Consider the following 72,089-nt stretch of genomic DNA (forward strand, 5'->3'; position numbering starts at 1 on the left):
ACTATTTATGAGGCACTTACACAATTATCATTTCATTTAGTCCTCAGAACAACCCTAAGATGTAGGTGCTATTATTATCACCACTTTACAGTTGAGGAAACTGAGGCAAACAGAAATTAGTAAGTAGAGACAATGTGTCTGAGGCTGGATTTGAACTCTGGTCCTCCTCACTCCCGGGCTGGTGTTCCATCCACCTTGCCACCTAGATGTCCCCATAGTATGCACTTAATAAATACTTGTTGACTGAGTGAAGTACAGAGGGAAGGAAGTACTGGGAGGGACAATACCTTGGCTTGGTGGCATCACTGAGCTGCACTCACTGGGCCTGCTCTCCTCAGATCTGATGGACAATTGTCTCCAGAACTGCCAGGCTCTTTCAGAAGGCATCAGCACCCTCTCCTTAGGACCAGCAGAAAGCCATCCCTAGGGAGTCTTGACTCTGAGCTCTGCTATCTCTCCTCCATACACACTCCAGCCACTCTTTGCTCTGCAAGAACTCTCCCCTCTCTCAGTACCACAGAGCAAGCAACTCCTTTGCCTTTGCCCCTAAGGCAATTTAACTGCTCCAGGAGTGAGTTTAGGGATGGGGAGGGAGGAGTCTCCCTCTTCCACTCCTATCCTCCCCTACATCTCCCATTCCATTCATTTTGGAAAAAAAAGAAAAAGAAAGAAAAACTACAAGGGAAAAAGTAAAAAAAAAAAAAAAACAGGACCAAGGACAGTCTACAAAAAAGGCTCTTTTGTATAAAATCATAGGAAAGAAAAAAAAAAGCAACTTTCTGCAGGCAACCTTTCCCGGCTCCTTCACTCCCTCCCCTGCTATTACCTTTCCCTTCTAAAACTGCACATAGATCGTATGGTTAAGTTGTCCCTCTAGGTTGTGAGCTCTTAAGTGCAGGGACTATGTTTTTAACTAGCTTTGTATCTCCCATGCTTAATATGGCGACTAGCATGTGTTATTATTTAGTCCTTTCAGTCATGTCCAACTCCTCACGACTCCATTTAGGGTTTTCTTGGCAAAGATACTGGAGTAGTTTGCCATTTCCTTCTCCAGCTCATTTTACAGATGAGGAAAACTGAGGCAAACAGGGCTAAGTGACTTGCCTAAGGTCACACAGCCACGAAGTATCTGAGGCCAATGAGTCTTCCTGACTTTCTGCGCCACCTAGTCATCCTCAAGCGCACATAGCAAACACTGATTTGGTTGGTTGGTTGGTTGGTTGTTGTCCTTCATTCTGGAAGAGGACCAAAATGACATCACCATGATAAAGTGAAGTTTCATTGTGTTTGACTGTGGCTGATCAGACCAATACGAGCTTGGAGTGCTCTACCACAGATTGGGCACAGAGAGTCTGTGTGAATATTTGGGGTGGATACTCCAAATTTGCACATCCTACATTTCCTTTGTGCTGTCTCAATTCTGCTTTCCTCATAGAGCACAGCACCTTTTCTAATGTGGCCATAATATGCTGAGTGGTCCTGTGCCAGTGTCTCCCATGTTGCACAGTCAAATCCAAAACTGAGTGAATGCTTGTTGAATGACTGAGTGACTGAAATTAGGTTTGATTGGGGCGGAGTACGGAGAGACTATTACCTCCCTATTCCGGAAGCCAAGCCTCTCTCAGTGAAGTCAGAATTGGCCTAGAATCTAGAGAGCAGCTGATCTTTACAGAGATTCAATAGCTGCCACAGAGAAAGGTAAAGAGCAGGGTTTCCAGGAGATTATCCTACCTCCCTTTCATCTTCACACCCCCAGGCCCAGCTGAAACTTTCTTTGTCATTCTCACTCATTCTTTTTTGAGATCACTCTTTCGGGACTCTTCAAACACATCGGCATTAAATTACCAAAATCAACTGGCTTTGGAAAGTCCCTGTGACTTTTCTCTGAAATACTAAAAATATCTAAGACCCCTCAGAAAGCAGCTGTGGAAATTTACTTCTCTCCTTTTGCAGAAGTGGGGGATTATGGGTGGTGAGGATTATATATACTGTCAGATGCTATTTTGCTGGTCTAGGCAGTTGAATGTAAGCATCTATACTAGGTTGGTGAGAGGGAAAGAAGGGAGGCACAGATTGGAGGTCAAATTACCAGAACTTGGTAACTGATTGGATATGAAAGGTAGTGTGGTGGTGGCTGATGGAGCACCTGTGTTTTCTTTGTGTTAATTATTCGGCCAAAATTAGTACATGCAGCAGAGAAACTTGGAAGATCAGGACAATGGTAGTGGCATGGACAGAAATTGTGAAATCAGAAGTAAGCACAGGTTGAAGTGGCAGAGAAGATGATAAATTCAAATTTGGATATGTTGAATTTGAGGTGAGCATGGGACATCCAGGTGAAGACATACTATAAGCAGCTGCAGATACAGCTTGAAGTTCCAAAGAAAAGTCAGAGCTAGAGACGTAGACTTTAAAAAAATTTTTTCTCCCACTTAATAGTATTTTATTTTTTAATTACGTGTAAAGATAGTTTCCAACTTTCACTTTTATAAGATTTTAAGTTCCAAATTAGTTAGCCTTATTGACCACTCCTCTAACTAATAAAGAGGCTGGACATGGAGGCAGGGGAAGAAAGAATCTGATTAGTGGACTGGGAGAATCCCAATGAGTCAAGGGACCAATTGGGTCAAACATCATGTGAGTAATTTTCATGCAGAGGGAGAGGTAGTGGAGGAGAAGAGCAAAAAGATAGGTGTCCATTACAGAATGTCAGAGTTTCAGATCTATTAAGCAATGCAGTTTGGTGACACTGTGATCATATCAGCATCAGAGAGGCAGCTGGTGGCACACAGGACAGAGCCCTGGACCTAGAGTCAGGAAGACCTGAGTTCAAATCCAGCCTCACACACTTATTAACTGAGTCTGGTCTAGTCACTTAACCTCGGTCTGCCTCAGTTCCCTCATCTGGAAAATGGGGATAATAAATAGTACCTCCTTCCCAGGACTGTTGTGGAAATATTTGTAAAGCACTTGGCAAACTTCACAATGCCATAGAATCACTAGCTACTATTATTAAGGAAAGTTAAGGAAGTTGAGAAAGGCATTCTGGCGTGGTAGATGATTAGCTGACCTTGGAATGAGCAAAACCTGAGTTCAAGTCCTTTTCTGGACACATACAGACTGTGTGATCTTGAGCAAGCCAGGGAAATCCTCAGGGTATGGGAAGTTATTTCTCTGGAAGTCTCCCTACACCTTTGAGAGGAAAAGTAGAAAACACAAGGAATTTGAAGAATTTCTTGATCATGTGATCCACATGCATATTGAATTCACTCAGGGCTTTGTTAGGTTATCTGAGAAAATAATCAATGATAAGACCCTAACTGCTGAAAACAGATTAGTATTCTGAGATTAAGTTTTAAACTGAGGTTACTCTAGGGGAAAAGTCTTAGGTCAAAGAAAATGGTCTGTTAGACCGTATCAGTCCTCTATTCAATCAAGTCCAGTGATTTCCTATTGCCTCCAGGATCAAATAGAAAAGCTTTTGTTTGGCTTTCCCTCAGTCAGTCAATAAGCATTTATTAAGCTCCTACTAAATGCCAGGCACTGGGTGAAGCACTGGGGATATAGAGAAGGGCAAGGCAGTCCCTGACCTCGTGGAGCTCACAACCCAATGGAAGAGACAACCAGCATACAACTCTGTATGAATCAACAGATGGGAGTCACTAGAATTAAGAGGGCTTGGAGAAGGTTACCTGTAGAAGGTGGGATTTTATTTTACTGGGACCTGATGGAAGTCAGGGAAGCCAGGAGGTGGAAATGAGGAGGGAGAGCATTCCAGATCTGGGAGACAGCCAGAGAAAATTCATGGAGTTGGGATAGCCTGGTAGCAAAGTGGATAGAGCACTGGCCCTGGAGTCAGGAGGACCTAAGTTCAAATCTGGTCTCAGACACTATGTGATCCTGGGCAAGTCCCTTAACTTTGATTATCTTTGAAAAGAAAATTCATGCAGTCATCTTACCTTGTTAGACACTGGCAGGGAGGCCAGTATCACTGGATCAAAGAGTACAAGGGAAAAGACTTAAAATATTGACCTAACAATCCACACAAAAAAGTAAGTGGATGAAGAATTTCCATTGCTAAAGTTTGCCATGATTGGTCCATAGAGTGAGTCCCATCAGTACCTCTGTCTTAGACAAGAAAATGGACAGTGATCTAGGCCCAAAATTGAGCATGAGGAAAGGGAAAGCGTAGGCTGGAATTTTATCTGAGAAATTATTACTTCACTTTCAGTAATTACAAGATGCTCCTACAGTAAAAACCCATATTTCTCTTCCTATTTATTTATTTTTAACAATAATACTCCCCCAGTGATGCTATGTCGTTGTTGATCATTAGACAGAGTTTGGAAAAGACAACTTTATAGCATATTGGGTTAGAGTACTGGACCTGGAATCAGGAAGACCGTCCCCCTTTGACATTTATGTGTAAGTCTCTTAACCTCTTTAAGACTCTGCTTATCATTATCATCTACCTTTTAAGGGTGTTTTGAGAATCTGATAAAATAGGTAAAGCTCTTTCCAATCCTTAAAGGACTGGATCAATGTCAGCTACTCATATCAATGCTTAATCAAGAGTTTAATGGGGAAAAAATCAAGCTGGATTGCATTTGGGAAAATGCTCATTGCTTTTGACGCCCAATTAAGCTGTTCCCTGACAATGTCACTTATCTAACACCAATGTTCTTCCAGTGATATGATGCAGCTGGGGGTCAAGGAGCACTACCATTGAGGGAAGGATAAACATTGCAAGGCACTCCTAAGGGCACCAGGGACACATGGTAGGTGGGAGGAGGCTGCAACACATTTGCCAGCCAAGGCTTGTACATAAAAGCAAAGGGAGGGAATGAGTATTTATAGTGTCTTTGTTTACCATATGCCAGGCACAGTTAAATGCTTTTGATAAATATTATCTCACTTGATCCTCCCAAACGCCGATCAAGGTTAAGTGCCTTTATCCCTATTTTATTACCCCCATTTTATCCTATAGTTGAGGAAACTGAAGCAGATAGAAGTTAAGTGACTTGCCCAGGGCCACAATAGCTAGTAAGTGTTTGAGGACAGATTTGAATTCAAGTCTTCCTGATTCTAGGCCCTGAGCTTGATCTCCTCTGATACCAGCTGCTTTCCATGTTAATCCATGACAAGTGGCTTAAAGGACCTCATTAAGGATGTGTGTGACCAGAGAAGAAAGTAGATAGTAAGTCACAGTGGCTGTTGTATCATTAAAGGGTAATAGATAATAACAGCTAGCATTTCCATAGTGCTTTAAAGTTTGCAAATTTACAAATATCATCTCATCTTGTCCTTACAACAACCTTGTGAAGCAGGTGTTATTATCACCACCCCCATTTTACAGCTAAGGAAATCAAGGCAGACAAGTTAAATCACTTACCTAGGGTTATACCATAACTGGTAAGTGTCTGAGGCTAAATTTGAATTCAGGTCCAATACCCTAGCCACTGGCTGCCTCCCTGATTCTATATTTCTTTCATCTACCACAATTTTTTGACCCATGCTTGAATAGATTGACAGCTACTTTGTTCCTGGAACTTTCCTACCTTAGATCCTTCCTAGCTGCATGACCATTTAACCTTCACTGAGCCTCAGTTTGCTTATCTGTAAAATGGAGATAATACCTGTAGGAGTCCTCTCACAGGGCTGTTATATGTCTTAAATGCACTCATGCAATGTATTCGGATGGCTTTATAAGCTTTTAAGGGATATGTATGAGTCAAGTGAAGCAGTGGAGAGAGAGAGGGAGAGAGGGAGAGAGGGAGAGGGAGGGAGAGAGGGAGAGGGAGGGAGAGAGGGAGAGGGAGAGGGAGGGAGAGAGGGAGAGGGAGAGGGAGGGAGAGAGGGGGAGAGAGAGAGAGAGAGAGAGAGAGAGAGAGAGAGAGAGAGAGAGAGAGAGAGAGAGAGAGCCTCCTTCAAATGAAGGTGGGAGAGCTATAGACTGGACCAGAGCATCCTTAGTCTCGGAGGCAAACTAAACCTTTGGGAGAGCCATTTGATCCATGGACAGGCCATGCCTAATAGCTTTGGGTTGTAGCAAGTAGTAGCAATCTATGAATAATGCATTAGGAGGCCTCCACCTGACACCACTGGATGCCTTAAAGTGGGCTCATAGCAAGACTCAAGGCACATTTCCAGGCATGCTTCTGGGGATTTCCCATCATTAGTGAGGGCACTCCCTCTGCAGGGAAGGCAGATCCCGAACCCTCAGGACCTTTACATCCAGTGCCATTCTTATCTAAGTTCTAGCCCATAGTTAATAAACATTTATTAAGTACCCACTGAGTGCCAGACTAGAGCTTAAAATCGAATTTAAGATAATATGAAAATATATCATCTCTTTTGAATTTCACAACAACACTGTGAGGTAGATGCTGTTACTACCATCATTTTACAATTGAGTAAACTGAGGCAGAGGTTATTTCCCAGGGTTACTCTGCTGGTGTGTGAGGCTGGATTTTTCTCTGGTTCTCTACCATTCCTGGAACTCTTTCCTTCCTCCCCTCCAACTACTGACCTCCCTTCCTGGAATCCTCTAAATCTCAACTAAAATCCCACCTTCTACAGGAAGCCTTCCCCAGCCCCTCTTAATTGTAGTGTCTTCTCCCTTGAAATTATTTCCTGTTTATCTTGTATATAGCTCAATTTATTAATTATCAATTGATAATCAATTTATGTATTGTTTGAAGGTTGTGTCCCTCATTAGATGGTAAGCTTCTTGAGGAGAGTGTCTTTTCCTTTCTTTCATATCCCTAGTACTTAGCACAGTACCTGACACATAGAATGTGCTTAATAAATATTGATTGATTGATTAGAAGGAACAATCAGGAGTCCCGGGATGCGATCCAGTGTCACTGGATGAAGAGTATGTGTTTTTGGGAAAGGGAGGTGGGGGCTGAGTTTTAAGGGCCAAATAAAACCTTATGTAATTGCCCCCCCCCCCACCCCGCAGGCAATAGGAAATCACTGGAGTTTACAGGGTGGGGGCAGGAGTGATGTGATTGGTTCTGTGCTTTAGGAAAAATACTTTAGTAGCTGAATGAATGATAGATTGGAATGAGGAGAGACCTCCCAGCAGCTATTGCAATAGTTCGGGCTCAAGGCAATGAGGGTGTGCACCAGGGTGGGGGCAGTGTCAGAAGAGAGATAATTGCATAGGTGAAATGGGCTGGCTTGGACATGGGGAGGTGAGAGATGGTGAAGAATTCAGGATGACCCTTAAACTGAGGGACTGAGAGGACCAAAGGACTGATGACATCACAGGGTGATGTCTTGACTTGAGAGTGAATTGAATTTAAGTGAGGCAGAGCTGGGCAAAGTTATCCACCTCACTTTCCCAGAGTCATTGAAGTCCAGTGGCAAGATGAAAGTCAGGATGACTGGCGATGACCTGGGATGCAGTGGATGACCTTGGAGTCCTCAATATCTGACCAAGCTCTAAGCACTCCACAGTGCTTGCTTCAGCTGCATTCACAGCCAGTTGGATCAAACTGCTCACATCCATTCATTCTACCTGAAGAAGTCTTTACATGCTTGGGGTAGACTCCCTCCTAACTCACAGATGGGTTTGAGGCCCCTGTTGGGGTTATCCTCAACCAGGTTTAGCCCATCTCCTGAGAAGGTTTAACAGGGTGTGATTGTTGGCACACTCTACCTTCTTGGAGCCACAGGTGAGAGTGGGTGTCAGGTAGACACTAAGCCCTCACACCAGAGGTGCTGATCCTCCCTGAACACCCCATACATGCCCTGTTTCCCTCTACAGCAGAAGGGCTAGGGGAAAGGAGAATGAGTTTTCTTTTGATCAGGTTGACTTTAAGACTGTCTATACTGTGAGACTGGGGCAAGAAAGGTAGATTTGAAAATACATCATCAGCAAAAATATGGTGATTAAATCCACCGGAGCTAATAAGATCACTAAGTGAAGTAGTATGGGGGGAAAAAGAGAAAAAGTCCCTGGAAAGAACTCTTCCAGGACCTTCCCTTTGTTAACTATCTCCCATTTATCCTGCATATAGCTGGATTTGTAGATACTTGTTAGCATATTGTAAGCTCCTTGCAGGCAGGTATTGCCTTATGTCTCTTTTTATATCCCTAGTTTAGCACAATGCCTGGCAAACAGTGGGCCCTTAATAAATGCTTATTGATTGGATTTGAATTCAGGTCTTCTGAACTCCAGACTCAGAGCTCTATTCACTGAGCTGAGTTCATCAAGTTGCCAAAAAAGATTGAGATTCCCTGCTGTAACAGGGTAGCTTCAATTCAGAGTTTCAGTTCGGCCAAGTCAGGTCTCTCTGCAGGTGTGGGAGCATTTACCTGGTTCTCAGTCCCAAGAGGCCTTCTCTTTGGAGTGTTCCTCAAGTTTAGCTTCTTCTCTACAGGTCTTAGGTGGTTGGGGTGGGGGACTTCTGGAGCTCTGAGCACCCCGTGAGAGATTTTGTGGTTAGTCAATGGTTCTGAGTGGGAGTGATGCCTGGCCTCTTGCTTTCTCTGTGGCTAAGGTGCTGCCTTCTGCCTTATTTCATGGTGGGTATGGGGGCAGCTAGGTGGTGCAGTGGATAGAGCACCAGTGCAGGAGTCAGGAGGACCTGAGTTCAGTTCTCACCTCAGACACTTGACACTCACTAGCTGTGTGACCTTGGGCAAGTCACTTAACCCCCATTGCCTCATCCTGGGTCATCTCCAGTCATCCTGATGAATATCTGGTCACTGGATTCAGATGGCTCTGGAGGAGACGTGAGGCTGGTGACCTGCACAGCCCTGCCTCACTCAAAAACAAAGTCAAGTGCAAGTCATGTCATTATTTCTCTAATGGCGTGGTCTTCTTTGGCAGCGGACGGAACACACACAGGTGGTAGGTACGATAGTGGTAGGTTTCTCAGAGTGGGGTGAGGGACTAGAGAAATGGGGAGGATCCTCAGTGGTTGGGGGGTGTCTGAAGCGTTGGCAGGGCATGGCTGTCAATCTGTCCCAATTTGTTCCGTCCAGGTGGATTCTACATCTTATCTAAACCATCTATCTCCCATCACAGGGATCTGCACCCTAAAGGGGGTCAGTTAGAGGCAGCTTGGTTAGCTGCCTAGCTAGAAAAAGCCTTGGAATTAAATCAGAAAACCCAGGTTCGAGTCTCAGCTCTGTTACTTCTTGACTTATCAAACAATCCTCGCCGTTTGGTAGTTCAGTTTGGTCGTTTCAGAGGACGCGGGAGGGGGGTCCCCAGCCTAGCACCCTGGACGGACCCCCAGGGGGGTGTAATGGGAGGCCGGGGGTGCGGGGGCTGAGCCCATATCGACCAGAAGGATCCCAGTGGCTTTTTAAAAAAAAGGGAGGCCCCCCCCAAGATCAGCCACCTTTCAACCCGGGTCTGGTGTCCGCGACCTCTCCTTACAGGCTTCTGTGTTCTGCGGTCATCGATCTTCCTGTCCTGGGTGTGCACTGCAAGTCCTCGAGGGCGGTGACGTGCCGAGCCCGGTGCCCTGCACGCAGTAGGCGCTCAATAAATGCCGGCTGCCCGCCGGCACTGCACCGGACAGATGAAATCAATGCCCGCAGGGGGGCCCCGTCTGACCACCCGGCGCAAGGGTCTCGCGTCCCCACCCCCCAGGCCGCGCCGGGTGACCTTGGCCAAGTCCCTTCCCTCCCCGGGCTCCGCTTCCCACCAAGCAAACGGAGGCGGCGGCTGGGGTGCGTGACCTCCAGGTGCTTTTGGGGACTCCGCAGGTTGCGTGGGGGTCAGGGCTGCGGGGAGTCGCGAGCGGTCCTCCCAGGCTCCCGCCCCAGGCAGCGCTCTCCGGGAAACCCCGGGGCCAGAACCCGGGAACCAGTGAGGGCGGGGGAGGCGAGGGCGCCTTTCTCCAGCTCTCTCTCTCGGTCTCACTCCCTCGCGCGCGCAGGCGCGGCCCTCTCCGATCCTCCCGCCCTCCAGAGGGCGCTGCGACCCCCCCACGCCAACCTTGCTTCCCAGTATGCCCCGCGCTCCTGAGGAGAGGCGTGGGGGAGGGGCTCCTTCCGCGTGTGTGAGTGAGTGAGTGAGGAGAGAGGGAGAGAAGCGGGGGTAGAGAGAGAGACGGAGACCGAGACAAGAGAGAGAAAGACAGGCAGACAGAGAGACAGATAAGAGGAAGAGGGAAGAGGGAAGAGCGCGAGCGAGCTCGAGAGGAGAGCGCGCCTCCCCCTCCCTCACGCGCGCGCCTCCCGCCCCCTCCCCCCGCCCCCCGCCGCCTTGGCGCCCAGAGCTCGCTCGGGCCCAGCGGGAGCGCGCGCCGCAGGCATTCGAGACGGGGCGTTGAGAGGCCGGGCTAGAGCGTCGCGGAGTCGGGAGGCAAGAGCCCGAGCCCGAAGCCGCGCGCTTGTGTCTCCGCTGCGTCCGCCGAGGCCCCCGGAGCGTCAGGGACAAAGCCGCCGCCGCCGCTCTCCGCTCCAGCTCTCGCCGGGGCCCATCCGCCGCCGCCGCCCTGAGGAGAGCCAGCCGCCGCCGCCGCCTTCCCCGCGGAACCCCGAGCCATGTCGGCCAGCAGCCTCCTGGAGCAGGTACGGCCCGGGCGACCCGGCCCGCATGCCTTGGCCATTGTGTGAGGCGGGAGCCCGACTAGGCCCCGGCGCCTCGGCGCGGCCCGGCCCGGCAGCCGGTCCGCCGGCGCCTCGCGTGGGCCCGGGCCCGCTCGGCCCCCTCTGCCCCTTCCTTTGCTGCCTCCCTCCGCCCGCGCCGCCCGCCCCCGGCCTCCCCCTCCCCGCCGTCCTCCTGCCCGGCCCGGCCCGCTCCTTTCTTCCCCCGGCGGGCCCGCTCTCATTTGGTGTCTTTTCTCCCCCTTCTCCGCTTCCTGTCGGCGGCTCCTCCGGACACCCCGGTGCCTGGCGACGACTCTTCCCCCGCCCGCGCTCCCTCCCGGTCTCGGCTCGCTCCTGCAGAGACCCAAAGGTCAAGGCAACAAAGGTGAGCCGCCCGGGGGGTCCCCGGGAAGGAGCGCTCCCCCGGGCTGCCCCGGCCGAGGGCGTTTGGTGCCCCGGAGCGGGGCTGGGGAACAAGGGGTGATTCATGGGGGCCCGGGGTGGGGGCGGACTGGGCTCAGCAGCGTCCCAGGTCCTCGGCTTCCTGTGGGTCTTAGAAGGCCTTTGTTTTTCACCCTTGTCTCTGGAAGTGCATGCATGTGATGTGGGGGAAATGGAGCTCCGAAGGAGCCAGTAACGTGACCTCTGCTGTGGGCTGGGATTCGTGCTCTTCGGGGGAGTCGCTGCGGAACGCTTGGCCCGGCTGGGGCGGCTTGGTGGGGGTTCCGTACCGGGAGGACGGAGGGGGAGCTTTCCTGGGAGTTCGTTTGCCGAAAATTAGGCTAGGATGGAGACACTGCCAACCGTGCCTTTCTTTCCTTAGTACAAAATGGATCTGTGCATCAGAAGGATGGATTGAACGATGATGATTTTGAACCCTACTTGAGTCCACAGGCGAGGCCCGTGAGTAATGAACTGTTTACCTTTCTGCTGGGAGATTGTAATAGTGCATTGGATAACCTTCTACTTTCTCTTCCTGAGAAACTCCCTGTGGAAGGAAGTCTCCCTTGGGGGACACTGAACCCTCCCCTTCCTGGAATTATTGGTGTGGTTTTTTAGGTGTTAACAAAATAGCTTTAATAGGGAACCTTAAAATACTTTTAACTTATTTTGTCAAAAATATATTGCGTATTATGTTGAAGCACTTTGAGACAGTTAATATCCAATAATGTACTTAGTCCTAATTTCTGCTTGAGAAATTGATTTTTAAGGGCCATGACAACTAGTTAGCATGAATATGGCCATCCTGTGGAAATTTTTTCCATTGAACTGTGTGTTCAACTGGAGCTGTAATAATCAGGAGAGAACTGCACTATCAGAATAATAGAAAGTTTTTATTGTCACTTCTTAGAGCACTTAGTTATGGAGATTAGTATGGTTAGTGCCCTCTAGAAACCTGCTTTGGTTGCATGAATTCTCCTGTATTATATATGTGTAAAATACCAAACACTTTGCTCACAGAATACATTTTGTGGTGTATACCTTTGTTTTCCCCTGTTGTCTAGTCATAATTGAAAATATTATTTCCCCAAATACTCTGGTTAAAAATGCAGGGATTTCTAAACATGAATAAACTTTGAATGTAATATTTAAATCATTATCTCTGATTAAAATATCATGGAACTCTTTTTAAAAATATCTTCCTCTCTTACTGTGACTAAAGTTGCCTCCAATTCCTTCAGAAAACTTTTTTCATTCCTTTAAATCATAACAATCACCAAGATTTTGTTTTTTTAAATTAATAGACCGACTGGAAAAAAGTTTCTTGATTAGAAAGCAACCAGTTAATCAGGAAAAGTAGGGAAGGAAATAGAGGAATGAACTAATAGCTGCCTCTTGCTAAATAAGTCATTTGCTTACGTATTATAATGAGAATAGTGGGAGCTTTTAGAAGCTCTTAGTTCCACGTAGTTCCTATAAAACATTGTGTAACTCAGATGTTTTTAAGTTCAGGAGCATGTGAGAGCCTGCCAGTTGAGGTACAGACAGCTATTCTTAACTTGGCAAGCCATGTAATGTTTAAAGGGGACTTGATTTTTCCTTGTTTCCCTAGAATTAAAGGTTAAGTATAGTGCTTTTTACACCGAGAAAAAAATTCTTGTATTCCAAAGCTCACAAGAAGAATGGAGAAGGACAGGATGAAAATCTGTCCTCTACTAGATTTAGATAATTTGGATCTGTGGTGTCTTCCCTGTGGGTATTTCTTCTGCCATTCCAAACTGCATCCCATTCTGTTGGACTCTTGCCCATGTCCTCCTGTAAGATTTTAATAGAGGTCCACCCTGAGTTCTGTGTAGTAACCTATTCCATGAAACTACAGTTGGCACTTATCAGTACTTTACCTGCCCTTAATTTCTTAAACTTTTCAACTAAAATATGGAGAAATAAAAGAGTAATTTTTCTATTAATTCATTTATTACAGACAATCTGTATTTGATTTTTCTTTTTACATAGGTATGAATAAAGATAGTCATCTCTTTTTTCTTTCCAAGTAAGATATTTTATAGCAGACAAAACACAAAATCTCATGTTTATTTTATCAGACTGAATCAGAAAGATTTACTCTCTTGACCAGCTGAGAAATTCCGGTTGCTAGTGGTACTGATGGTCCTGGGAGCATAAGTTTAAAGCTTAAGGTTGCCTTAGTCATCTAAATCTTTGAAGAACAGGACCGTATATTGATTAGTCTGTCTACTAACGAATTTTTTAAATTACTCAAATTGAGTTATGATGAAATAAATCTTGTAATTTTTCTTTTAGTTTAGATCTGGCTGTATCTACAGGAAATACCGTTTTGTGACTGGCTTTTCACCTAAGATAATATATTCTGTGCTCTAAGAATACACAGGGAGGAAATATTGATTATGGGCCAAATTGAGGAGACCAAAATGATTTTCATTCTGTAACCTAGTCTGCCAATAATATGAAGACTAATTTAACTTAAAGTTCATAACATTGTTTGAGAATCCTCAGATGCCTTCTCACATTTTTAATTGCAAAGTTAGCTGCTGTTCATTGGCTCTTAGAGGTGAAGCAGAAAATTCAACAGTATTTTTGTGGTTTAAAAATGTGCTGTTCAGAAGCCATTATGCATTTCCCCTCCTGATTTTAATTAAGGTGGGTTCATGTCCTTATGATTCCAAATGACTTGAAGAGTAACATTCTCTACTGCAGTTAGTTTACTTTATTCACTGGTTAGTTTCTTAGCAGAGTGGCTTTTTTTTTTTTTTTATTTTGGATGGTGGAAGCATGGTTGTTTGAGCTAGAGTTTGAAGTTCCAGTCTTGCAGTTTAAAAAAAAAAATTAGCTAGTCATGACTTTAAAACAATGCTGTTTAGGGGGGGAAAACCCCATCTCTTCTGAATTCATCTACCCTGCCAAAATACATCTTTCTTATTGTTACATTTTAAACAGCCACTGATGCCTTTGCTATATTTGGGTTTAATTGAAAGTAGTTATCACCTGCCAAACATTCTGGAGAGCATAACTTGAAAGCATTAAGCCTACTTTTGATAGATTTAGAAAACCTGAAGTTGATCCTTTCAGATGCTAAACTGTGAAGTAGATTTTTTCACAATAGAATTTTTGATACATAGAATGCTATGTTTTGAGATTCTCTTTTTTGGGTAATGGCTATGGATAGAGGAGGGTTTTGTGTTCTTAGGTGTTTAAACAAAGTATTCAGTTTGTATTCCCTTGTTCTGATTTTCTTGCTTTTTTTCCCCCCCACAGAATAATGCATATACAGCCATGTCAGATTCTTACCTACCAAGCTACTACAGTCCTTCAATAGGCTTCTCCTATTCATTGGGTGAAGCTGCCTGGTCTACTGGGGGTGACCCACCAATGCCCTACTTAACATCTTATGGACAGCTCAGCAATGGAGAGCCCCACTTTCTACCAGATGCTATGTTTGGACAGCCAGGGGCTCTAGGCAGCACTCCATTTCTTGGTCAGCATGGTTTTAATTTTTTTCCCAGTGGGATTGACTTCTCAGCTTGGGGGAATAACAGTTCTCAGGGACAGTCTACTCAGAGTTCTGGATATAGTAGCAATTATGCTTATGCACCTAGCTCCTTAGGTGGAGCCATGATTGATGGACAGTCAGCTTTTGCCAATGAGACCCTGAATAAGGCTCCTGGTATGAATACTATAGACCAAGGGATGGCAGCACTGAAGCTGGGCAGCACAGATGTTACAAGCAGTGTTCCAAAAGTTGTTGGCTCTGCAGTTGGCAGTGGATCCATTACTAGTAACATAGTGGCATCCAGTAGTTTGCCACCAGCCACTATTGCTCCTCCCAAACCAACATCTTGGGCTGATATTGCTAGTAAGCCTGCAAAACAACAGCCCAAGCTGAAGACCAAGAATGGCATGGCAGGGTCAAGTCTTCCACCACCCCCAATAAAACATAACATGGATATTGGAACTTGGGATAACAAGGGTCCTGTAGCAAAAGCCCCCTCCCAGGCTTTGGTTCAGAATATTGGTCAGCAGCCAACCCAGGTATCACCTCAGCCCGTAGGTCAGCAGATAAACAATAGCCCACCAGTGGTGCAGGCTGCAGCAGGGCAACAACCACAGCCTTTGCCTCCACCACCGCCACCACAGCCTACCCAGCTTTCTGTGCAACAACAGGCAGCCCAGCCCACCCGTTGGGTAGCACCCCGGAACCGTGGCAATGGGTTTGGGCATAATGGGGTGGATGGTAATGGAGTGGGGCAGTCTCAGAACAATTCTGGGTCTGCTCCTTCAGAACCCCACCCAGTATTGGAGAAGCTGAGGTCCATCAACAATTATAATCCCAAGGATTTTGACTGGAATCTGAAACATGGCCGGGTTTTCATCATCAAGAGTTACTCTGAGGACGATATCCACCGTTCGATTAAATATAATATCTGGTGCAGCACAGAACATGGCAATAAGAGACTGGATGCTGCTTATCGCTCCATGAACGGGAAAGGCCCCGTTTACTTACTTTTCAGTGTCAACGGCAGTGGACACTTCTGTGGCGTAGCAGAAATGAAATCTGCTGTGGACTACAACACATGTGCGGGTGTGTGGTCCCAGGACAAATGGAAGGGACGGTTTGATGTCAGGTGGATTTTTGTGAAGGACGTTCCCAATAGCCAGCTGCGGCACATTCGCCTAGAGAACAACGAGAATAAACCAGTGACCAACTCCAGAGACACTCAGGAAGTGCCCCTGGAAAAGGCAAAGCAGGTGTTGAAAATCATTGCCAGCTACAAGCACACCACCTCCATTTTTGATGACTTCTCACACTATGAGAAACGCCAAGAGGAGGAGGAAAATGTTAAAAAGGTAAAGTGCTTACTGCTCTGCTAAGGTTTTTAGGGGAGGAGGAATCATTGGAAAAATAGATGAAATAATACATAACAGTTCTGTAAATAAAACATAGCTCTTACCAGTTCTGTGCCCTCGTGGGTTTGAGGTTTTTATGTGATCATTGAAGGAATGTGAGGATCTGAGCATTAGGAGAGATTTGGGGCAGAAGATTGAGAACTTTCATCTCATCTCTTCTGCTCTTGCTGCTCCCCAGGTGGTGAGCAAAGCAGACCAAAGGAAAGGAGGTTAGTGGAAGCATTAGGAATCAAATGAGATGAGAGTTGAAACCTATAGTTGAAGTTATGAAGAGTGAGCTTCAAAAAGAAGAGTACGGATTATTGAGGAAGAGAACCATAGTACCTTGGAAATTAAAGTTGGAAAAAAATATTTTGAGGCCTAAGAGGTGAATTGGCTTTGTTATATGTTGCGGAGAGATTAATTTCCATGGTATTCCTTTGGACTCTGGGATTGTTGGAAGTAGGGCCAGAGAAAGCACCATAGGGGTCCTGAACCCCTGCCGCTTTTAACCATGATAGCATTATTAAGGGTCCTTTTGCTCTCTGCTCTGCCATGACTTCCTCCTTCCCTTCATGGTATTCTAGTAATTATTTAAAAGAGTTTTTTCCTCTGAAATTTTTCCAGTTACAGAAGTGGGAGAAGGGGTTCCGCTAACCAAAAAAATTTTAGAAACCTTTGCCTTTGTTTTAATCGATTTATGAAAGAAGCAACTGAATTAGAACAGTTAGAACAAGTAGGATTTATTTATGCTGACAGTTGTGCAGTATCCACTCTAGATGTTCAATAAGTGACTGAGTGAAGGAACTTGAATGTGAAGATGAAGAAAATGATAAGGAAAGAGGAAGAGGTGAGTTAGGTTAGACGGCTATATGTAGCAGGGAATTGACTATGCTTACATTCCATAAGAAGGAAACAGCCATATGTGAGAGATGATTAAGAGAAATGCAATTTAAAAGATGTATACATTCAACATTAGAGTGACTAAAGGAAGACAACTGCTTGTCAGACCCAGTGAAAAACTTCCCTAAACTAATTGAGTAAAGTCTTCAGAGAGTTATCATATTTATAGTGAACCTATGATCCTATTGAATAAAGGACCTAGAAATTCTTGTGCCTCTGGGAAAAGCTTGTTTCTTCTCTTCCTCCTGCCCATTCCTGTTTTGGGTGCAGCACCTTGAGAGGGCTCTTGACTGAATACCAGAGTCTGAAGTGCCCGGAGAAGGAACTCTTAAACATAATTGCTGAAGTAAAAGCAGAATGATTGCTGTGTTACTTCAGTCTGTGTAGATGAATTTCTCTATATAAAATAGATGCAAGTTGATGTTACCATGAATATTTGGGCCAGAAACCTGAGCAGCTAAAAGACAGAAAAATATTAATTTTCTTGTCTTATATTTATTGTCTACTTCTTCCTCATTGAGTTTAAATTGACTTAAGACCTTCAGGAATCTAGGAGATTTTTAGTGTTAATTTAATTTAGTTTAATTCATTGAATCTAATAACCTAAGCATCTTGAGTGTTCTGCAAAGCATGCCTCATACCTTCTAATTTTTTTGTTTCAGAAGAGTTAGGGTAAATATTTTGAGACCACGACCTTTTGAGAATAACAGTAGTATAGTGGGTTGTTTATACTTTTGTGAATAGAATCTAGGGACTTCAGACTATGGCTACGACAATTTCTTGCTACAATAACGAAACAAGTGGTCATTTAACCTTTATTTGAAGATCTTATCTTTAGTTTGGGAGAGAGAATCTACTACCTCCTCAGGTACATAATGCAGCACATGCTATTTTGGAAAGCTCTGATTGTTAGCTTTTTCTTAGTCGTGTGTGTGTGTGTATACACGTATATGTATAACTTTTCATCCATTGTGCCTTGTTTCATCTTACTGGGGCAAAAGTGAAAAGTTCTTTTTCAGCAGTGCAGCTCTTTAGTTACTTAAAGATGGCTCTCATTCCCTCCCCTTCTCCCCCCACACTCTGCAGGTTAAGCATCCTTAGTTCCTTCAGCTGATCAATATGTGGAATGAGTTTCACAGTCCTCAATGCTCTTTTTAGCTTATGAGAGTAGCACATTTATATATTGCATAAAGGATTGTTAAAGTGGTTTTACCTGCATTATCATTTGTTCCTCATAACAATTTTGTATAGAAAGTGTGATTATCTACCTATTTTACAGATGAGCAAATTGAAGCTCAAGAGTTTAAGCTTATAATTATTCCTAAAATGTATCACCCATAACTGAACATGTTTGACCAGAGTGAGCAGGCCTACCACCTTCTAGTCTTGGAGACTCTCAGTGCAGCCAGAGATTACTTTAGTTTTCTTATTTGCCATGTTACACGCTACATACTAAGCTTGAAGTCCTTCAAAGCTCCCAGAACTTTTTTGCATTAACTATTGTCTAGCCATACGTCTTCTGTCTTGTACTGGTGAAGATGATTCTTACAAAAAACCCTAGTGTGAGGTTACATTTCACTGTTAGGTTTGGCTCAAGGTTGCAATCTCAAAGATCTTTTTGGATCCTGACTTTGTCAAACCATATGTTAACTTGGTTTCTTATCTTTGTGTCATCTACAAATTTGAGAAAACTTGCAGTCTATGCCTTTATCCAAATCAATTGATGGAAATGTTAAATAGCACAAGATTTTTGGGGGGCATGTCATTGTTGACCTAGAACCATTGACAGCTCTATTGGTTTTGTCCTTCAGGTACAGCCTAGTCTGCATCTCTGCACGTATTTTATATACTGTATACATCTTTTCCTTGCTCTTGAAAATAATTTGTTTTATTCTGTTCTTTGAGGTCAGAAATAAAGGGGAAGGGAGGAGTATGTGTTTTTAACTCAAAGCAAGGTGTTGAGCTATATGTGAGTTTTTCTCTTAGGACTTGAGAGCAAAGTTAAGCTGTTTGAATTAAAATCAGTTGGTAAATTTGGGTCCTGTTAATACCTGTCAACTTTTATTAAGCTGTGCTTTTTGAATCAGGTTCTTTGACTTTTGTGATGGGCAGTGGTGGATGAACTAGTGCATAGGTTTCAGGAGCTAGTACACTTGTATTCTGTGGTAGTAACCAGTCTGTCAAACCCAGGGACCTTCTTAAGTTAACTCCTGATTGTCCATTACAAAAAAAAAAAAAATCAAAACCCAAACAAGTTTAAAAAACCCTAATGGACATCCTGATTATTTTCTTTATTAACTGACCTCCAAAAAAGCTTTATATAGTTTGCTCATATTACTTTTTTACAGTAAGAAAATGCAAGGTTTCTGGAAGGTCCTTAAGATTATCCTGGATATCACTTACCTGTGCTGCCCACCGTTGTTATGCTTTATACCTTTGTGTAACTTATCTCAGACTGCCTTTTTGTACTTTAATCAAGTTCCTAAAACAGAAAGTTGATTTAAAATAGTTTAAATGAGGGATTAGGCTGCTTTAGTATTTTTATATTGTCTTTTTGCTGTGAAGGTTTGAATGAAACTACCTTAGTAAACAGGAGAAAGCCTTAAGAAATTTCATCCCAACTATGATGTCGAAGCGTTTCTAAAATTCCAAGGCTGAACTTGTTTCTTGGCAGTATACACAAACATTTTTTTTGTGTGTGTGGCCATTTTTTTTTTTTTTTTTTGCAGTATTTACCTCTGACTTGGTTGGTATGCTGTGTGGTTTAAATCTATAGCCTGACATCAGTAGTGCAAGGAGTAATTTGGAATAGTAGAACCCTCTAATTTCTGGCGCTTTGGTAATTTTCAGTGTAGTAAATTTTGGATTGTTGTCAATATATTGATTTTTTTTTTTTTAGCCATCTTTTCACAATTCTTTTTGTAATAGGATGACCTAATTTTTCATTTTTGGGGACCAAAGTAGCAAAAAAAGGTCATAAGTTTCCCTGGTTTTTGATGAGAGTTGTACAGTTGTTAAATTGAAGAGCAAGGCAGCAGTGAATGAGTTAAAAACGGGTCCACTTCCAGAGCCAATCTTTAGCTTGTCTGTGGTCAGGTAAAGTGCCCACAAAGTTGGAATGTGGTTATTCTTTCCCCCAGGCTTGCTTTTTAAAATTGTCTACTTTTGTTTTCCCCTTTCAACACTTATAATTATTTCACGTAAAAATAAAGGAAAACAGAAGGGACCAGGACTATGTAATTCTCTTGTGTAGCATCTACCATCATCCTCCGGTTACTGCTGTTTGGTTTGGAAGCTGCCTTCCCTTTATGTAATAGCTATTTAACTCTAATAGAGTGTGTGGGGGTGGTAGAACTGCTGAATTTCTGCTTCAAAAACCAAGGTTTAAGTTTGGATTTTTCACTCATTAAATGGAAACAAAGCAGAATTTGCTAAAATTCCAAACATACCTTTTCCAATCTCTGAAAGGTTTAGTGAATCCTAGATTTGAGTTCATGATAGTTTTGAAAAGCACTTAGTATTTAGTGTTTTAGTCACGAATTGTGATATAGTGGAAAGAACACTGGATTTGGAGTCAAGAGATTGCTTTTGAATCCTGGTTCTGACATTTACTACCTGTCTGACCTTGGGCAAGTAAAGAAGTCCACTTTTGGACCATACGTTGCTGATTTTTAAAATGAGAAGATTGGATTTAGATGACCTCTAATAAGATCTCTTCCAGATCTAGATCTCTTAAGATCCTACTTGGTGAGTGCTTTGGGTACTCTATCTTTGTGGTTTCCATTGTGATGCTTATGCTTTGCCTCTGCCTTAGGAGGAAGCTGAACCTCACAGTTAGCATAGGAGGCCAGCCTTTATAGTTAGCAGTGGTGAGAACTATATCTTCAAACACAAATAGAACTCTCAAGTTCCTATGTGGAAAGTCAATTTATGAATGCAAAATAAAGAAGCTAGATGTGTTGTAGATCTATATTTTGCAAAAATTGTCTTGGAGAAGGGAGAGAATTATCTCCTTTAGGTGACTTTATTCAGAAAGCCCTCTATGTTCAGGAGGAGGTTATGGGTAAGTCCAGTTCTAGTCATCCTCCTGGGATGAGTTCCTCGGAATAGTGGAGAAACAATTTGGACAGAGCTAAGTTGAATAGAATATTTCAGGCAAACAGATTGATATGGAAGATGGGAGTGGAAAAATACAAAGCAGAATGATGCTTGACTGGAATGAAGAACAGGCAATATAGAGCAAATGAAGGAAATAAATGGTGGAAAGCCTTAATACGCAAATGTGCTACTGAAGGTGAGAAAGAAAATTCTGCTTAGTTATTAAGTCTATTTTCATATTTCTTTACAGTGTATTTGTGAGATAGTGAGAGACAGCAATTATCTTCATTTTATAGATGGAGAAACTGAGTTTGTTTGTCTGAACTAACACCTTAAGTTCCTGGGGAAGATAGAATTAAGTCCTAATCACTTTAAGACAAGTAATCATGATTTCTTCTGTACTGTAATTTCCTACCTAAAATATGTATGACACGTAAGAAATCATTGGTTTCTGCCTTATAACCCTCCACCTTTACTTTAGGTCTGTAGGTTTCAGTACTTGGAATTGAGGTGAAGGATAAAAGGAAAGGAGTCATGAAACCTGGAAAGAACTGTTCGTGGCTCAGCAGACTAGTTGAGATAACATTGCACGTTAATAGTCATGAGATCTTGATCCTTTTCCCAGATGTGACACTTATTTTGACTATGGATGGATGAGTCTTTGGATCTTAGTTTTCTCCTCTGTAAAATGGTAGTCTTGGACTAGGCGATCTCTTGGAGTCTGCACTATTTGTGGTGCAGTATATAAGTGTACCTCATTTTATACAATAGATATGTAACTGAAAATTGTATTTATTACATTTCTATAGAATAAGTCACTTAGAATGTACTAGGAGCTGTGTAAAGGAATCCTTTAAACCACTTACCTAAGGTGAAAAACTTCCTAGTTTAAAATTTAGATTTATAAAACAATGTCATTTTCTCAAAGTCTAAAGGTAAAGCCGTTTTTGTTTATTTTCATCTTTTTTCCTTCCTCTTTCTAAAATATCATTTAAATTTAAGTTGTACACAGTGCACCTATGCTAATTAATGCTTTTTTCTCTGTTTGGCTTATTGATATTTTTTTAAACTACATTTTGCTTTAAAAATAAGTGAAGCTATCAAGCCAGGTAAACTTTAAGGGCTTAGTTTGTTTTCTACCCTGTAATAAGCTTAATCCAAAATTCTAGGGTGCATATTTGTGACTGGGAGAGGGGATAATAATTCCTGTTTTATTGCTTACCACCTTCTTTACCATTTGAGGAAACTGCTTGCCTTTTTTCTGTGCATGTGGTAGCAGATTTCCTGGGAAGAAAATATCACGTCCAGTATATGTCATTCAGACTTTAGTGTAAATTGCTACCTCTACCTCAATGTATAGCAGTACATGTCCATTTCTTTGTTTAAAAACTTCGTTAGGTTTTCATCATGCCATGCCTCATTTTTTAAGTCACCTCATTGACACTGCTGAGTGGACATTCTCTTTGGCCATTCTCTTTTTGGTCTGACCTTTTAAATGTACAAAGTTGTGATGGCTTCTTTAGGTAATGAAAAGTACTGCCAGATAGTGCATTTTTAGCACCTTCATTTGCAAAGTGAATAGAATAGATTAGGTCTCTTTCCTGTAGCATAGATGGTAGGCTCATGGTAGAGGTAATGTAGGATAACAATTATGGGCTCCATAGTCTCTGACTGGTCTCTAGTTAGCCCTCCCCACTCAGTCTCAGGGCCTTGGGAGCAGGTCACCACAAGTGTGAAACCGATTGTGCAACCTACAATCAGCTCTGATTTCATGCTTGCTTTGTATACTCCTAGGTGTTTAGTCAATTAGAAGTCTGAAAATTTCAAAGAAAGAAGGTTTTCATTGGCTATCAGAAATGCTCATTCTTTTTGTTAAAGCCAAAAGTAATCCAAAAGAGCTTACCAGTAGAATGTTTTGAAGGACATTTTAAACTCCCTAGCTTGCAAAAGTAGGTTTTCATTGCAGACCTATTCAATTCATCCATCCCCTCCTGTCCTATTTTATCCTTTAACTTTGGTCTCAAAGATATAGAGTAGTCCATTTGGATTTAACATGAACTTCAGAAGAAAGAGAATGGTGTGTCTATTGTTTGGAACTGAAGAGTAAAAGTGTGAGTACTCCAAGCAGAAAGACTTAGAAGAGCACATCTGGATTTTGGGTTATGTGGGCCTCTGTAGGGAGAGGGGGGGGACATAGTATTCTCATTAGTTGCTCTGATTTAATGGGCAATGTTAAGTACCCCATACCAGCATTCTGGTTGGGGAAGTTTGCTCACCTAATGCTAGGAGAAGTGATCTATCCTTTTTGCTTTCTAAAGTCTCATAACACACTTATTTTCCCCTTTGCCCAGACTTCCTTTTGCGGTGGAAATCTGCACATAGGCTAAGAACAAGGAGGAAGCTTTAATTGTTGTAGGTCTTAACTAGCTTTCTCTTTTTCTTTTCCACAGGGAAAAAGAAAGGTAATTCAACTGATAACCTTTTCACTCCCCTGCCTTTAGCCTGCAGGGAAGTAAGAAAGAGTATAGGTATAAAATGATCTTCGCTTCCTTACTTTTAACAACTGGCCAGACAATCAGATGACAGCTCTCCTCCTTCTGTAGTCAATTAACATATGTTTTTAGTTCCCAATTACATGCCTAGTAGAATGTGGGACAGAAAGAATGTATGATATGGCTTGCTATAAACAGAACTGAATCTGGTTAGAGAGACAAGCTTGCATAGAAACAATTTAAGGACACTGTGTGTATACATACATATATACATGTATACACACACAGCAAAGTGTTAATTGCACAATATAAGACTAAATGTAAAAATTTAAAGTTTAGGTTGGAGTTATCAGGAAAGGTCATGATGGAGGAGACTTTGTGCAAGGCATTAAAGATTGCTAGGATGGCTATTGCATGCTAGAAATGTTTTAAGGAAGAAAGAAAGGAAATGGCTCAGCACCTTATGGTCTCCCCTTCTGTCTAGGAGTGGGGAGGAAGAAAAAAAGAAAAATGCTAGGTCTTGTTCCCAAGAATGGGAAGTACTTTACAGTTGCCGATTTATCAAAAACAGCATTGTTGGTTTTGGTTTTTTTGAAAGATTCAATAGCTACTCCCCTTTTGGATTTTGTCAAAAGTTTTTATATCTTTATCAGTAAAATTTATAGATGAAGTATCATGGTAAGTGCTACCTGTGGTTACAGTACAGAAAATGTTGTGTGTATGGACCATATACCTCTTAAGGCTGTGTAATGAGGTGTATACAAAGATTTGCATTGTGAAGTTTCACTGACAGTATAATTTTTTTGTGTGCTTGGTTTGTTGAATAAAAGTAGACAATTGAAAATTGAAATCTAGTTATTTGTCTAAAAGGCTTAAATTGACTACTTTTGAGTTAGAACTGCTTTATCTTCCTTCTCATGGTTCAGTGAAAAGACCAAAGGTAGGCAGCAAGGAGGAGAAAAGTCAAGGACCTGGGTTGGATGATTAAGGCCTTTTTAAACTTGTGTTCTGTGAAATGATCTGGCAGTATGGTATTGAGTATTCTTAGATTTGGAGTAAGAAGACAGGGGGTTGACTCTTGGTTTGGTCTTTGGACAAACAGCTGTCAGTTCTTTCATTTCTGTGGGCCTTAGTTTAATCATTTGTAAATGGTAGTTGTGAGGAAAGCCAGCGGGGACTCCCCCCCCTTTTTTATATATGATGAAATTGAAGCATGCTGGTATTGTGATTTACCTAAAAGCTTAAAAAGTTGTTTGAACTAGAATCCTTGTCATGAATTGGGAAAGCTTCCCATATTCAGATTCTCTATTTAAATGTAAAACTGGCAAAGTGATGAGAATGCTTACAACTGTGGGAGTGTTAGGAATTGGATTTTCTGTGAGGTTTAAAAAAAAACAACTGTTATTGTTGCCTTTGTTTTTGACATGACTTTACATCTTCCACAATCCTCTTCACCAGTGAAGTACAATTAAACAAATCAGACCAAAGTACTTAACAGAAACATGTCTGATAATGACTATTTTGTCCCTCACTCATAATCTATCACTTCTTTACTGAGAGGAAGAACAAATTTAGGATTATAGTTTAGAGTTGTAAGAGACCTTGGTGGACTTTTGTGGATGAGGAACCTGAGGTTCAGTGTTACCTGAGAACTCTGTAGTGAAGTGATTCAAACCTTGGTCCTTGGCTGATCTTTTCCATTGTACCACATTGCAATATTTTATATCAGATCAGATCAGATTTATATCAGATCAGATTTTATATCAGATCAGTTTTTTCATTAGAATAAATGTTTATATTCAATTCTCTTATCTTCATACAGAAAATGAAGCGTCAGAAAAGGGCAAATGCCTGGGTCTTATATGTGGATTTTTCATGTATGTTCTTGGGCCAGTGTTTCCTTTGTCTTCCCACTCAGGTTTCTAGACTATTTTCTCTCTGGCTTGGTGTGTTTCCTTCCTGTCATTGGATGGGTTAACCTCATTCCATGTAGATAGCAGTAAAATTCTGCTTCATTTGCTTTTGCATCTCCTCTGCTGGGAAGAAACAAGCTGGAATTTAGGGATGCTTCTGGAGTATAGTATGCCAGTAAAGTGGATTTCCTTAGTGCCAAGAATACCTTGATAAGTTTGAAGTGTCCATTTTTATTTGGTTATCTACACTGTGCCTGTCCTGTAGCAGTAACATTCTGTGTGAATTGAAGTAAAGTAGGATGCAGTATTATTAAGTGCTTAACTCACTTGACATTACGTAGACTTCCAGATTTTCCAAACATATACCCCCTTGACAGAATGATGCTTTTTTATTTCTTTGCCTTTTTAAAGAGTACAGTGAACTCCTTGAGAGCAGGGACTGTCAGAAATACTTTAGCATATAATAGATGCTTAATAAATGTTTATTGCCTGACCAAGGTTTGAGTTTTTTCAGTTGCTGTTAAAATCTACTAGTATTCTTCCTCTATTCTTGCTTTTCTGTATAATGACGACTTTAAGATAGATAAGGATCTGTTTGTCTTAGCTTTAGAGTTACTACCTTTTAAGGGATAAGCTTCTAATATCTAGAGTTAGGTTCTCTTATGAAGGTGTTAAAACTGGTTTTTGAAGCTAGTTGCTTGTGAGTTGGTTGTTAAAAGTAATAGTACTTTAAGGTATACAAAGTTCTTGCTTCATTTTTACTTCATTTGTTCAGAACAACTTTCTATTCTCATTTTACACATGAGGCAATTGAAGCTGAGATGTCAAGAGTCACACATCTAGTAAGTGTTTGAGGTAGGATTTGAACTTGGATCTTCCTGATTCCAAATCTAGAATGCTATTTTGTTGCCCTTAGTTTTTAATTTCTCATAAAACTATAGCAAAAATAACTTATAGCTGTGTGACTGGGCAAGTCACTTAATTGCTGGAAAAAAAAAACCAGACTACCCCACCCCCCAAAATAATTTTGGTTATCTAAGGTGTGTGTGAACAGAATGCCTTGGGGTTTCTTTCTTTTCTTTTAAAAAAATTTTTGATAGTCATCATTGTGAATGTGATTTCATTGTTCTTACTATCAATATAGATTCATAACAATCTTTGAGTTATCTGGGTCACTGAGAGGTTAAGGACATTGCCCAGGGTCATACATCCAGTGTGTCAGAACTAGAATTTGAACTGAGGTATTCCCTCCTTCTGAAGCTGGTTCTCTGCTCTAGAAGGCTGCATCTCATGAATTTTTAAGTATTGAAATGATGAACAGAGAAAGTTGACTATTTATTGCTTGAATTGATGGGTGAAGTCAACCAGTAAATATTGATTATTGCCTGTTTATAGTTTTAAATGCTTTCGGATGAAAACATAGTCCCTTCATGTAAGGAGATGAAACATGTAAAGAACTTTTGTAAAATCATGTAAGAAATGAATAGGGAGAGGTCAAACAAGTGGCAGGAGAAACTTTTGGGGGTGGTAGTCAAGACACCTGAATTGAATCTTGGAGGGGGAAATATTTCAACATACTAATATGTGGAGAGTCCATTTCAGAAGTGTGGAGGAATACACCGAAAGCACAACCAGATGAGAGAATGTTGAGTATTTTGCCTTTGGCTGGAATTTAAAGTTCATGAAGGGGATTATCATAAAATAACACTGAGATGTGGGTTAGAATTAGTTTGTGAATGGGCTTCAGTTCTGGCATAAGGAGTTAGTACTTTATCTTGGAAGCAGTTAGGAACCACTGGCATTTAAGTTAGGTTCAAAAGAAAAACTTCATTTTAGTTGTGACTTTCTGCCCAGTGATACCTTTTTACTAGCACAGCTGTTATTTTGGTGTTTATTTTTTCTCTGAGTGGTGACAAAGAGCAGCTGACGGAAAGAAACCTGAATAATACAAAAATGTGATAACCCAAATTGACATTCTTTGGCTTGTTATAAAAGTACACATCTCTTGCATTCATCCTTTTTTCCCCCATTCAAAATGCTTCCTCTTGAGTTTGGGACCTTCTTCCTCTTTCCTGGATTATTGTAATAGACCTAAAACTGATCTTTGAACTTCATTCGCTCCTTTCTCCATCTTTCATATGGTTGTCAAATTTTCCTAATGCACAAGTTGGACCATGTGATTTCCCCTTGCTCAAACATCTTTAGCTTGTTCAGTCACTTTTTAGTTGGATCCAACTCTTTGTGATGCCATTTGGGGTTTTCTTGGCAAAGCTGTTAGAGTGGTTTGCCATTTCCTTTTCCAACTCATTTTACAGATGAGAAACTGAGGCAAACAGGGTTGTCACTTGCCCAGGGTCACTCAGCTAGTAATTGTCTGAGGCCGGATTTGAACTAAAAAAGATGAATTTTCTCCAGGCCTGACACTGTACCTGTTGCATCATACCCTAATCTTTGGCTCTTTAATTGTATGTGGTAAAAAAAAAAAAAAAATGAGTGCCCTAAACTAATATTTATAGACCATCACAGTCTAGCCTTATTCACAATTACTAAAAATAATATAAAAAGACACACCTGAGTTCAAGCCTTGCCTCTGATATATACTAGCTGTGTAAGCATTGGTAGAGGGATTTTATGTACTTGGAATTAGGGATAGCAATCAACCAGTAAGCATTTATTAAGCACCAGGTGCTTAATAATACATGTGCCATGTATTGTGCTAGGGTCTAAGGAGATAAATGGAACCGACTGTCCTCAAAGAGCTTTCATCAGGAGAGACAATATTCATATGTATATACAAAATACAAGATGCCACAGGGTAAATTTGGTTTTTTTGGGGGTGGGGGCAGTGCAGTGGTGGGAAGGATCTAGCAGCTGGAAGGATCAGGAAAGACTTCATATAGAAACTAGGGTAGGGATTCTAAAAGAATGGGATGGAAGAAAAGCATTCCAGGCATGGGTGACCATATCCTGTGCAAAGATATGGGCATGGGAATGGCCTTAGGACCAGCGACAGGGCCATTTTGATTAGCCTGCAGAATGTGAGCGTGAGTATGGTAATGTTGGACAAATAGGTTGGAGCCAGGTTGCCAAGGGCTACTTGCCAGCAAAGGAGTTTGTATTTGATTGTAGAGGTAATTGGGGTCCCTGGATTTTATTGAGCAGGGTCATGATGTAGTAATAATTATGCTGTAGGAATATTACTCTGGCACCTTTATAAAGGTTGCAGTGCTGATGGGACTGCTTTGTTGAGTCAGACTCATCAGTGTCCAGGTGAGTAGTGATAAGGGCCTAAACAGAATGGTAGCAGGCTGTGTAAGGAGATAGAAGGGGTTCAGTGACATTGCAGGTCCAAAAAAAAAAATCCTAGTGTTAGAGCTAGAAGGGACCTTAGAGACTAGGAATTCTTAAACTGGAGTCTATGAACCTGTTTTTAACATTTTAATAACTATTTTAAAATAGATTCCTTTGTAATCTTTGTATATGATTCTGAGAGGAGGTCCATAGACTTCATCAGACTGCCCAAGGGATCCAGGACATAAAAGATTAAAAACATTTGATCTAGTATATCTCATTTTGTAAATGAGGAAATGGAGGTTCAAAGAGGTTAATCCAAGACCACAGAGATGTTAGTTGGTAGAACTTAGATTCAAATCCAGATTCTTTAACTTCTGCTTTGGAACTGTTACTACCGTACCATGGTGTCTTCTAATGACAGCTCAAACTGTACTGGTTATTCTCTGATCTTGTCTTAAGTATCCTGCATGCATTTTCACAAGCCAGAAACACAAGCCTACCTGTTCTACCTCTTGAAGCCTTTTTCTTCTAGAACTAGTGTAGTTTACACCTCCTTCAAGAGGATTTCCATAGGCTCTCCCATTACCCCCAACAGAAAATGATCTTCCTCCCTTTTCCATTTTCTTAGATCTGCATTTGGATTTGTTTTGTTTTACCTTGTAGTTAATTATTTTTGTATGTGCTTTCTCTACCTCTCTTATTTGTTTGTATATCCAGTGTCTAAAACAGGTCCTTCCTCAAAATAGATACTTAATGTTTGTGGAATTGAGATGCTACTGATGATTATTTTTAAAGTGACATACTGAGGAAAGTTTAGCAATTTAAGGTTCTATTAACAATCAGATTTGTAGCTTCAGGCAACAACTCATATTTATAGAGTAGTTTATGGCTTACAAAGCATTTGCCTTTATTCCCCTGTGATTAGGTAGCATAAGTATTATGTGAAATGACATGCCTAAGGTAGGAGAGTCAAAACTTTTGAACCCAGGTCCTTTGATTTCTCCATTCCCCCCAACCTAATGTTTTTTTCATCATGCCATCACACATTAATTTTAAAGACATCATCTCATTTATTTTTCTGCACCCCATTTGAAGTAGGGAAGTTGAAGGGGGGATAGCACTTTTCACTTTAAGCTTGTTTCACTTGTGATGCCTTTCTCCAGACAATATTAAACAGTTTTAGAAAATACTTAATCTCCTGGTTTATTGATTACTTCCCACTATTTTCTTCTTAGGAAAGTATACCCATTATTATTATCAAACTTCATTAAGTGTGAACTAAGTCTCAACACTATGTTTTGAAGAATACAAAGGTGTGGAAAGCCTGGTTCTTAGAGTTTACTAGTACTACTTAAATTTGAATGCTCACATTGTGTACAGTGACATTTATTTTCATTTTCTGTATTTAATCCAGAGATCTACTTTCCTTCATTGCTGACTTTGCAGTGAAAGTGTCATGGCAAAGGAGACCAGTTTGTCTCCTTCATAAAAGTCAGAGTACCAGTAACCCCTTATGTACTGTTTTAGGGGAACAGTGGGACAGATAATATGCAATTGGTTTTTAGTCTTTAAAAGTGTACATAGATTCCCTATAATATGAATCATTTTGGGAAAGTCATAATTCACCAAATTTTGAAATTATTATGCTCTAAAGGAGAGAGAACTTCCTGACTTTGGAGTCAGAAGAGCTGAATTTGATTTTTGAGCTTTGAAATTGAATGACCTTGTGTCCTTGGGCACATCACTTCTTGAGCCTCAATTTCCTCATCTGAAAATGGAGATCATAATACTTGTTCATTATATGATGATTGTGAGAGTCAAATAGTGTATGTAAAGCACTGTATAAATATGAGTGTAAAACACTGTATAAATTATCCTGGTTAGGGGGCATTAGAAGGCTATCTATTGGTGGACACTTAGTACTCAATTTAGTACAAAATAATCACCCTAAACTTTAGTGTTCTTTTCTAGCTTACTACTGTTGGATTCAATCAAGTTTTTCCAGGCAGTGACATTTTTTTTATCCTTAATAGCTGAACACTGTTATCATTTGAATCACATGAAGTTGAGTAAGCAGGGAAGAAATGCAGGATCTTAGACTTGGAAAGGGGAAAGGAATTCTAATTAATTAAACAAATTTGTGCCACACATGGTACTAAGTGCTTTGCAAAACCCTGTAAGGCAGGTGCTATTTTTTTCCCCCATCATCATTGTCATGTTCACTTTGCAGTTGAGGAACCTGAGGCACATGGGTTAAGTGGCTTTGCCAAAGTCACAGATCTGTTAAATGTCTCAGGCTGGATTTGAGCTCAAGTCTTCCTGACTCCAGGCCCAGAGCTCTACTGTGCCAGCTGGCTGCCAAGAATGTTAGACATCATTTTATAGGTAAGGAAATTAGGGTCCACTGTCATGAAACTAATAAAACAAAATCATGAAACTAATAAGTATCAGAACCTAGACTACAACACTGAGCTTCCATCTAGTGCTCTTAATACAACAGATTACTTCTAAAAGATCTAAAAGATGATAATATCAATATCGATCAGTAAAGTGATACCTATTTCTTGCAATGGACAGAAGGAAATTCAGGGATAATATGGCAGAAACAAAATAATTTTGTCTGATTAGTATGAGATAAAAATGACACACTATATTTAAAAAATAATGTAATGAAATCTTTTGTTTCATATCCTAAAATTTTCCCTTTATCTCACTTGCTCTTTATCCTTCTCACAGAGAGCTCTCTCTATTAATAGATGGTATTTTTTTAAAGAAAGAGGAAAAAAGGTTAACAAAGCTCATTATACATTGCACATTAACAAATATAATGAAAAAAAGTCTGACAGTTTATCCAGTGTTCCGTATCCAGAGACACTACATAGGAGTAGGGAGAAGTGTCTTTTTATATCTCTTCTTGGTAATTTGCTGCATTCATTTTTGATTGCTTTTCAGTTCTCTTCTCTTAGGTTGTCATTGTTGTGTATATTGTCTTCTTGGATTTGCTTACTTCACTTTACATCACTTTCTACAGTTCTTTCCACATTTATTTATATTTATTATATTGTTGTTTCTTAATAAGCACAATGAAATTACCGTAGTTTAGACATCTCCCAATTGATATACACTCATTGAGTTCCTAGTTCTTTGCTACCACATAAAGTGCAGCTCCAAATATTTTGGTTTATTTAGAGTCTGTTTATGACCTCTTGGGGGATGGGAGTGTGTGGAGGATACATAGTGGTGAAATCTTTGGATCAAAGGGAATGGGCATTTTAGTCACTATTTGCATGAATTCCAAATGACTGTTCTGAATGTCGTACTGATTCACAATTCCAATAGTTCGTTGATGTACCAGTCTGTCCATAACCATGCCAACACTGACCATTCTTTCTATTGTAACTTTTGACACTTTGCTGGGTGTTAAGTGAAAAACCTCAATTGTTTTGATTTGCATTTCTTTTACTTTTATTAGTGTTTGGAACATGCTTTTGTCATGATTGTTAATAGTATGCAGTTCTTTTGAGGACTGTTCATATCTTCTGATCACTCATCTCAGTCAGTATGCATTTTATCAAGTGCCTACTTGGTGTCAGGTGCTGTGCTAAAAGCATTATGTTTTCTTATTGAGGAAAGGCTTTTGGAACAGACCCTGTTTTGTTACTACTAAAATACTTGTGTAAATGGTCTACTAGGACATTTTCTATACTGAACTTTTTTCTTTTTTTTAGTCACTAGTCAGCTTTTAGTTTGAGCTATTTGTCCATTTTGTAGTTCTCCAAACTTTTTCTTACTGTGGTTTGGCTAATTAAGTCATCATCCATGTTTCAGGCAGGAGGGCATGTGGTAGGCATACTTAATAGCAGCTTTGCTAAAATAGTCAATTAGGTGCTAAAAGATAAGTGAAACAATTTGAGGTTAATAGTGTGGGGAGTTATTTAGACATATGTCAGTTGAGCTTAAATTTATTGAATAAGGAGGTGATAGTCTCCCACTGTACTTTGCCCTCATCAGATCACCTGTGTTTTCAGTTCTGGACCCTAGAGTTTAGAAAAAACATGGATAAGCTGGGGAATATACAGAGGACAACCAGGGTATTGAAGGGTGTCAAGTCGGGGCCATGTGAAGATTGCTTGAACAAACTGTTCATAGCAGCCAACTGTCCCTTTTCATTATCAGTTACATTCTTTGTAGTTAATAATTACAAAGTAATGAGGTTGGTTTCACAAGCTGTACATTAAATGTGATTTTGTCATATTATAGTCATCTCACAAGAATTCATTCTGTTGTCCATATGATACTCATATCCTTTTCTTCCCTTGTGATGATCACTGACCCATAGGATGGGAAGAGGAGAAATTATTGAGCCATATAAATAGCAATAATTTAGTTTTCTTGGGAAAATAGAAAGTGTTCTACTTATTTGTTTATTAATTTAAAGACATTCAGTAAATATAAATCTAGTAAATATGAGCTGTGTACATGACCCCACTTCACAAATGAAAAAAGCTGAGAAATCAGAGAAGTTATGACTAAGATTCATTGGTAGAAATATTTAAGGTGACCACTAACATATTAGTTAGGAAACTTGCAAGTTATTAAAACTAAACATAATTCAGAGAAGAGAGAAGTTGATGTAGGCTGAATTACTGGATGTTTGAAGAATGGATAGAATTTGAAGGAAAAGGAACTTCAAAAATGAAAGGTTTTTGGAGGCAGGAGTGAGCTGAGGAGAGGAAAGTGAGATTTTCTTGACTGGAGCCGAGGGTCTTTAAACAAAGACTTGATAACCTTTTGTTGGAGATAACAGAGAAATATTTTTCAGGTGTGGATTGGACTAGGTAGCAATTGCAGTCCCTCCTGATCTGATTATTTCTAAGGGGGAAAGAAATGGAGAGGGAAGACAGACAATAAATGAGGACAGAGTATCACTAGAAAAATAGGGGCCTTAAAGGAGCCAAAGCTGTGCTGTATTTATATAAGTATAAATGGGAGGGTAAATAGAGTAGAAGTAGCACGATTTTGTGGATTGAAAGCAGCTTTTGCTGCTTCATCCTAAGTACTTTTTCATTTAACTTGTGGTTAAAACTTGTATGTTGGGTCTTTTCGTTAGAGAACGAGTTCCTTGTCTTGCTTTCCTATTGTATCCCTATTGCTTTGTACATAGTTAGCACTTGATAAATGTTTTTTCCTTCATTTGTCTGATTTCTGGAAGGCCTGGGTTCAGGTTCTGCCTCTGGAACATGACCCTCAGCAAACCACTTAACCCCTTTTTCCCTAGGCAATTCTAAGATTATAAGTTGCAGAGAAGGTACTGACCCACATTGGTAAAGGAAGTGCCCTCCTTAGAAATTTCTTCTTATCATTGAAATCATAGTCCCTAACCTTGTATTACAGCAGATAGTTATATTTGTCAAAAGTCAGAAGACCTTGGTTTGTGTCCCAGCTGTGATATGATTTGTGATCTGGGGGCAAGTAACTTTCCCTCTCTGAACTTTAGTTTTTTCCTCTGTAAAAAGAGGATAATCAGCAAGACTGTCTCCCAACTTTCAAGGATGAAATGAGTTTATGTAAAGAGTTTCTTAAATAACAAATGTAAGGTGATGTTGTAATAGAGGCTTCTTGGGACTAGTGGATCTGGGTGCTGGTATTTGGAATCAGGAAAAACTAGGTTTAAAATCTCTGAACATTGTTATTCTGACCCACTACTCAAAGTCACTTAACTTCAGTGTGCTTCAGATGTTGATGGAGGTGTTAGAGTCCCTTCCTTTTACAGATCAGCTGAACAGCCAGCAGCATTTCCAGCTGTTGGATAAGATTTAGTATAGTTCCTGGGGCTAGGTCTGAAAATTCCCTGTGCTGGATTTCATTAGCATAGGGACATATTTTGGTTACAAGGGATGTATTATTATTGATTTACAGGTATTACCTCATTTGCTTTGCAGATCAGAGATTCCTGATTATACTATATACTGCCTCTTTAAAGAAAAATTTCTCTAATTGCTTCTCTTTAAAATGTTCTTTTTGAGAACTGATTGAGGAGCAAACATCATAACTGATGAGAGAAAAAATCTTTGAGGCTCTTTGGGGCCAAAATCATCCAGCTCTATTGCTTTTTGTTGCCATTCACCCACCAAAACAATATTTTCTTACCTAAACCTTAATAAGTATTCATTTTATTTCTTTTTTAAATTATTAATTTATTTGTTTTTAGTTTTGTACAGTCACTTCCGTAAGTCTTCCAATTTTCTCCCCCTTTGTCCCCGAGACAGCATGCAATCTTACATGGTTTCTATACATACATTCTTATTAAATATATTTTCACATTAGTCACGTTGCATAGAAGAATTAAAATGAATGGGAGAAACCATGAGAAAAACCTTTTATGCTATGAAAACATAACACAAGAGAAAATATTCTACTTCATTCTGTGATTCAATTCCATAGTTCTTTCTCTGGATGTGGAAGGTGTCTTGCCTCAGTTGGGAATTTTTGCATTGCTGTGAAGGGCTAAGTCTACCAAAAATATTCCTCACATACTGGTTGTTGCTGTGTACAGAGTTCTCCTGGTTCTGCGCCTTTCACTCAGCATCAGGTCATATAAGTCCTTCCAGTCCTCTCTGAAGTCTTCTTGTTCATCATTTCTTATAGCACAATAGTATTCCATTACATTCATATATCACAACTTGTTCAGTCATTCCCCAATTGATGGGTATTCCCTTGATTTCCAGTTTTTGGCCACCACAAAGAGCTGCTATAAATATTTTTGTACATGTGGGACCCTTTCCCATTTTTATGTTCTCTTGGGAATACAGTCCTAGAAGCGATATTGCTGGGTCAAAGGGTAAGAATGGTAAGCTCCACCAACAATGAATTAGTGTTCCAACTCTCCCACATCCTCTCCAACATTTATCATCTTCCTGTGTTGTCATGTTAGCCAATCTGATAGGTGTAATGTGGCACCTCAGAGTTGTTTTGATTTGCATCTCTCTAATCAATAGTATTTTAGAGCATTTTTTCATATGACTATAGATAGCTTTAATTTCTTTCTCTGAAAACTGCCTGTTCATATCCTTTGACCATTTATCAATTGGAAATAAGTATTCATTTTTAAAAAATGAAACAAAACCTTTCTGTAGTGCTTGGAATTTTAGAACTTCCTCCCTACAGTCCTGTGAAGGCAGGTCTTCATTGCATCCGTTTGACTTAGACTTAGTCCTACAGAGTACCTTGGGCATTTGGCATAGCCACATAGACCACCAGTTTTGTCTTCTGCCACAAATTTCTTTATGCCCCCAACTAATAATCAGCTAGTAAATGCCACAGTTTACATTAGGGTAGTAGGTGAGAAAGCTTAGTTGGTTTAGTGTGACCCTTCCTCATTTCTTGAAAAACAACTTAAAACATATGTTTCACTGGTGAGTCAGTCAGATCTTCAATACCTTATTGGATGTATTGTGTTCCCTACATTGCTGGCTGTTGTAGTGTCAAGGATTGGCCTTCTATTGGGGATTTGAATTTGCTCTTGTCAGCTTTTCCTCCTTTCTTCCTTTCATATTTTTTTTTGTTTATCTTTTTTCTGCCTTGGATTTTATACTTTTAACAGTTTTCATAAGGAAATGACAAATCAAAAATTCAGGGAAACTTGGGGCATCCACTTTCACTTCTAAGCTGATTGTCAAGCATGTATAGGCTACTTAAATCCTGAGGAGTCAGCATTGTCTAATGGAAAGTCAGAGGACCTGTATTTGAACCTTTACATTGCTCCTTATTGACAGAACTTGGACAAATCATGTAAGTTCTCTGTTTCCTTATTTGCAAAATGAATTAGTTAGATCCATTATCAGATTCCTCCTGCTTCTGATTCCTGGCTTCTTTTTACCAATGGTTGAAGTCCTGGTGTGTTTGCTCTTACTTTAGCTGTACAGTGAGATTAATACTCATACTCATTTTGGAGATAGGGGAAGAAAGGGTTGTGAAATTGCAAAGTTCACTAGAAATGGGAGGTGTGGTTAATGGAATCTCTTCTCATTCAGGTAGTAGAAAGGAACCACTATGGGGAAGGAAAACCCCCCCAAAACTTTCAAGTGAAAAGGCTTCCATAGAAATCTGACCTTTTATATTTGAAGATAATTAAGGATAATGATCCTTATGTTAGGATAAAACTAGGTTAGAAAAAAATTCTATTTAAACAGTATTAAGAGACTTGACTTTAGCTACTAGGCAGGAATTGTACTTATACTCCAAAGTATACTTCTCTGTAGTAGAGCTTGAGTGGATTTGAGATGTTCTCATTTGAGAAGGGTGTAAATCTGATTAATTTGTCAAGCATTGTATCTTGGGCTTTTAAAGCAGCTAAGTTGTCTTGTAGGTTTAGTAAGAACTGCCATCATACCAACTGTTGAAACTGGGGTGGGTGTTAATTGAAGGGAGTTGCAGAGCAGTGAGTAGTTTCATCAGCACTGGGATCTTGTGAATGATTTTCAAAAGTCATAGAATCTTAGAGTTCGAAGTGAAAGGAATTGTAGAGAGCTTTTTTCAACCTCCTTATATATATATATATATATTTATTTATTTCAAGCTTATTTTATGTATAAACCTTGGCCCAGAGGTTAAAGTGACTTGGCCAAGCTGGTGAGTGGTAGGGCTAGTATTAGACTTGTGTTCTGTATCCAAGTATAATGTTCTTTCTACTGGAGAGTCTGAATTTGAGCTTCAGTGTTCTTTAGGAGGCAGTGCTGTGTATATATACTCTTCTTCAGGCCTTGCACTCTATTCACCAAGTCAAGATGTCTGCCTTTGTCCCTTTTCTTCCCCCCTATATAACTTGTGTGTTTTGAGAACACACTGTCTGGCTTAATATTGGCCAGGATTTTATATTATGCTTTTATTAAGGTAAATTGGAATTAGCTTATTTTGTAATCAGCCCTTTCAGGATTTCTGACTGAACTGCAAATTACCATGTCCCTCCAGTATCTATTACCATATTTCTTGTAGATATCTTATTTAAAAGCTTACCATTGAGAACCTCTACCTGAGGGTCTAAAACATTATTTGGTTCCCTTTGGTGAGTAGATACAGACTTTGGTCTAGTTATTGAATATCTTTTTATGATTGTGATGATAGAAGATATTGTATGAATATTCTGTTTTGCAGAAATAGTGTAAGGATTGTCCCATTTTTTTACCCTTTGTTCTCATTACCTGATGGGCCCACTGCCTTTTCCATTCATGCATATGTTTGGCATATTTTATGTCACTTCTTTTGTGCAAGTTATCTTTGATAATATTCTGTAGACTCTTGATATCCACACCATGTATCATTGCCCTTAGAATCACCTGTAAGTTTCAATCTTATCCATGATTTCTATCCGTATAACGTCATCCAGAGGTTATCTGTGCTTTGAGAAGTGAATGTTTGAGGTAGAGATGAGTTTGGTCAATAGTTGAAAGTGTTCAGCAGTTTCCCCAAAGGTACTGCAGGCCATTCTCTTGCAGTTCACTTCTGGGTCTAGCTCATTGTGGCCATCTACAGGTTCTGTATTTACATACACCCATCCAACTACATGTCATCTCATGGATTTTTATCTGCTTGTTTTTTTCTGTCTAAGTTGCACAGTACTTGACCTCATGGTAGGTGTTTAATAAATACTTCTTGATTTGACTGATTAGGTCTGAACCCAGTTCACTGGGCTGAAGTAATCAGCCCAATGTCTGGAAACCAGAAGCATCTAGATAATTTTCCTATCTGTAAGGAATCTTTCTTCAAGTTAGATGTTATAAGGATAGCCTCCATGATATTAGAAAAGTTTTTACTTTTGTAAAGGAATAATATTTTAAAGTAAGCATGGGAAACACATTGTTGGGGGGAGTATATGTGTTTTCTCTGAGTCAGATGATTTTTTTAGGGTGTTTCATGGGCTGGATCTTGTTGTCTTTACTTACACAACTAATAATTTGGTCTGTTGGAAGACTTTTTTCTCCTCAAGTTTTAGTTAAGGATACTGTTGTTCACATATCATTTTCATGAAGATTTTATAGCTGTGAAAAGAATTTTGCAGATGTCCTCACTTGCTCCTTTTTGGGGTAATGTTTTGATCCTTGGAAATTTTCCCTTTGAGATATTAAATTATTCCCGATTAACTTTAAATTTGTCTTCAGCATAGATTTCTTCTTTGTGTATTTAGTCAGGTCCAGCTATTCTTCTTGATGCAATCTTAAGTGCCATTTCCACTATTTAGCACATCAAAGAATGAGGTGTTACAGTGTCAATAATGAGAATAGATCAGTATAGAAATGTTGGCAAATATGTCATTGTACATCTATTTGTTGTCTTCAGAATTCATCTCTGTATGCTTTGAGAGGATGTGCCTTAGTGGTAGAGGCAGCTTGGTAGATAGTACTGTTCTTTGAGTGAGGTAGAACTAGATTTGAATCCAACCTCAGACGTTTATTAGCTTTGTGGCCTTGGGAATGACATTTACACTATTTGAGCCTTAATTTCCTCAGTAGAGATAAAAAGGGCACCTAATTTATAGAACTGGTGTGAATAGTAAGTAAGATAATATGTATAAAAAAGCATTTTGTGAACCTTAAGGTGCAACATAAATGTCAGCTGTTATTGGGATTGTAACAGTTATTTGCATCTCAAACTTTTTGGAGGTTCGATATCCTCTCTTGCTTTTTGCTGTTTTGTTAGGTGATGCTGATAGGTAGGTAGGTGCTGGGGATGCAAAGACTAGCCCTCTCCTCATGGCTTCACTTTAAGGGATGCGGAATTTTATACACACACACACACAGACACACACAGATTCATGCTGTTCATAGAGTGCTAAGGTGAAAGAAAGGTCTAGACAAGGAGCTCTAAGAGTGTTTTATAATAGAGAAGACTTTTTTAAAAATTATTTTATTTATTTTCAGTTTTTCACAATCACTTCCATATATCTGGGATTTTTCTCCTCCCTCCGTACTCCTTCCCCGAGATGGTGTGCAATCTTACATAGGTTCTACACATACATTCCTATTAAATGCATTTTCACCTTAGTTATGTTGTGTAGAAGAATTAAAATGAATGGGAGACACCATAAAACAACATAACACAAGAGAAAATATTTTGCTTCTTTCTGCGATCCAGTTCCATAGTTCTTTCTCTGGATATGGAAGGCATTTTGCCTCCAAGAGTCCATTGGGCATTTTTTAGGTCCTTGCATTGCTGTGAAGGGCTAAGTCTACCAGAAAAATTCCTCACACACTGTAGTTGTTGCTGTGTACAAAGTTCTCCTGGTTCTGCTCCTTTCACTCAGCATCAGTTCGTGTAAGTCCTTCCAGACCTCTCTGAAGTCTTCCTGTTCATCATTTCTTATAGTACAATAGTATTCCATTAAATTTATATACCACAACTTGTTCAGCCATTCCCCAGTTGATGATCATCCCCTTGATTTCCAGTTTTTGGTCACCACAAAGAGCTGCTATAAATATTTTTGTACATGTGGGACCCTTTCCCATTTTTATGATCTCTTTGGGATATTGTCCTAGAAGCGATATTGCTGGGTCAAAGGGTATGCACATTTTTGTAGCCCTTTGGGCATAGTTCTAAATTGCTCTCCAGAATGGTTGGATCAGCTCCACCAACAATGAATTAGTGTTCCAACTCTCCCACATCTTCTCCAACATTTATCATCTTCCTGTGTTGTCATGTTAGCCAATCTGACAGGGGTGATGTGGTACCTCAGAGTTGTTTTAATTTGCATCTCTCTAATCAGTAGTTCTTTAGAGCATTTTTTTCATATGACTATAGATAGCTTTAATTTCTTCCTCTGAAAACTGCCTGTTCATATCCTTTGACCATTTATCAATTGGGGAATGACTTGTATTGTTGTAAATTTGACTCGGTAATAGAGAACACTTTTAACAAAGTGATCAAAGGTTGCTACATATATGGAAGAACTGGGAACCTAAGTGGAGAAGGAAAACAAGAATTCTGATGATGAACATTCCAGATACAAGGAATGTAATGCATGGAGGAGGCAGTGAGATGGTATGTTGAGTTCAGGAAACATTTACTGATCCATTTTGCTTGTAATGTGGAGTCTATGAAGGGAAATGCTATGGAAGTAGGCCAGAAGCAGGACCTTGAATGTCAGGCTAAGTACATTTATAAGGGAGTCACTGAAAGTTTAGGAGAGTGACAGTGTTAGACCTATTTCTTAGTAATATTATTTTAACAGTGAGAAAGAGGAATTTGAGAAGGGAGCCCAATTTTATGTAATAGAAATTATCTATTTTACCTTCTGTGAATCTCTCTATTGCTTGTTTGTGAATTCTTCCTCTATCCATAGATCTGATAGGTAATTTCTTCTATGCTCCCCTAATTTGCTTACATCACATTACCATTTCTTCCCAAATCATGTACTCATTTTAAGCTTATCTTGTTAAACGTTGTGAAATGTGGGCCTGTTGCTAGTTTCTACCCGATTACTATTTTCTCAGTGGTTTTTGTCAGCTAGTAAATTCTTGCCCCAGTAGCTGGGATCTTTGGGTTTATCAAACAGTGGGTTACTGTGCTCATTTGCTTCTTTTGTATGTTGTATACTTAATTTGTTCCATTGCTTAATTACTGATTCTTATTCAGTACTAGATTCTTTTCATGATTAGAGTTTTGTGACATATTTTGATATCTGGCACTGCTAGGCTTCCTTTATGATGTTGGGTATTTTTTTTTTTCATTTATTCCTTTGACCTTTTGTTCTTTCAAATGAATTTTATTTTTTTTAGCTTCATAAAGTACTTCCTTGATATTTTGATTGATATGACACTGAATAAGTAAATTATGTACTATTGTAATTTTTATTATATTTGCTTGGCCCACCCATGAGCAAGTAATATTCCTCCAGTTATTTAGGTCTGTCTCTATTTGTATGAAAAGTATTTCATAATTTTGTTCATATAGTTCTTTGTGTGGTTTGTCAGGTAAACTGCATTTTATATTGTATACAGTTATTTGAAATGGAATTTCGTTTTCTAGCTCTTCCTGCTAGAAATGCTGATGATTTGTGTGAGTTTGTTTTATATCCAACAACTTTGATGAAGTTATTGTTTTGACTTAGTTTTTTTAGTTGACTCTCTGAAGTACTCGGAAGCGATAGCTTTGTTTCCTCCATTGCTTATTCCTTCAATTCTTTTGCTTGCTGCAACTTTTTGTTGTTTAGTTTGCCATATCTGACTCTGTGATTCCATGGGGGATTTTCTTGGCAAAAATAGAGTGGTTTGTCATTTCCTTCTCCAGCTCATTTTGCAAGTGAGGAAATTGAGGCAAATAGGATTAAGTGACTTGCCCAGGGTCACTCAGCTGAGGCCAGATTTGAACTCATAGAGATGAGTCTTCTTGACTCCAGGTCCAGCAGTCTATTCATTTTGTCATCTAGCTGCCCTTGCATTCTCTCTCCCTTTCTCTCTCTCTTGCTCTCTCTCTCACACACATACTCACATAAAATAGCATAGTTCTAGTGATAATCTCTGGTTCATCCCTATTGCACTTGCTTCCTCTTAATTTTAAATAGATACTACTTACTTTAAGAAAATCTCCATTTATTCTTATGCTTTCTAGTGTTTATAATAGGAGTGTTTGTTCTAATTTGTCAAAAAACCTTTGACCCCTTGTTTCTTGAATTTGAACTACATATTCCAAAGTCTTTCATTGTTCTCCCCTATATTCACCTTCATGTTGAAATCACCAAATGAAAGTAAATGGTAAGTTGCTTTGGGGAAATCTTGGCTTTTCATAGATTTCCTTTCTCTGTCCTTTGCATCAAATAATTTTAGCGTACAAGCTAAACTTGTCTTCATAGTGATTGATTTGCTCACACTTGTCATGAGCACAGCGAGGTAAAATGACCCAGGAAATATTTTTGCTTGTTGCCTCTAGGCATACTCTGCTACTTAAACCATCTACTACTTTTTTCCTCCTTCTGAAGAAGTCTTTTAAGCTCTTCTGACATTTAGTTCTGACATCTTGGTTCTCTGGTTCTATATCTGTTCCTCAGCTCATAGTTGTTGGACAGATCTCAGCATTTAGAATATCTGCAGGTCATTTGATATAGATAGTCCCCAAACCATGTCCTTTTAGAACACCTTCTATCCTCCTTTCTGATGTCCTGACTGAGGACAGGGAATGCAAAGGTCTGAGTAACATTTTGTATTTTTATCTGTTTGGCATCATTGTAAATTCATTCATCACCTAATGGCCTTCCTTCTGGTTATGATCTTCTCTGTATGCAGCTCATTTGGTCTTCAGCCAGAAGTCTGTTGTGAAGATTGTATTTGGAGCTTTCCTAGCTTAGTAGAACCTGCCTGGGCTGTACAGATAACTTGACATATTTTGTCTTTTCACCATTTTCTTCACATAACATGCCACAAGAAGCCTAAATTAAAGGGAAATTCAGTACTGAATCCCTGACTTTTGCTAGCTAAATCCAGAACCACATCTTTTTCCTGTTAATCCCTTAAACCATTACTGAAAGATTGGATAAGGCACTGCCTAGCAAGGTTTGTAAGCAAAAGACCCTACCCTTAATGGGGATTTTTCTCTTGTACCTAGTTTTACCCTGTGAATTAGTTACCAGCTATAGCCAGTATTCGGTACAGAAAAAGACCCATAGAATCTTAAGCTCCATTTTTTTTTCTCCCAGCATTATTTTAATGTGTATAGCCTTGGAGAAGAGTGGCGTGCATGTACATGAGAGAGTAATGTTAAATTTTGGAAGAATGTGGGATATCAGATAAATCTTCATCAGTATGCTACTGATATCACCTAAATAGAGGACTCCTTCTTCATGTCTTTATTCTGTGTGATATGGGCCATTTGAACATTTTAAACTTGTATGTTTGGTCTCCTGACTGGAATAACTATGTCATGTACAAATGTAGTAAAGTTGAAAGAAGGATGTTACTATAGTGTATATCCATCTATGGAGGATTTCTTTAGAGATATAGGTAAGAATTACAGGTGGTTTGTAGTCTGGTTGAGGGAATATTACTGAAAAAATCACAGCATTGAAATGATAGGGCATAACTTAGGGTTCATTGATGTCTTAGAAAAGCTCTGGACCTGGTATCAGAAAGTCAAGATTTAAGTCCTGGCTATCACAACTACTACTTCTAGTTTTACTATTGGGAAACATGTACTTGTGGCTCATTTGGGGTATTGTGAGAAAAGTACTTTTTAGCACTTGAAGGACCAGAGTTTAAAAATACCTCAGAGGACCAGCTGCATCTCTGGACACTACTTTTTTTTTTTTTTTATCCATAAGGAAATAAAGCAGATGGAATGAAAAAATTTTTATTTCAAAGAAAAATTACAATTTTTTTGTGTCAATTGAATTGCCCATTCTTTCCCATGTTAAAGTTGGAATGCACAATATGAACTTGCAGTGCAGAGTCCAGAATAGCAGTATTCATTTTTGCCAAGGACACAAATCATTGAACCCGAAAAGAGAAAGGACCTGAGAAACCTGATCTTCTTGAATAGTTAGGACTTCTCTCTTCCATTTCCCCCAACTGGGTTACCTGATCTCTCTACCAGAAGTTTTTCCAGTGATAAAGAATTTTCATTGCCTTCCAAGGAATTGGTAGCCAGTCACACTTAATTTAGCCAGTTACACTTATTTATCCTTATTTTCAATTTGAAATTTTCCTGCCTGCACCTTCTACCCATTCGTCCTTTTTCTGCCTTGTGGAGACAAGCAGAGTGACTTTAATCCCTTTCTCCTGAGTTATACTAGAAGGCACATCATCTCCCCACCTCCCAGGCCAAATTTTCTTTTTTTTTTTTTTATTTAACTTTTAACATTTATTTTCACAAAATTTTGGGTTACAAATTTTCTCCCCTTTTATCCCCTCCCCTCCCCTCCCCAAACCCAAGCATTCTAATTGCCCCTGTGACCAATCTGCTCTCTCTTCTATCCTCCCTCTCTGCCCTTGTCTCTGTCTTCTCTTTTGTCCTGTAGGGCCAGATAGCTTTCTTTACCCCTTAACCTGTATTTCTTATTTCCTAGTGGTAAGAACATTACAGTTGATCCTAACACTTTGAGTTCCAACTTCTTTAGCTCCCTCCCTCTCCACCCCTTCCCTTTGGAGGACAAGCAATTCAATATAGGCCAAATCTGTGTAGTTTTGCAAATGATTTCCATACTAGTTGTGTTGTATAGGACTAACTATATTTCCCTCCATCCTATCCTGTCCCCCATTACTTCTATTCTCTTATGATCCTTTCCCTCCCCATGAGTGTCAACCTCGAATTGCACTCTCCTCCCCATGCCCTCCCCTCTATCCTCCCCCCCACCCTGCTTGTGCCCTTGTCCCCCACTCTCCTGTATTATGAGATAGGTTTTCCTATCAAAATGAGTGTGCATTTTGTTCTTTCCTTTAGTGGAATGTGATGAGAGTAGACCTCATGATTTTCTCTCGCCTCCCCTCTTTATCCCTCCACTAATAAGTCTTTTGCTTGCCTCTTTTATGAGAGATAATTTGCCCCATTCAATTTCTCCCTTTCTCCTCCCAATATTTCTCTCTCACTGCTTGATTTCATTTTTTTTTTTGAGATATGATCCCATCCTCTTCAATTCACTCTGTGCACTCTGTCTCTATGTATGTGTGCATGTGTGCGTGTGTGTGTGTGTGTGTGTACTCCCACCCAGTACCCAGATACTGAAATGTTTCAAGAGTTACAAATATTGTCTTTCCATGTAGGAATGTAAACAGTTCAACTTTAGTAAGTCCCTTATGACTTCTCTTTGCTGTTCACCTTTTCATGGTTCTCTTCATTCTTGTGTTTGAAAGTCAAATTTTCTTTTCAGCTCTGGTCTTTTCATCAAGAAAACCTGAAAATCCTCCATTTCATTGTGTACTATTGTGTTTCTGGTTCTGCTTACATTACTTCAGTCCATATAAGCATCTTTGTATTCATCATGGTCCTATCTTATAGCACAGAAATAAATAGTCTGTTGCCTTTATTCCATACCCAATTGATGAACAGATGTTTATTTCATTCTAGTTATTTCCTAGTACAAATGCTGCCATAAATATTTTGATGTATTTGGGGCTTTTTAATCCTTTTATTTTTAGCATTAACATTTTTGAGCCTATAATCAGGGCAGCAGAATCTTTGGATGAACTTTTATGGAATAATTCTGAATTGTTTTTCAGAGTAGTTGGACCAGTTTGAAGCTGTACTAGCCATGCATTTAATGTACCTATCTTTCTACAACTCCAGCATTTACTGTACTCATTTCTTATCTTTGGTGGTTTGCTGACTTTAAGGTGATATCTCAGAGTAATTTTGATTTGTATGATTAGTTATTAGTTTATTTGGAGACTATGGTTATTGCAGTTCTTTTGAGGACTTTGTTCCTATCTTTTGACAGATTATTATTGGGAAATGACTTTTGTGTTTGTATTTCTATTAATTGCCTATATATCTTGGATATCATACTTTCAGAGATATTTGATACAAATACTTCTTCCCCCTCTTGCCACCCCTTTTTTCTGAGGCTAGTTATGCTAATCTTTATGTAATCAAAAATATCTATCTGTTTTGATTATCTCTATCTCTTGTTTGGTTAAAAATTCAGCTCCTAGCCATCACTTTTTGTTAGGTATCTGATCTGGTTTTCTTTCTTAAAAAATTCACATGCCCTTTTATATTCAGGTTACATTCATATTGAGTTTACTGTGTTAGTGTAAAATGTTGGTCTAAACGGAATTTCTGCCAGATTCTTTTCTATTTTTTTTTTTCCAATTTTTGTCAAATAAGGAGTACTTTCTTCAGGACATAAGTTTTTGGATTTGTAGAACAAAACTGGTTTAGTGAGTTCAGTTTCCATTTTTCCTTATTCTAGTTTGTACCCATTGATTTACTTTTCTAATTATTTCCAAAGAGTTTTGATGGTTACTGCTAACAAAAATTACTATCTCCTTTCATTCTTATTAAGAATTGTTTTATGGGATATTCTGGATCTTTTATTTCTTCAAATGAGTTTTGTTATTTTGGCTAGATCTGTGAGGGTTACTGGGTTACTGATTTTATTAATACAGCAATCAATCTGTAGAGTAATTTTGTTTTGTTATTATAGTGGGGTTTTTTTGTTTTTTTTGTTTTTGCTATATTAGCATGATCCAACCTTCATACAGTTCCAGAAATGCTAATGATGAGACAAAAGAATTAAAGGCAAGAAGTTAAGAAAAAAGGGAGAAAAGAATGACCCTATTAATTGAAGACAATGGTTTATTTAGAAAACCCTAAAGAATAAATAAGTAAAGAAACTGAGTGAGACAAAGTATAGTAAAGTAGCAGCATATAAAATATATACAAAAAAATCAATGTAATTTTCTTCAAAACAATAATGAAATGCAGGACAGAGTAAATAAATAGAGAGGGAAATCTCATTGAAATTAATCACAAAATTCATGAAATCTAGGAGTCAAGTAGCCAGGCACACTGAAGACCTATGTAAATAGGTCTTCAAAATGTTGAATTTAAATAACTGGAGGGGTTATATTTAGTGCTCATGACTGGGCTGTTCCATTATAATAAAAATGACACTACTATGAAATTAATTTAGATATTGAGTGCTGTACTAATCAACCCATTAAGGAGAAAATTAATTTGAGGGAACAAAAGATCTAGAATTACATTCTTCTTATTCTGCCTATTGTTCTGCTGTTCATTTTGTTAACTATGCTTTACAGATTCTTGTTATCTCCATATTTGACATATAGCAGATAGGAATACATTTGTATGTATATACACAATACTACAATAAGGCTTAGTGCATATGGAGTAGTAACAAGTGCAGTCATAAAGCACTGTTTTGAGACTTCATTCTGTTGACCATAACTTTAAAATGACATTTGTGCACATACGCTTATAAATGTTTAAGCTTGCAGGTTTTTTTTTTTTTAATGAATCCAGGATTAAAGTTTTAGAATGTAGAATAGCACTAGAAATGTAATTTAGAGCAGATATGTTAATCTTTTCCATGTCTTAGATGATTTCTCTGAAAAATAGTGATGTCTTTCTCCTTGGGGAAGGGGGGTATAAAACGAGAGTAGCTAAGGGAGTACTTTGAAATCAGAGTATTTGAGTGCCTTTTTGCTCCACAACTTGCAGTCAATCCATAGAAAAGACCTGGTCCTTGCCCTCATGGAAATTACAGTTTAGTTGGGGAAATAATAAGCCCAACAAAACACAGTAAAAAATAATGTGAAGCTGTGAGCCACAGACTTTGTGGACATTCAAAGGAAAGGAAAGTTAAAGGGGCATAGAGGATCCATTGAGTGAAAGAATGGTGGATCTGTGCTCTCCTGCCCTTGGTCTAGGGCTGTTCTTCTGTTATGCTTATTGAGTGAAAAAAGGGTTGATATTTGTGTTGTCTGGTCCCCACAAGGTTTTTGGTGCAGATGAAATGAGATAATGTGTATAAAAGGTTCTGTAAACTTGAAAGTATTAATTAATATGAATGTCACTTAATTTTTTTTTTATCAATGTGAGGGATAGTAGAATGGTTTTTAAGAGCTGGACTTTGAAGGGGAGCAGAGGGAACCACACTATTGTCATAGGAAGGAATTAGTGTGGCTTATTTATGAGATAGTGAATATACAGCCTTTGCTGGAACCAAGGTTCTGAATTCTAGAAGCCTTTGAATTGATATATTGAATGTGTGTTTGAGAAATTTACAAAAAGCTCACAATGTAAAAATTTTATTTGTTAAGTTCCAAATGCTTTTTATAAATCTTACTTTACTTATGATGGATTTGGAGGTGTCATTTGTTTAGGCATTGAAGTACTCAGTGAAGGCACAGACCTGGTTTTTTTTGCTTGTCTTTGTCTTTGTGGCAACTAAAGGATACGTTGAATTCATTACTTAAGATGATTTAGTCCAGAATTGGTGATTTCAGTATTACAAATTCACATTGATAGTTTTTAAAGATAGATTGTCATTGATAGCTTTATTGATGGTTTTTACTTAGATTTTTCCTTGTACTTACCCCCTTCCGTATCCCAGAGAGCCATGTCTTCTGTCATAATTTTTTTAAAAGTAGGAAAAAAGGGACAAAAATGGGTAAAATCAATTAATAAACATCAAATGACTGCTTATATTTCTGAGTACACAATCTGAGCATACAATCAATACTTTTTTTGGAGGAGGAAAGGGAAGGCAATGACTTGGTCAAGGTCACAGAGCTAGTAAATGTATCAAGTGTCTGAGGCCAGATTTGAACTCAGGTCCTCCCTGACTCCAGGGCTGGTACTCTACTCACTTGCCAGCTAGCTTCCCTCAGTACTTTTTTTTTAATCTGATACTGTTCTTTGTAATTTTGCAGTATTTTATTTTCCATTGTATTCTTTTAAGTACATCTTTCTCTGCATTTATCATATTTACATGTACCCTACAAACATAGGAATAGTCCATTACGTTCCTGTACCACAGTTTGTTTAGCCATTGCACAATTGATGAGCACCTATTTTTGTTTCCTATTGTTTGCTACCACAAAAATCGCCACTGTTGTAAACGTTTTGGTCTCTACATGGAACCTTTTTGGCAATTACCTCCTTGAGGTTATAATGCCTAAATAGGAATATCTGGATCAAAGTGACATTTTAGTCACTTAATTTGCATCATGCCAAATTGCTTTTCTGAATGATTATACTAATTCACAGCCCCACCAGTGATGTATTTAGTATATCAGGCTTTTATTCTGGCACCCCTTCTAGAGTTACTGTTTTGATTATCTTTTCTTAGTTTGTTGAGTGTGAGATGAAACCTTAGGGTTATTTTGATTTGCATTCTTTCATATACTTGTTAGTAGTTAACCGTTCTTTTTATTTATTTTATTTTTTTATTTTTTTATTTTTTTTATTTTTTAATGTTTAACAATCACTGCCATACAATTGAGATTTTATCCCCCCCCCACACCTACCCTCCACTAACCCTAACCCTAACCCTAACCCTAGCCCCAGCCCCAGCCCTAAAAATGTACCCTAACCCTCCCCACAACTGCATACAATTCTGTATAGGTTCTGCATATACTTTCCTATTGAGTACATTTTCACTATAGTCATGCTATGTAGTCAGACTAAAATAAATGGAAGAAATCATATAACAAATCAAAACATGATACACAAAAACATACACATACACAAACATGATCTGCTACATTCTGTGAATGACTTCCATATTTCTTTCTCTGAGTGTGGAAGGCATTTTGCCTTAGAGAACCACCATTGGGATTTTTTTTTTTTTTAAGAAGTTCTTGCGTTATTACGAAATTCCAAGTCTACCAGAAAAAACTCTTGCACATTGTGGTCGTTGCTGTGCACAAAGTTCTCCTGGTTCTGCTCCTTTCACTCAGCATCAGGTCATATAAGTCCTTCCAGGCCTCTCTGAAGTCTTCTTGTTCATCATTTCTTATGGCACAATAGTACTCCATCACATTCATATACCATAATTTATTCAGCCATTCCCCAATTGATGGACATCCCCTTGACTTCCAGTTTTTGGCAACTACGTAGAGTGCTGCTATAAATATTTTTGTACATGTGGGACCCTTTCCCATTTTTATGATCTCTTGGGGATACAGTCCTAGAAGTGATATTGCTGGGTCAAAGGGTATGCACATTTTTGTAGCCCTTTGGGCAAAGTTCCAAATTGCTCTCCAGAATGGTTGGATGCGCTCGCAGCTCCACCAACAATGAATTAGTGTTCCAACTTCCCCACATCCTCTCCAGCATTTATCATTTTCTTGTTTTGTCGTGTTTGCCAATCTTATAGGTGTGATGTGGTACCTCAGAGTTGTTTTGATTTGCATCTCTCTAATCAATAGTGGTTTAGAGCATTTTTTATATGATTATAGATATCTTTAATTTCTTCCTCTGAAAATTGCCTGTTCATATCCTTTGACCATTTATCAATTGGGGAAGTTAACAGTTCTTCTTTTGAGAACTATTTGTTATCTTTTCATCAGTTACCTATTGGAGAGTGACTTTGGGCCTTTTTTTCTGTTAGTTTATGTATCTTGGATACCAAACTTATCCAAGAAATATGATACAAAAGGTTTTTCCCAGTCATTTGCTTTTTATTTTGCCATTCAATTTTGTGTAATCAAAATTACCTATTTTAAAATTTGTAATTGCTTTCACCCCTTGTTTGGTTAAGAATCTTCTTTCTGTGCCTATCAAAGGTATGTTATCTCACTTTTTAATGGTATGGTTTTTTAATGTTCCGGTCACATCCATTTTGATTTTATTGTGGAATAGGGTATATAAAGTAATTCTAAGCATAATTTCTTCTATGTTGTTTTCCACTTTCTGAGCACTTAATATTGTATTGTGTTTTTTTCTTAAGTAGTTTATGGAACTCTATAGATTGAGTTATATTATTTCTGATTTTCCTTTGTTTAGTTTGTTCATTGATGTACTTTTCTAATTTTTAAACCAGTAACAAATGGCTTTAATTGCTATATAAATATGAGTTGCCATCATATTTGAGTAGTACTAGTACTAGTAAATGTGACATGCTATAGGTAAGGCAAGACCTAATCTGGGGCACATGATAACTCATTTGTGGTTTAACCGGTACCTATTTTGTTGGGGGTAAGAGTTGTGGAAGAGATTCTTCTTTTTTTCCTCCCTACAGTCCTTGAAGGTAGATGCTAACCATATTATCTAATCCTCCCCTACCCCCTCTCCCCAGCAAGTTGTGTATGCTGCTCTGTGTATCATACTTCTGTGCTCCCATTTGGCTGTTGTTGCTACTGCTGCAGGGCACATAGCTCTCTGCTCCTCTCTGTTTATATACAAGTGCTAGCGCCTGAAAGAGCCCCCCTTTTTTTTTCATTTGTGGAGCAAGGGAATTGAAAATTACAAATTTCAAAACCCAAGTTTTCCCATATATAGTTCTTCTCCCAGACTTTTGCTCACAAGGAACAATTGCTCAGCTCTTCAAAAAAAAATGTGTCATTTAATTTTTGTGTATATTCTCTCTACCAAAGCAGATTGTAAACACACCTTGGATAGCTTTATGTGTTCCTCGGGCCAAAAAAAATTCATCACCTGGTAGGCATTCTTCTGGCTAAATAAGCCTATTCAAGCTTAAGTGCAATGTTCCTAAGATAAGATACACTCACCCTAAGCCATAGAAAACCTCTCTGCCTTGATGTAGGGCCCACTACAACTTATGCTCAATTGGCATAGGATTTAGGAATCTAGGGGGTCAGGTCCAAATGACTTTCATTATAGCTTTGCTCATCTTTTTTGGGGTGGGGGGAGGAATGGGACAGAGGACATTATGACCACTAAGGAACACTAGGCAAATATGTAGATGAAGAAAGGATTATGGATAACCCTTAAATAAGTGTTGGTTTTAAATCACTGAAATATCAGCTTGCCAGTGCGAACACTCCTTGTAGTTAACTCCCCAGACCTTTTTAACCTATCTGCTTCTTCCCCACCCCACCTCCCCTCAAAACTCCCAAACCAAAATCAAAACCCACTAAGTGAATTAACAGTCACTGGGCAGGGGAGAAAACCATGCTTCTTAAGGAAATAAGTTTTTAGGGTTGAAAGAATTTGTCAACTTTTTATTCTCCATAACATCTCTTTATTACCTCTTTCCCTTCTTTATATACTTAGTCACAAACCAGATCCTTATCACCTTTGATCTGTACTATTGTCCTTAGTCCTAAGGTCTGTTCTAGCTTTAAATCCTAGTTAATTTTCCATATGTCTCTCACTGTTAACTGGAATATTTTCATTAAATATAATGAATATATATGAATTAATTATAACCAGTGAATGAAATGAATATAACCAATGAATGAAATTGGAATTTTCGAGGAAATCTTGATTTGGGTGGTAGTTTTAGTTGAAAGATTCTCAACTTGTTTTCTTTGCTTCTGCAGGAACGCCAAGGTCGTGTGAAATAAAGGCAGCTCTCCTGCAAAGACTGCAGCAACGGTTGCACCTGAATATCCTTCTGAGAGAGAGAAGAAGAGAAATGACCTTTGAAAGAATTAGGACTTTTTTTCTTAATTTCATTGACTTCAAAGAGACGATTGCAGATTTGCAGTTAAAAGTATTGGAATTTCACAAAAGACATAGGACTTAACTGGAAAAGAAAAAAAAAAGAAAAAAAGGAAAAAAAACTAAACAAAAAATCCCTCTAGGTAGTTTAGGTGAAAAATGTCCCCTTTATTTTGCCTTTGGTTGTGATTTCAGAGCATAATGCTTTGTTTTTTGTCTTTTTACTATGTTTTTCGGATTTTAAGGTCCGTAAGTGGCATACAGTTTTTCTCTAATTTTTAAACCCTTTCCTCCCCCCCCCTCCCCATTTTGACATTTGCACTTGGAACACCGAGTTGTGAAGGTTTTGGACATCCACCCCAAAAAGAGGAATTGGTTTTTCCTTTCCGAACTGGAAGAACATTCTTATGAAGAATTTTTGTCTAGAAGAATCGAACAAGAGTGTTACCCAAGGTTGTGTCTCTGAGGGTGGTTCATTTTCTCTGACCCTTTGTTACTCAAAGTAAAGTACTAGGAGTCCTAAGAAATGTTCTGTTCTTGTACATTATACAGATTAAGTCAGGATTAATTTGATTTCAAAGCTAAGAACAGTGGTAAAAACTTGTTTACAGAAAATGCATTTTGGAAGAGAAAAATATTGTAAAATGTGTAGTGAATGTTTCTTCAGTTTCTTGTTCAGCCAATGAGGAAAGGGCACTGCCTTTCTTTTTACCATTAATCACTTCTCAATAATAAACGTGAGATCCTGTTGAGCATCATTTCTTGTACCATTTCATATTGAGTACTTAAAAGCCTACTTGAATTTGGAGGAAATCAGAGGTGTGTATTATGTATGAATTTATTGCGATTTGTAAGGTGAGAAGGAGGCATATTATTTTAGACTGTTATAAAGTGGAACTCAGGTGTGCTTTTTACACTGGGCAGGATGACCTTTCCAGACAGATCAGGGTGGGTAAACATGCATGTTGATGTACTACTACTTGCCTAGTTCCCATGGGTGGTTCCCTGAGAAAAGAACTCACAGTACAAGTTATTCCATGGCCCTAAGGCAATATGTGCCCTCTTTTTTCTGGAGCACAACGTGCTATGATTTCCGTGTAGCATAGTCAGTTCATCTGAAGTACCTAGAACTTAAGCACGGAACTTCAGGCATGCTCATCTTAGTAAACTTTCGTGACAGGATTTCACTAACATTTCACAGGCCCAGGAGTAAGAAATTCTAGTAGGGCTAGGCTTGACCCTTGCAACCACAGCAGTATTCCTTTTTGCCTTTTCCCCCTTACCATATAGATTTTAAAAATTCAGAATCACAATTCCAGTTTTATGATTTGAGAGTAGTGCAAAGTTGTCTGCATCAATATGAACATCTTTAGTTATCATATGTTGAAGGTATCAAAATGAGCATCCTATCTTAGTTATGTTTTCATAATTTAAACTTGAGTTTTAGTCAAAGATTCTTCCTCAAGAGAGGGAAAGTTAGGACTATGTAGTAAGAAGCAGTTTCTGTAAGAGGAAAACATTCAAAATGAGTACAAGTAACCTTTCTAATAATCAGTGTTGCCACACTCTTGCATATTTCTGGACAGTCTCAATTTTAAGTGTACTTTTAACAAACTTTGCAAAAGAAAGAGCCTTTGTCAGACTGGCCAGATTTTATTGACTACTGGCAAACTGACTTTTATTTTCCTATGTTGCAAGTTGTCAGCTTGCCCGGAGCAGTTGATGTCTGGTTAATGCCTTGTCTCAGATAATTCAGAGGAGGAAGGCGTGCCTATAGATATATGCTAATCTCTCATTAACTTGAGTCCCCACTTGAGGGGGTTTTCTCTACTTAACACAAGTAAAATGCAGTTATAATGAAATGCTCCTGTATTTCTCTATTTCTAGGGATCTTAATGAGTGTATTTTTCTCCTGAGACTAGGGAGGGCCTGATGAATTCCCAAGTCAGCTGAAGAAGATTTGAGATAAGTTTCTCGATCTGGAAAGATTAACAACTAGATACATGAAGCTCCTAATTTCAGCTGAAAGTTGTGTGAACTAGATCCTACTTGTACTTAAATGCAAAGTCAACTACTATACAACCTTTGGTAGCTCTGGTTTGATGTGTAGTCACAGATAAATGAAAACAAATTCAGGAGCAGTTTTAATCTGAATTTTCATACCTCCTATTCAAGTTGGATATGAAGTTATCCAAGATGCTTTTCAGTTTAATTTGAAATGCTTGCATTGCAGAGTAGTTTGAGTAGTCTGATTTATAAAGTTGCACTTCTTTAGCTGTTTTCTAAAAATGTCAGGGTTTTTTTTTCAGCTGCATCAATAAAAAAATGGTCTCATTCCACTGTTATTTCTCATAATGTGCTTTTTAGATTTTGAATGACTTCTATGATGTTGAGATTTCCTTTGTGTAGTTTGGTTGACTCACCATACAGAAAACAACAAAAAAAGAGATCCTTTTCTAGCCCAACAGCAACTTTTCCCTAGGAAAATTTTAGGACTTGTATATTAAATCTGAAGGCCTTATTCAGTTTTCTAAGCTTGTGAATGTGATGTTTAATGTCTGACCTCAGACTTATTGTGTTTATTATAACAGCTTAAGATGTATCTAAGACCCTTTAAGATTTTTTTCCTTGGTTTGTAGAATACATCCTTAAAATGTGATGGCATTTATATTCAGAAATTTCTGGTTAGCACATTAATAGAAGAGACTGAATGTGGCACACATCTAAAATTTTTAACTTGAATTCCATTTTAAATACTGGTGACACTTTTCCTTGCTTGCCCAATTATTGTGACATGGTCCTTTTGCATGTTTAACAAATGTCAACTCAAGCTTACAATTTCACAATCTGCTAAATTAGTAAAATTTTTTGTTGTTGATGTAGAAAGTTTTGAGTACAGATATTTTCCATTTTTTTCCCCCATCTCTGGATCAAAGATGATGAATGTCTCAAGTTGTATTGTTTCTCCTGTGCAGCAGCCTTGGAATCAGACAGCTAGTATTGGGAGTGAGCTATGGTATCTAGAGGGATAGTCTTCCTTTTTGTTCTTCCACTCTCTCTAGCCCTCCATGGAGCTGTGATTTTATTGGTGTGAGTATTCCCGTCACCTATGCATTCTTAATCCAGTTTTCGAGTTGAAAGTGGTCATCTAGTCTAACCAGTACCTGAAAACAGTTGCTACTTCAACATACCTGACAAGTCATCCAGACTCTGCTGAAAGATCTCTTATGAAGGGTACCTTCATAACATCGTAGGCCAGTGTGTGACTTTTTTTTTGGTGACTAATTGTCAGGAAGCTTTTTCTGATAAGAAATCCAAATTCGCTTTACAACATCTCTTTGCTTCATGTAGAATGTGGCTCCTTCACATGCCAGTTTTTGAACCTGAAGATTGCAGTTAAAAGTCCACCCCGCTGAAATCTCAGTCCCTTTTCCAGACTTGGCATCCCTAGCTCCTTTAAATCATATTCATGTAATAGAATCAAGACCCTTCACCCTAATTTCCTTCCTCTTTATTCTTTTCCAGAAGCAATGCCCTTCCTATACTGTGAAATCCAAACTGAGTGAAACATTGGGATATTTATGGTGTGACCAGGGCAGAGTGCAGCAGGGTGATTACTCTTTCTGGAAAGTGGAATATCTGTTATGGACTCTCTGCTAGGGATTAGAAGACAAAAGTTATAGTCTCTGCTCTCAGGAAACATACATTTTATAGGAGACTGTAGGTACATACGTGTGCATGCAAAATATATACAAAATAAATATCTGGTAATGTGTGTACAGGTTATATGTCCTACCCTCAGGGAATCTCTTGTAAGAAGCTGTAAGTAGTTGAGAGGAGCTTTGAAGGAAATGGGAGTCTAACAGGTGGTATGGAATTGGATGGTCTGTGGGAAGGCAGGAAAAAGTGTGGTCTACCCAGGAGGTCAGTTTGGCTGACCTGAAGAGTACATGAGGGTGAGTAAGTCTGGAAAGGTAGGTGGGAGTCAGATTATGAAGGGCTTTAAGTGACAAATAGGAGTTAATATTTTTTCATAGAAGAGAAAATAAGGAGCCACTAAAACTTCTCGTAAGTAGGCAAGTTACATGGTCTGATAATGGTTTTTTAAATTAGTTTTATTGATTTTTTTTAACATAATGAGAGTATGCCAACATCCTCAATTTTTCATGAAAAAGGCACCATTGCATGGAGTTCAGAACGAGACCTGGATTCAAATTCTGCCACAAACACTTAATTGATGTTTGACCTTGGCCAAAATTTTTATTAACATTTTAAAAATTTTGAATTCCAAATTCTCTGCCACCCACCCCCTTCCACACCCACTGATAAGGCATGCAATATATCAATTATATTTGCGAAATCAAAACATTTCCACATTAGCCATATTTTAAAACTGAGAAAGTTGCATTTTATTTACCCTCAGAGTTCATTATTTCTCTCTCTGGAGATGGATAGCATTTTTTCATTATGAGCTTTTTGGAACTGGCATGGATCATTGTATTGGTCAGAGTAGCCAAGTCTTTCACAGTTGATCATAATTACAACATTGCCTTACTGTGCACAATGATGTTCTGGTTCTTCTCATTTTGTATCATATAGGTCCAGCCATGTTTTTCTGAAACCCCCTCGTCATTTCTTTTAGCGCAATAGTATTCCCATCACAATCTTTTGCCACAACTTGTTGAGCCATTCTCCAATTGATGAGCATCTCCTCAAATTCCAATTCTTTGCCACCACAAAAAAGGCAGCTACAAACATGTTTGTACATATAGGTCCTTTTTCTCATCACTTTGGAATATAGACCTAATAGTGGTATTGCTGGGCATGCACAATTTTATAGCTCTTTGGACATAGTTCTGAATTGTTCTCCAGAATGGTTAGACTAATTCACTATTCTCCTAGCAGTTCATTAATATACCTATTTTTCCCCATCCCCTCCCTTTTTACCATTTGTCATTTTTGATAGGTGTGAAACAGTACCTCAGTTGTTTTAATCAGTAACAATTTTGAGCACGTTTTCATGTTTTCTTCTGAAAACTGCCTGCTTATATCCTTTGGCTCTCAGTTGAGGAATGGCTCTCATTTTTGTAAATTTGAAGACTTTATTATAAAATGAAGCCTTTGTTAGAGAAATTTGCTGTAAAAATGTTTGATATTTATTGTCTCTGATGCCCTTTAGTATAATATAGTTTTCCTGATTATCTCTTTCATTAAGGTCTATTTTTGCTTTTGTTTTGAGATCATGATTGTTATCCCTGCGTTTTTTACTTTAGCCCAATTGTATTCTGCTCTAGCCCTTCATTTTAACTGTGTGTCTTTATTTCAGATGTGTCTCTTATAAACAACATATTGTTGGATTCTGGTTTTTTTATCCATTCTGCCATCCACTTCCCTTTTATGGGTGTGCTCATCCTATTTGGATTCACAGTTATGATTACTGTGTATTTCCTTTTTTTCCTGTTTCTTCCACTCTTTCATCCTGTCCCCAAGCCTATTTTGCTTCAAAACACTGCCTCTTGATCAGTCCTTCCTTTTGCCATGCCCCCATTCTCTTTCCCTATTTCATAAGATGGATTTCTATATTCAACTCCCCCACCCATCTTCCCCTCTGTTGTAAAAACTCTTCTTGTACTTTCTCCATTCTACCTTTCCCGTCCCCTTTCTCCCAGTACATCCCTCTTTTCTCACCCCCCCCCTTTTTTTGAGATCATTCCAACATAATTGATTTACACAAGCTTTCTTTCTATGTAGACTTCTAACTGCCCTAATAAATGATAAAGTTCTTTGGAATTACATGTCATCTCATATAAGAAATGTAAACAGCTTAACTTTGAGTCTTATATGATTACTCTTTCATGATTCCCTGTTTATGTTTCTCTTGAGAGTCTTATAGTTGAAGGTCACATTTTTCATTCAGCTCTGGGTTTTTCATTAGGAATGCTTGAATTTTCTTTATTTCATTAAATGTCTATTTTTTTGCCCCAGAAGGATTATACTGTTTTTCTGGGTATATGATTCCTGGTTGTAATCCTACCTTCTTTGCCTTCTGAAATATAATCCAAGGACTCTACTCCTTTAATGTGGAAGCTGTTAAATCCTGTGTGATCCTGACTGTGGCTCTATAATATTTGAATTGCTTCATTCTGATGGCTTGAAGTATTCTCTCTTTGACCTGGAAGCTCTGGAATTTGGCTATAATACTCTTGGGAGTTTTCATTTTGGGATCTCATGATTGGTGGATTCTTTCAATTTCTATTTTGTTACAAGATTATATCAGAGCAGTTTTCCTTGATAATTTCTTGAAATAGGGTGTCTAGGCTCTTTCTTTGATCATGGCTTTCAAGGTAGTCTTCTAATTCTTAAAGTATCTCTCCTCCATCTGTTTTGTAGGTTCCTTGTTTTTTTCTGATGAGATCACATTTTCTATTTAATTTTTTTTGACCATGATTGTTTCTTGATGTCTCATAAAGTCATTAACTTCCACTTGACCAATTCTAACTTTTAAGTAATTATTTCATTGAGCTTTTGTACCTTTTTCATATGGCCAATTTTTAAGGACTGTTTGGTAGATTTTTGTCTCTTACCGTTTGGACAATCCCATTTTTTTTAAGATATTATTTTCTTCAGTATTTTCTCATGACTCTTACCAATCTGTTACTTCTCTTTTCAGCATTTTCTTGTGTCACTCATTTCTTTTCCCAACTTTTCTTCTATTACTCTTACTTCTTTAACTCTTCTAGGAATTCTTGTGGGGTTTGGGTCTAATTAGCATTTTTCTTTGAGGCTTTTTTTGTAGCTGTTTTCTCATTATCTGCGAAGTTTGTTTTGGTTCTTTAGACATCACTTTAGCACTTGTGTGGAAAATTGTCAGAGAGAAAACTTGAGGCAGGGAGAAGTTAGGAGCCTGTTGAAATTGTCCCCATGAGAGGTGATGAGCACCTGAATTAAGGTAGTGGTGATGAGTTGAGAGAAGGGGATAGATGGGAGACATGATTGGATATGGAGAATGAGGGGAAAGTAAAGAAAATCAATAGTAATAGGTTGTCCTGATGATTGGAAGGATGGTGGTGTTCTCAACAAGGGTCATTAGGCAGAGATGTAAGTTGGTGTGGGGCAGGGGAGGAAGGCTAATTCTGTTTTATACATACCTAGTGGATATCCAGTTAGAAATATACAATAGACAGTTGGTGATGTTACTTGAGTGATCCATTCAGTGGACTTACAGTCCACTGAAACCCCCAGGTCCTTTTCAGAAAAACTGTTATTCATCATCACATACTTGGTACTTGTGAAAGAGACTTTACTTCTATCCTTATTTAAATACATCTTCTATTCAGCCCCCTATTCTAGTTGTCAAAGATCTTTTTGGATCCTGATTGACTCATTCCATTTGGTGCATTCGCTATTTGAACTCCTTTTCAATTTGTAGACAGTATTCAAGAATTGCTGTGGCTGAAAAACTTTGTTGCCAAATTCACGGTGAACCTTTTTGAATTTAGGATGTCCGACCTAAGTGCTATTGCAAAGATTGCCCACAGATACTTTCTGGGTTTGTTCTCTGCTGCCATAGCTTTCAGAAACTCAAGGACTGTCCTGGTTAGGAGGGCTATCCCCAATTACTCTCACCAGCCTTGATACCACAAAATGGGAGAATTTCAATCAGGTTTTACCTGTGAAGGAGAGCATTTTCTTACTGTATATGGAGTTTATTCATGAGCAAATTTGAATGTAATACTATTGCCAAGTTCCATCCCAGTCATTTTTAATTTCACCTTATTTTTTAGATTTGTACTTCCTTTCCGGGGATATGTCCTTAGTTCTTAGACTGGAAAGGAAAAATCAGGTGCACTATGGGAACTTTGGATCTTAGAAGGCCTTCTAGTCCAACTCATTTCACAGATGAGGAAATCAAGGCACAGAGAAGTAAAATTCCTTCACCTAGATTACACAGGTAGTCATTTCTAGAAGTGAGATTTGAACTCCTGATTCCAGTCTGCCCTTTCTACCCTATGCTGCCTCTCAAATTCAGCTTGGAATCAGGCCTACAATAGGGGTGTTGAATGTTTTTTAAAATCAACTAGTTGCCATTTTGAAGATTTTCTTTGAGCTTTGAAAAATTGATAACCTTGTGGCTAGCCTCTGGGGAGAATGGAATGGACTGGGAATCTAAGCTATGCTATTTTTTGGGTCACTGGTCAGATCACAGCCTCTCTGGGGCTTTACTTTCCTCATCTATAAAATTAAAGGAACTAGTGACTTTTGAGATCTCTTCCAGCTATGACTTTCTAATTGGGAGCCAGGTGATCTGAATTTAAATATTAACATTTGATCAGAAGAGCTACCTTCACATTTTAAAAATTAGACCAGTTTTCTTTTTAAGCAGAGAGATTTTAATACCCATCTCCTTTTCTCCCACTGTTTTCTGGTAGAATTCTCTTGCCTATGAATTTGTGGATTAGAATTATCCCAGCTAAATAAGCCTTTCCGACAATTCCAGTGTTACGGATTATTAGACACAGTTCCCTCACTCCTGAAGCACAAACATGGTTGTCTGCAATAGGATGCTTGGCAGACCGAGTGATTTACTTACGATCTCAGAGGCCTGGAAAGCACAGGTCTGCTAGCCCCAGAGCTTCTCTGGGAGACCACTGACCTTAGCCAGCCTGCGGGTGAGGCTATGCTGGGCCAGGCCATCCTGGGCAGGCCTGCTGCTGCTCCATAATGCGGTTCCTTTCTCCTTCATAAGCCAGTCCCCAGAACAGAGACCCTCCCAAGGTCTTCCTTTAAGGGCAGCAGCTGCTCCCTGACTCCTCAGCCTTGTTTGACCTCCCTCATTAGCCTTAATAATTTTCTATCTTACAGCGAGCTCAAGAGCAAACAATGCCACTCATTTTGTGGTACCGAGCAAAGGATTTTCCCCTGAGGTCTGTGGATGGGCTTCAGGAAACCCGTGAATTTGAATGGGAAAAAAATGACATCTCCATTTTCAGTAACCTCTAATAGGAATTTAAGTTCTTCTTTCAATTATGATTTCTTTAGAAATCCGCGAAGGCAGGTCAGGCAGGCAGCTAGGAATTCACTAAAGCCTCCCATTGATCTGTGATCGGCGCCTGGGTTCCAGGGGGGCTTCAGAATTCGGAAAGCCAAATGCGCCTCAACACCCAGGTCTAAATCCCGGCCCCTCCCCGCCTATTTCTGCCAGCCTGGGCTGGCCATTTAAACGTCCCGAGGCCTCACAGCCCACGGCCGACCTCGCTTCCCTGGGTGGTGACAGCAGAGGAAGACTCACGTCCTGAGTTCACCTCTGACCTCCCACTAGCCGCTGACCCTGGGCAAATCCACCCTGCTTGCCTCAGTTTCCTCGTCAGCTGACCGTCCCCAGCATCTCTGCCAAGAAAGCCCTGACTGGGGCCTCGGAGAAGAGAGTGGCCGGAGGCCAATCGGGGGCAGACTGGGGTTCGAACCCGGGCCCTCTAGCCTCCCAGGCAACGCTTTCCTGGCAGCCCCACGCAGGGGCGCGCAGCCCTTCCCCTCCCTCCCTCTAGTCTGACGTCAAGGCCCCGCCCTCCACCCTGACGTCAGAGCCCAATGGCCAGGGCGGGCCCCCTCCCTTCCGAGGTCTGTGCGCGTGCGCTTGCGCCGGGGGCAGCTGCCGCTCTCCAGGCCTGGGGTAGGCTCTGCCTTCTCACGCTGCTGAGCCGCACCTCTCCGCCTCGCTCCGTACCGCTCTACCTCAGCTCCGTCGCTGCTCCTCGCCCACCCCCACCCCCGCTTCACGTCTCCCAAACATTCCAGAACTGTAGTAACTGAGTTCTGCGCAAGATGGCGGAAGTCGCACTGAAAACTCCGGAGCCCCGCCCCCCACGCGGTAGCCACTGCGCCTGCGCAGAGGCGGGTCTTCCATTCCTACTTCCCTCCCCGCGACCACGTGCGAACTCGTTGTCGCCCGCTTCTGGGTCAGAGGAGAGGGACGCATAGCCCCAGGTGTTCAACTAGTGCGCGCGTCAGTGTATAAGGCGCACCCGCCAAACGTAGCCAAAACGAAACTAATTTTAAATTCTAATTAATTTTACTTTTAAAAAATAATAAAATCCGTGACCCTGGGCTAATCTGCCCGCCCCAGGGTCCTCCTCTCTAAAACGGGGATGATAATGACGCCTCTCTGCCAGGTTTGTTGGGAGGATGAAATGGGATAATTTTTGTAACGCGGCCTTCAAACCTTAGCTGTGGAAAGGCTCGTTATTAATCACTTTTAAAAAGGGATTTGGACGCGGAGGCGGGAGTTAAATTTTTGCACTTCGGCTCCCCCTCCTGGCCTCTGGGTTTGCTGCAAGTACGGGAAAGAAGCGAGGCCATGGCGGGGGGAGGGGGGGCAACGCCGCCCCCTGGATGACGTCACCATAACGGCGCTGTAGCCTGGAGGACTGGAGAGCCGGACGGAGGGAGGCGGGACCTCGATGAAAGCAGACGCCTTTGCTCTGGTTTGTTCGCCGCGGTCGGTGAAATAGACCAACCTTTCCACCTTAATAACCCCAGCAGCAGTAATTAACGATGAGGAAACTGACACTCACGAAAGGAAGGGACTTACTTATGCAGGTGATTCTTAGCCCTAAATTCTCTCCCGATCTCCATTCTGGAATCTCTCACTTCTTATTGGACATCTCAAATTCAAGGGAGAAGTGTCCGTAATTGAGCTCCTTACCTTTTCCTTAAACCTCTCGTCTTCCTAATTTTCCAGGACACCACCACCCTCCCAAGTCACCCGAACTCACAGTGTAGGTGTCCTTCTCCCCATATCCAATCTGTTCCCAAGGCCCTTTGATTCTCCCTTTGCAGTATCTTTTATTTAATTTTCCTTTCTCTCTACACTCACAGCTCCTATCCTGGCGAAGGACCTGATCGTTTCAAACCTGAACTACTGCCAGCTGCTTGGTTGTCCTGCCTCCTATCTCCCCACTCAGCTGCCAAAGCGATCTTCCTAAAGCCCACTCTACTCAGCAAACTCCGGTGGCTTACCTCACCTCCAGAGTCAAAGAGAAAATCTACTGTTTGGCTTTTAAAGCCTTTCACTGGCTTTCAAAGTGACTTATAACCAGGCTCCTTCCCACTTTTCCAATCTTTTTAAACATTATTTCCTTTCTTTGTATCCTCAGCAATTAGCACTGTGTCTGGCACACAGTAGGAACTTAATAAATGTTTGTTGACTGACTGTCCCCGAACTTGGAATGCACTCTCTCCCCTCCCTCCTGACTTCCTTCAAAATATAGCTCAAATCCAGATTTCTTCTGCAGATTGCTTTTCTTATCTTCTGCTGCTAGTGTCTTCCCTTCTGTCTACTCTGCATATGTCTTGTTTGTACATGGTTGTTTGTATGTAATCTCCCACAATGGACTGACCTCCTGGAGAGAATTGACTTTTTGTCTTTTTTTGTAACCCCAGAATTAATAGAATCTGGTACATAGTAGGCTCCTAAAGTGTTTGTTGATTTATTACAAAGTGACAAAGCTTATCTTCAAACTCAGATCCCCTAACCTCAATTTCAGTACCCTTTATACATTGCTGTCTTGCGGACTACAAAACTCATAATCTTCTTCCCCCTTACCCTCCTGCCAAAAAATTCCCATGCACTTAGTTTTTGGATAGGACAATGCTGATCATATCATCTCTGGCCTCCGAGCCATTCACTTAAGATATCTTCCTTTCTCCTCTCCACAAATCCCTTCTTTTCTTTCTTCCATAAAATTGTTTAAGTATCTTTTTTTAATGTTGCCTACATTTCTCAATGTTCCTTTTTCCTCTTTCATTCTTAGAGAATTATCCCTTTTTAAGAAGAGAAAAAATGGAAAAATTCAGCAAAACTAACAAACATATCAAAAAAAGTCTGATATTCTGTGTAATGTTCCACACTATAATCCTTCATTTCTCTTTGGGGCCAAGCTTAGTCATTTTAATTTTACAGCATTCAGTTTTGGCTGTTTTATCATTGTTGTTCGTTTCATTTATATTGTTTTAGTCACTATGTATATTGTTTTCTTGGGTCTGTATCAGATTTCACAAATATTTCCATGCTTCTCTGTAGGCGTCAAAATTTTTTTTATCATAGCACAGTCATATTCCACTATATTCATTTTGTAACCAGTATATACTTTATAGGTACATAAATATCATTTGTATGTTGTCTCTCCCATTCCAGTGTAAGCTCCTTGGAAACGGAGACTGTTTTTTAAAAATATTTCTTCTATCCTCAGAGTTTAGGACTGGGATTGGCACATAATAAGCACTTAATAATAAGTCAACAAACATTTATTAAGCTCCTACTACGTGCTGGGCTTATGCTATAAGCTGGGGATACAAAGAAAGGGGAAAATAGCCCCTGCTATTTACAAAGGAGACAACATGCAAACAGCTACGAAGAAAGAAATTACAGACAGGATGAGTTGGAGACAATGTCTGAGGGAAGGCACTAAGATGGAGGAAGACTGGAAAATGCTTCTGATAGAGGATGGGAATTCTGAAATTTGAAGGAAGCCAGAGAAGGAGGAAGGAGAGAGTGGACGTCCTGGGGCGCAGACAGTGAAAATACTTGAACTCAAGAGATGGGAATGTCTTATGTGAGGCCAGTGTCATTGAATGGTGGAGATGGTGTAAGAAGAATGGAAACTTTGGAAGGAGTTGGGTTATGAAGGGCTTTAAAAGCCAAAGAGTGGACTTTATATTTGATCTTGGAGGTAAGAAATGCTTATTGACTGAGTGACTGATTAATTCGAGGTAGAAAGTTGTAGAGATGGAATTCTTCCAGCATAGGCAGGTCTTAACTTCAGATCCATAACTTTCCACTGTAACTCACTGACTTGGAAAGTTTAGCCACTGGGTGATGAATTCTTTGCTGGCAGCAACTTGTGAAAACCATGCAATAGGTTTGGAAAGCTTGGAGTCTGTCCTAGTGGGTGGGGAGACCCAAACCAGTGATATCACCAATTCCCAATTTGCAGTGACACTCCAGAACCAGAGAATGGAAGAGCTTAAAAGGGCCTTAGATTCTGGAGAACAATCTGAAATTATTCCCAAAGGGCTAAAAACTGTGCATACCCTTTGATCCAGTAATATCTCTGCTAGGTCTGTATGCCAAAGAGATCAAAGAAAACGGAAAAGAACTCACATTTACAGAAATATGTGTAGCAGCTCTTTTTGTGGCTAACAGGTTTGTAGCATAAACACAGATGTAGAATCAGAGGTTACTCTTCCTTCTTGGTGAAAGAATTAGAAGCTAAGGGTATGCATATCAAATAAGGAATGGCTGAAGAAGCTGTGGTATATGATTGTGATGGAATAAATTAGGGGACGGGGTTCAAAAAAGCATGGCAAGATCTATACGAACTGATTCAAAGTGAAGTGAGAACCAGGAGATCATTGTGCACAGTAACAGCAAAGTTGTAATGATGAACACCTGGGAAAGACTTGGCTATTAAGGGCCCCATGATTAAAGATACTATCCACCACCAGAGAGAGAATTGATGAGCTCTGAGTGCAGACTGAAACATACTGTTTTTCACTTTATTTTTCTTGCTTTTTTTTTAAAACAACACAGCTAATGAGGAAATGTTTTGCATGACTTCACATTTATAATGGGTGTCACTGCTTGTCTTCTCGATGGTTGGGGAAGGGTTTGAAGTGAGGGGAAGAATTTGAGACTGACAATAAAAAAATGTTAAAAAATAATAATTAATTTTTAAAAAACATCCTTAAAGATTCAGCATGACTCTTTTTTCCTTCCTGTCTCCCCATCCTTTTTTATATATAAAGCAAATGAACCCCAAGCATACAAAGTGATAGCAGCAAACTAGTGACTCTTTGTAGGAGTGTGTAAGTGTGTCAGTCAGTCGATAAACATTTGTGAAGAGCCTACTATGTGCCAGGGGTTGTGCTAAGCACTGGAGGTACAAAGAAAGGCAAAAAAGACACCAGTGTTATGGGATGGAAGACTACCTTGCAGGGAGTAAAATGTAAGAAGATTGGAAAAGTAGGAGAAGATGAGCTTAAGAAGAGTTTTAAATGTCAAACAGAGTATTTTATATTTGATCCTGGAGCAGTAGGGAACCACTGAGTAGATGGAACTGCTCTTTAAGAAAATCACTTTATGATTTTTTTCAATTTCATCAAACCACTTGGTGATTTTCAAGTGAAATGGTTGTGAATGTTCCAATCCTTCTGAAGAATAATTAAGAACTATCCAGCCCCCATCCCCAAAGGGCTGTGAAATTGTGTATATCCTTTGACTGGTGATACCACTCACTTATATCTGCTCTAAACTACTAAAAATTGTCCTTAGAGATTTTCACGGGTATACTATGCTGAGAACATGTGACTAACTGGTTTATAGAAGTAGCAAGAAATGTTGCATAAACACAGAATCGGTGGTTGCTAGTCCTTCCAACTCAATAAAAGGCATCTATCCTCTACATGGCTGCCAGCTCCAAAAACAGTCACTCCAAAAATACGTCACTTACCCACAGGAAATTTCCCTGTTGCTTTGGTTTGATTCGCATCATAGGCTCATTTCCAGCCTGCATTTCCAGACTTAATTTACATTACTTCCTCTTATGCACTCCAGGTTCCAGTTAAAGTGAACTACTTGCTGTTCACCCTATGGGACATTCAAATTTTTTCACATTTGAAAATGTTTTTTAAATTTAATTTTTATTCTGAAGTTAATGAACAGCAAATAAAACAAGCATTTCTCTATACCTAGTAGAAGAGAAAAATAGGAAACTACATAAAACTCATTTTCTTGTACATATAAAATTTGCTTTTCTTTTAAAATATATAATAAATTCAGTATGTTACTTTGGGAGTCATCCTGATTATCTGTGTTTCCTTTTGGCCTTCTTTTTGGTGCATTTAAAAATGCTTTAACGATCCTTCCCCCGCCTTTTCTTTCTTTTGGGGGAGACAACCTTCTTCTTAGCCTTTTCTTTCTTTTCCTTCCCTTCCTCCCAAATGGACAAAAAGAGAAAACAAACCAACCAACTGCATCACAACTATTCACAGTCAAAACAAATGACCACTTTGGTCACGTTTGAAAATTCATGCTTTATAGCTCATCACGAGTCCATCGCCTCTCTGGGGAAGTACATGGTATGCTTCATTATCCATCTTCTGGAACTATGTCTAGAGACGATCAGTTTCCCATCTCTCCATCTTAGCCCCGTGCTCAGAATACTTAACTTTTTCGTTGAAATTCTTATCTTTTGAATTCCTGTCTCCCTCCAAGGCTCAACTTTGGTATCTCCTACTACGTGAAGTCTTTCTAGATTTCCTCCAATTGGTGTTCTTTCCTACCTTTGAAAGTACTTTATGATGAAGCATAAATCCCCTTTCCAATTTCTCCCTAAATATTAAAGAATGATATTTTTCTCTAAAGCTCTTTTCAGACTCCTGGGAAAAACCACTTGGAAATGTGAGTGGGGCAGATCTGGATCAAAGGCAAAAAGGGCTTTCATTAAGTGAATGGATTAAAGGTGATAACCAGAAACTTAACAAACAGAATACTTCTTGTGGAGGAGAACATTGCTTCCCCTCCCTCCTCCTCAACTCCAGTATGTGACCACAAAATAGACCATCATCAGTCAATCTCCTCCCTCTAGCCCTTAGAGGGATAAAAGTCCACCCCATGAGAATTATCTTCTTTCATTCAGTGGGGAGCACTCAAGTGGATTATCAGTATAGATCTATATAGCAGGAGGAACTCCATGGACTCCCAGTGGAAAGTAGCCCAAGAGGAAGAGGTTAGATTACTCAATTCTGGAATATTAACCCAGGCAGTATCTTCTGATGTCTTTTTCTTGTTCATGATTCCTGTAAATTACCTAAAATCTTCTTGGGGCAGAGAGTCTTATCCAAAGATAAAACGATTAGGTCTTTTGGACATCTTTCTTTCCAGACTGGATCGAGTTTGGATATAGATTAATGTTTTATTAAATTAAACATGCATGCATACACACAACTTTCTGACAGACTGACGCCTCAATGAGTATAATATAAACATTCACATTTTCTTCAGTATTTTTATTTACTTTGTGTACATCTCTCCCAAACAGAAGGCTTATCCTTCTGTCTCTTTTTATTCTGTCTTTCCTCCAAAGTCTTTTGCTTCTGACCACTGTCTCCATTAATTCATCCTCTCGTTTATAATTCTCAAACTGTGCCCCTCCCTCACATCTTATATCTCTTTCCCTTCCAATTTTCCTATTGGGTAAGAGATTTCTATACCAACTGAGTGTGTGTGTGTATGTATACATACATATACACATACATACGTACACATACATATATTCTTTCTTTCTTGAACCATTTCTGGTGAGAGTGAGGTTCCAGTATTGTCCACCCCGCTTCTGTCTCCATTATAAAAGTTCTTCCTTGCACTCCTCTTTTATGTGAGAAAATTTCCCCCATTCTACCTTTCCCTTCCCCCTTCTCCCAGTGCATCCCTGTTTATCATCCCTTCATTTTTTTGGAAGATCATCTCAACATAATCGACTTACACTCATGGCCTCTGTTTACGTAGACGTCTTCTAACTGCCCTAAAAATGATAAAGTTTGTAGGAGTTAGATGTGTCATCTTCCCATATAGGAATGTAAACAGTTGAACTTTATTGAGTCCCATATGATTACTTTTTTATGTTTTCTTTTTTATACTTCTCTTGAGTCTTATATTTGAATGTCACATTTTCTATTCAGCTCTGGGTTTTTCATCAGGAATGCTTGAAATTTCTTTATTTCATTAAATGTCTGTTTTTCTCCCCTGAAGGACTACATTCAGTTTTTCAGGGTATGATATTCTTGGTTGTAATCCTAGTTCCTTTGCCTTCTGGAACATTATATTCCAAATCCTTTACTCTTTTGATGTGGAAGGTGCTAAATCTTGTGTGATCCTGACCATAGTTCCATGATATTTGAATTGCATTTTTCTGACTGCTTGGAGTATTTTCTCTTTGACATGGGAGCTCTGGAATTTAGCTATAATTTTTTATAGTTTTCATTTGGGGATCTTATTCAGGAGGTGATTGATGGATTTTTTCAATTTCTGTTTTACTCTCTGGATCCCAGAGAGCCAAACAGTTTTCCTTGATCATTTCTTAAAATATGATGTTTAGACTTTTTCTTTCACCATGGCTTTCAGGTAGTTCAATAATTCTTAAAGTATCTCTCTTGGACCTATTTTCCAGGTCAGTGGTTTCACCAATGAGACAGTTCACATTTTCATATATTTTTTCATTCTTTGACTTTGTCTGCTTGTTTTTGATGTGTCATGGAGTCATTAGCTTCCCCTTGCCCAACTGTAATTTTTAAGTAATTATTTTCTTCAGTGAACTTTTGTACCTCTTTTTCCATTTGACTATTTCTGTTTTTTAAGGAGTTTTTTCTTCAGTGTTTATTTTTGTGCCTCTTTTACCAAACTGTTAATTCTGTTTTCATAATTTTCTTTCTTCACTCCTGTATCTTTTCCCCATTTTTTCATTATCACCCTTATATCTTTCTTTAACTCTTACAGGTATTCTTGTTAAGCTTGGGTCCTAGTAGCATTTTTTTTCTGAGGATTGTTAATAGCTGTTTTCACACTGTTGTCTTCCAAGTTTGTGTCTTGATCTCCCCTAACACCATAGTAGTTTTTTATGATCAAGTTCTTTTTGTTGTTTGCTCATTTTTTTTCCAGCCTATTTCTTGACGTTGAACTTTATGTTAAAGTTGGATTCTACTCACCTAGGGGGTGAGGGGGGGCACTCTTCCAAGCTTCAGGCTTTTTCCGTGCTGCTGTTTTCAGAGCTTATTTGCGGGTTTTGCCAGTTTTCAGTGCTTCCAAGGTGGTATGATCCATGGAAAGGTGTGGTTGCTGCTCTCCTAGTGTTCACTCTGGACTTTACCTAGGAAGGACCCCTGCTCCCCTGCAAGAGCTAGCACTCTTCTTGACTCTGCAACTATGAGCAGATTCTCTGCTCTCCTGAAATCACAAGTTCTAGTGCTCATATCTGCCTTGGAACTGCTACTAGAACTCCTGCTCCCTTGTGACTGATCACAAGCACTGTTTTCTATCCTGGGAATGCAACCCAGAACTATGGGCAATAGAGTTGCCAATCAGTGCCAGCTGTATCAGTAAAGGATCCCCTGTAATCTCTTTTTCATGAGTTATCTGACCCCTTTACCATCTCTGGGCTGGGAGTTCCCAAAACTGCTACTTCACTACTGCTGTTGGGGCTGCTTCCAAGGTCCATCACCAGTGCTGCTGGTGCACCCCATCCCGATGTCACAGACCTCTTCTACTGACCTTCTAAGAATCCCCTACACTTTTGATACTGCCTTCCTACTCCAGGAATCCCATAGTCCTCCTCAAGGCTTTTATACACAGTACTTGGCACATAATAAATCCTTCATGACTGATTATTGGTCAACTGCCTGATTATTAATGCACTTTGGAAGGACCCAACTGAGAAGGCCAAATATTACATGACTTCAGCAGAAATGGAGCAGAGTTTCTGGGTCTTAAGTAGAAATTTTTTTTCTGGTGTTTGACAATGAAGATGAAGCAGACCAGAACTGTCCAGCTGGTGTCCCTGTTGACTCATTTGATGAACCTTGGAAACTCCTGGTGGGGAACATTTTGAAGTGACATCAAGGGACCTTTTTGTCTTAGTCGTGTCCAAACTCATTTTCATTCTCTCATGTCTGGCCAATCAACTTTTTTTTTTTTTTTTAAAGAGAGAGGGACATCTAAGAAACAAATCTAGAAGAGGATTCATTGCATTTCTTCTAAAACTATAAGCCAAGACTCAGAGAAAAATAGTTTTCCCATAAGATAAATTATAGTTTCTATAAAAATTACAACTTAAAAAAAACCTGGAGATATTTATTTCTTAATATTTCTTTTATTTATTTATTTTTATTAATTAATTTATTTGTTTTCAGTTTTCTACAATCACTTCCATAAATCTTAGATTTTCACCTCTTCTCTTCCCCTCTCCTTACCCTCTCCCTCCTACCTCCCTCCCTGAGATGACATGCAATCTTATATGGGTTCTTAACATACATTCTTTTCTTTTTTTTTTAAATTTATTTATTTAACTTTTCAACATACATTTCCACAAAATTTTGGGTTCCAAATTTTCTCCCCATTTCTCCCCTCCCCTCCCAAAACACCAAGCATTCTAATTGCCCCTATAACCAATCTGCCCTCTCTTCTAACATCCCTCCCTTCTCTTGTCCCCATCTTCTCTTTTGTCCTGTAGGGCAGGATAACTTTCTATACCCCACTACCTGTATTTCTTTTTCCTAGTTGCAAGAACAATACTCAACAGTTGTTCCTAAAACTTTGAGTTCCAACTTCTCCCCATCCCTCCCTCCCCAC

The 72,089-nt window shown here is 39.4% G+C and overlaps 1 protein-coding gene and 1 long non-coding RNA gene across 2 annotated transcripts; both read left to right on the forward strand.

Annotated features, from left to right (window-relative positions):
* Positions 1 to 10,007: 10,007 nt before the first annotated feature.
* YTHDF2 (YTH N6-methyladenosine RNA binding protein F2) lies at positions 10,008 to 53,448 on the forward strand. Its single transcript, XM_072609600.1, has 5 exons — positions 10,008 to 10,539; positions 10,918 to 10,942; positions 11,381 to 11,460; positions 14,290 to 15,879; positions 52,570 to 53,448. Exons 1-5 carry the CDS (start codon positions 10,513 to 10,515, stop codon positions 52,591 to 52,593), a joined length of 1,746 nt encoding a protein of 581 aa, XP_072465701.1. The 5' UTR covers positions 10,008 to 10,512; the 3' UTR covers positions 52,594 to 53,448.
* Positions 53,449 to 62,628: 9,180 nt separating this feature from the next.
* On the forward strand, positions 62,629 to 63,909 carry LOC140504536 (uncharacterized). Its single transcript, XR_011967141.1, has 2 exons — positions 62,629 to 63,286; positions 63,566 to 63,909. It is a non-coding gene; the product is annotated as an uncharacterized lncRNA (long non-coding RNA).
* The last annotated feature ends 8,180 nt before the right edge of the window (positions 63,910 to 72,089 follow it).

The sequence above is a fragment of the Notamacropus eugenii genome, chromosome 5, assembly GCF_028372415.1.
Source record: "Notamacropus eugenii isolate mMacEug1 chromosome 5, mMacEug1.pri_v2, whole genome shotgun sequence".
Taxonomy (NCBI): domain Eukaryota; kingdom Metazoa; phylum Chordata; class Mammalia; order Diprotodontia; family Macropodidae; genus Notamacropus; species Notamacropus eugenii.

Bases quoted from the DNA above. Each gene is read 5' to 3' on its own strand.
- YTHDF2 (XM_072609600.1), top strand. From the start codon at position 10,513: ATGTCGGCCAGCAGCCTCCTGGAGCAG. The intron at 11,461-14,289 runs GTGAGTAATGAA...TCCCCCCCACAG, and splicing joins TGAGTCCACAGGCGAGGCCC to AATAATGCATATACAGCCAT. The intron at 15,880-52,569 runs GTAAAGTGCTTA...TTGCTTCTGCAG, and splicing joins AGGAGGAAAATGTTAAAAAG to GAACGCCAAGGTCGTGTGAA.